This window comes from Mytilus edulis, chromosome 6 (assembly GCF_963676685.1).
Source record: "Mytilus edulis chromosome 6, xbMytEdul2.2, whole genome shotgun sequence".
NCBI classification, from domain to species: Eukaryota; Metazoa; Mollusca; class Bivalvia; order Mytilida; family Mytilidae; genus Mytilus; species Mytilus edulis.
The window spans coordinates 1011516-1083604 of NC_092349.1; the positions used below are offsets into that span (position 1 = coordinate 1011516).

Below are 72089 nucleotides of genomic sequence, written 5' to 3' on the forward strand. Positions count from 1 at the left end.
ACGTTTAATTTTGTGGTTCATCTGAAACAACGAACCTCACAAAAATTGGTATCCCACGAATAATAATGAATCCGCAGGAGATAATCAGTCGAAAGTACTGAATCTAAACCATTTAATTGTAAAAAACGACAACCACGATTTTTTAAGAAAATATATCGCAGAAAGGTTAAACAATTTTTTATTCACGCATCTCCATATCGTCGCTGTTATGCAAAAACCTCGTATCTAAGGTTTTGATAATTTTACACCAGACAGAAAAAACTGAAATCTTTTTATCGATTATTTAGAATTAAATATGTATTTTCCACTGTATGCGAAAATATCGGTTCTTCTAACCAATCAATTACCAAGACGAGCAAAAATTTCTGCACCTATTATGTATTTTCAAAGCTTTTCATCATGTAATAGCTTTGAGAATCTAAAATTGTTAAAACTGTACCTGTGATAATGTCAGCTGCTGTGCCATGTGTTTTTCTTAGAGATATGATATTTTCGCACAACAAAATGTCTCATCAATCCGACTACACTTTTTCGTCACATGTCAGAATTTGGGTTAATGATTGGTTAGAAGATCAGATATTTTCGCATACAGTGGAACATACATATTTAACCCTAAATAATTGATAAAAAGATTTCCGCAAAAAATTGAGATACGAGGTTTTTGCATAACACCGACGATATATACAACAGGAGACTTACGCTGTTTCTCAAGCATAATCATGTTAATTGTTCACCTGATTTGTTTCTATTATCTTTAATACATGTAATGCATTTGTTGTTTATGACATATTTTGATAAGCAAATTCGTATTTTCATTCATTTTACATATAATTAACATTGCTGTTTCAAAATGGTGTAGGATTGCAACTCATGTTTATATAACAACATTATATAGATTTAAATTGATAACGGTTAGATCTTTAAATCTTACTGGATTTTAATTATAAAATTGAGAAAGGAAATGGGGAACATGTCAAAGCGACAACAACCCGACCATAGAGCAGACAACAGCCGAAGGCCACCAATGGGTCTTCAATGTAATGAGAATTCCCGCACCCGTAGGTGCCCTTGAGCTGGCCCCTAAAAATATGTATACTAGTATAGTGATAATGGACGTCATACTAAACTCCGAATTATACACAAGAAACTAAAATTAAAAATCATACAAGACGAACAAAGGCCAGAGGCTCCTGACTTGGGACAGGCGCAAAATTGCGGAGGGGTTAAACATGTTTATGAGATCTTAACCCTCCCCCTATACCTCCAGCCAATGTAGAAAAGTATAACCCATTTGATGTTATATAAAATATATTTTGAAAATTGAAATGTGAATTCATTGTACTTTAACACTCGGATAAAAGCTTGTATTTGTACAGTACTGTTTTCTCAGAGAATGAACAGAGAACAAGGCCAAGATGGTGATGATACATATATGTCAAGTTCATTCATACATCATATTTGACATTATAACTTTAATTAATATTTCCAAGGAAAACTTTTGCACTTCAATTGTTTTTATTTATGTGTATTACATAAGTGTTATCGTTCCTTAGACCTTCATCAACATAAATTATTGGTCTGAACTAAGTTAAAACTTTATTATATCAACTGCAATTTAATAAAGATAAGTATTATATAAAATCTTATAAGCTGATTATAAGCAGACACTGGAAACAGCGGTAAGATATTATAATTTCGATTTTAGTTATATGGACAATTACATGAAAGGTATAATACATTGATTTATACTGTAACCAGCCACCTATTGTATAAATAAAATAAATGTTTGCTAAATTTATATCAAACAATTCTCCCTTAAGCTGGCTTCTATTTTAATGCAATATTTCTGTTTGCGTTACAGTTCGTTTGGGTGTCCTCAACGATGTCTTGGTCCACGTTTAAATTTTGCAGGGTTTTTCGATTTAAAAATTGAAGATAACTTTTTTAGATTTAAACAACTTGAACCGCAACTGCCGATTGAATTTCAGAATGCTTTTAATCTTTAAGGACGACAGCTGTGCTTGTATCTTGTCTCCAAAACTCGAACATTTTTTGTATATTATTCGACAATGTACATAAACAGTATAAGTATGTCCTTGCATGATTTATTCATTCATAAACCTGCTTAATAATTAGTACTAGATTCGAAGCACATTAGATCACTATGTCAATTTGTAGAGGTTCGTGATTTTTATTCTTTACTTTTTCTATGTTATGGTTTGCCATGAAGTTGTCAAGTGGTCATCGACTAACTGAATATCCCGTTGGTAGTCGTTTGGTTGTGTTCATTCTTAAATTCATTTCTGATACTTTATATAGTGGTAAGATAAATGGTTGAAATTACAACCTATATAAAAAAAAGAAGATGTGGTATGATTGTCAATGAGGCAACTCTTCACAAGAGACCAAATGACACAGACATTAACCATGTTGGGTCACCGTACGGCCTTCAACAATGAGAATCCCATATCGTATAGCCAGCTATAAAAGACACCGAAATAAAAAAAAAGTAGAACAATTCAAACGAAAAAACAAGTCTTTATTAAGGAAGATACATGTCGTATTTATTGACCACGTGATAAAGGAAACAAATCAACAGTTCGTATAATTAGTTTCTGTTTAAGAATGTCTGTTTCTCCTGGAACATGATTTCTTCCTTTGAGGCTTTTCGGTTGTTGTCATTGGCGTTTTGGTTGTTGTCAATGGCTCTGCACATTTATTTCCTGTACCAGACGTGCAAAAGTAAGGAACATCGCATTCATTCGGTATTATATCCGTGGGTTGTGCATCTGATAACAATTTTAAAATGTCTTAAAAAACATTTGTACATGTTATTTTATTATAAAAAAAAAATATCTGATACATTTATACTGACATTTTCAAAATTAAAAGCAAAATGCAGAATCCTAGGTCATTCAAATTAGAATTTGGAACATCATGTTCACAACAAACATGAAGTCCAACAGTCTCACTATACAATACATCCACCACAAAGTAGCATTTTGACCACTGCAACCAATGGAATCAAAAGTCTTTTTTTTGGCATTTTTTTATTTAAATTGACCAACTTGGGACACTATAATAGAACTAAACACAGCTGTCATACAAGTATGTGTGTGTGTGAGGGGAGAGTAGCTAGCAATAAAGCCGGTTATACCCTTAGTATATGTTTATTCTGTGTTTTTTTTTTTAAATCTGAACATCACTGTACATCTTACTTCATACTTTTGGATATTTCACAAAACATGTCCTGAATTGCTCCTGTTAATTTTTTATATGTCAAAGTCAGGTACCTGATGAGTTATAGACCTTTGTCTCAAATGTTATAATTTCAATTTAACATAACATAGGTTTGCTTAGTCTAATGTTAAGCTTCGTCTTTTACTATACAATAGCTGTGGTTTTTTTACCTTCTATTTTAATGAATCGTTCTAAAATCAATTTAACTTTTCATTGTGTAATTTAAATTATTATTTTCTTACCGACCGGTTGAGCTGCAACAAATAAAGTAACAATTAATGGTGCGTATAGTATTCCGGTGTACAAACGAATACAATTGTACCTCATCAATATGCACCAAGTAAATATGAATAAGAAGATGTAGTTACAATGTGTAAAAAGTAAACCTTTATAGACGACACCCTGGATCACACCGAACAGCAAGCTATAAAGGGCCACAGCATGACTACATGTAGTGTACAACACATCAAACAGGACAACTTTTAAATACAGGTGAGTGAATACAAATGCAGCGGGCTGAAACGGTTTACAAAAAACATTTAATTCAAAAAGTAAAATATGTTTTGTATACTGAAACTGCTTTATTATGCTAAAAGACACGTGTACATTGATTTCATTCAAAAGTAAATTCGTTAGGCAGTGATTGTTAACACGATACCTCTAGTTACTACTACAGAACAGCATAAAAGCATGGGAAAATCCTGATGAAAGAAAATGTGAGCTGTGTGGATGTGAGTGAACGGAAACAAGTATAACTAAAATATCAAACTTCAATTCAAATTCAAAAAGTGGAAAGTTTATCAAAATTGTCAAAATCAAACGGTATCAATTCACGGAACCAGTAAACAAAACCTTCCAAATTCCTTACTTGTTACAGGTAGGTTTCGAAGAAAATGGTGGGTTAAACCTGGTTTCGTAGCTAGCTACATTCCCACACAAGAAATTTGAATACCGTGAATGTAATTTTAAAGTTTAATAAACAAAAAGAATTGCATGGAAAATAGAAACATATAAATAAATGATCTATACAATGTGTATTTTACATGTGCGACATGATTCTGTGTTTTATATAAACACATTCTGTAAACTTCGGCAATAAAACACGAAAATTCATTACATGTGCAAGGAAAGGGATTATTGAATGAAATACATTTTGTCGATTATATGTAAAGGTTTTGTAAAAAATAATGTAAAAAAGAGGAAAGTTTGTTACGACTTAAATCCCCTGTAAAATACACTATTGGTAATACAAACAGTAGATAGAAATTAACATCAAAGTAACCAACATAATTTGCAACAAGTGTCAAAGGTTGGGTGTAAATTTCGGGATAAAATGTATTTGCGCTTGCTGTGAAACAGGCGAGCCTCGCTTTTCGTCCTATTTCAAAGACTTACACAAATACATTTGATATTTTCCGACAATGCATATATTATATAAACAGACGCAAAACGAGTTACTGGTGTGTACGTATAGCCATCGATATATATTTATCAAATGTTATTGTAATCCTTGTACCTGTGATAACTAATAACATCACTGCGTCAATACCACTGCTGGTGGACGTTTCGTCCATAAAGGTATCACCAGCACAGTAGTCAGCACTTCAGAGTTGACATAAATATCAAGTGTATAAAACACATGAGCCGTATTGTAACAACTTTTTTGAATTTTTGTGTCCTCAATGCTCTTTAACTCTGTACTTGTTTGGCTTCCTAACTTTATTGATCTGAGTGTCACTAATGAGTCGTATGTAGACGAAACGTGTGTCTGGTGTATCAAATTACAAGCCTGGTATCTTTGATAACTATTCTAACACAAGGACATATATGATGTACATACCAATGGCAATCAAATACTTTGTTGTGGCTTCAGAGCAAAGGTTGCACAAAACAGTTTCATTGAAAGCTCCTGAAGGCAGTGGAGTTATTACTTTTGCATCTGTAATCAGTCATGAAAAGTTATCAATAATTTCTACAGGCATATTATATCTTAAACAATATTGTATACATGGCATCGTTTTATATCAAATGTTTTCCAAATTGTTTAAACTTGTAAATCTTCACCCCTCAATTCGCATCATTGAAATTCTTAGTACATGTACTTCAATATTGTTCATGTTTTCGTAATAAATTTGCACACACAAAAATTCAAAGCCATATCTGTTTACTTATATTTGTCTAGTAGCTGTCAGCTTAAGGATAACAATAGAAGTACCACTGAATGTCACTGCTAACATAAAAATGATTATGTTTTATTATCTCCTATTAACTTTATTCAATGTACTAATTTCATTTTCTCCCTACTACTACGCATACGTTATATAAAAGAAAAAAAACGTTAGAACCATACAGAAAAAATGTTCCTATCCCATATAAAAGTAGCACATATTCATTTGGCCTTTTGAACATGTTGAACTCAAACTAATATAGTTTTGGTACGTTTATTTGAATTTGTTATCGTTGATAAGTTTATCCCATATTTCTTTGTCCTTTTGAAATTTTGATGTTAGATTAGAACAGTCATTACAGTGATACGTGAATTGTTTAAAGGTATCAAACATATTTAAATGTCGATGTACTCAAACCAATATGGATTTGGTACGTTTATTTGAATTTGTTATCAATACAGATCATGTATCAGCCATAAAAGTAAGTCCTTTTCTATCTTTTCTTTAACTGTTTTAAATTTTGATTTTGTTCAAAACACTCAGGATTTCCTAAGAGATCACCTAAGCTTTATTTAGAAAAAAACTTTTCTAAATTACGGGTCCTCAATGATCTTCAACTTTGTACTTTATTTGGCCTTTTTTGTTTTATTAATATAGAGTCACTGATGTGTCTTTTGAATACGAAAAGCGAATCTGGCGTACAAATGTCAATCCAGGTATATATGATGAGTTTTTGTATCATTAAAGCAGGTATCAATTCGTCTTCAATGAATCTAAAGGACTATGGGTAATCTCATTGTTCGTATACAAAAATGAAAATTAGGTTAAGTGTTTGTTAGAATTTCTATGGTTTATCACGAGTTAAACCAATCACAACGTTCTGACGACGTTTTTCGAAATATTGACTAGAATGCCTTAGATTCTGAAACGGTGAACTTGTATCTATACTTTAACTTACTTCCTTTGCCACCAACTGTAAAGTTGTTTTCCCCAGGAGTAAAGTCTATAGTAAAACATTCAAATTTTCCTGCATGATTCCTTCAAATACAAGGTACTCCGGTATTAATAAAGTATATATGGGAAGCAATGGAAGGAACAACATTGAAATATGTCTCCTTGCAAAATGAGGTTAAACAAGCTCATCTTATTGGTTTGGAAATAGTATTTTATGTGAACAAACTTGTTTGTATGTATGCGGGTCAAATGTCAATGACATATGGTGTAGCATTCTTGTTTTTTATATACCAATATGGAGTTATTTTCTTTCAGAACGACAGGTCTTTCTTTTTCAGAATCAACCCGGACGATACCATGTTTCATTGAAATATGCTCAAAGGCATAAAATAATGACCTGTGTGAGGTCATTATTTTCCTTGATAAACATGCAATCTATGATTTACTTCAAAACTTAATTCGTCTAACAGTTTTTTGTTGCAGATTTGGAAATTTATTTTTTAAAGTTCAATCGATGATAGGTGTAAAAGAAACCGTCATTGTAGTCCCGCATTTTAATTTTAGAAACAAATAACGTGAAGTGTTGTTAATTTATCGCTACAATAAAGAAATGTTATCATATCTGTCAGATAAATTTTAATGTAGACTTTCATAAAATAAATCCAGATTTAACATATTCGTGTGTAAGATTTTGAAAATCTTATTAAGTCAAACTGAATAGGTTGATTGATTTTTGGTTGCTTGCTTAACGTCCAGTGGCAAATATTTCATGCATGTTCAGAACGATACACACTGAATAGGAAATCATACTGTGACCTACATGTATTTATATTCGTCTTCGTGTCAGTTCTTAACTTTTTAACATTTATGTATACCTTTTACTCTATCAAATGATCAACTAATAAGATAATCTTATATTCTATTGAATAACATTAACACGAAAGGGTCGGGTGCGGACTAGATGGTATATAATTATATCCTGATGATCTTTTAATAAAATTGTATTGCTATTCAATCTTTCTGAATTTTTCATTCGATTCAAGTAAAATTGTTAAAAAAATAACCACTTTTCCGAGATAGAAAAAACATAACAAATAGAAAAAAAACCATACCCATCCCCCTTTTCTATAAGCTAAGTGGTACAATAAATTACCTACAATGTGTCTTGTATTTGTCATACACCGTTATCGGATGGTAACAATACAATTTTGTCTTACTTTATGCAGTTACAGTAATATTTTTATTGTGTATGGATAATAATTTTTAAAAGGTTTATATCTAAATTATTTAGTGAGTTTTATTTCACATTCTAAATTAGCCGCAGGGCGTATTAAAACCTGAACGCATTAGAAAGGAATATCCCACTTAAGTGTTGTCGGTAAAATATGATACTAAATTTTACAAATCTTAATAAAATTAATATTTTGTTGACGGTATATAAGTCAGATAATGCATATTTGAAGGTTTTTCTTGTCGTAGAACACACCTCGGGGTGTCAGGATTGTACAAAGAAAGACCTCACCCCGGTCGGTCTTTCATTTGATCAATCCTGACACCCCTCGGTGTGTTCTACGACAAGAAAAAACTTAAAATATGCATTATCTATAACAAATTGGCTTTACGACCACGTGATTGAAACATGTGAAAGGGTATTCCATGTTGAGTTTTTATGACGACCACGTGAATAAAAAGGTATTCCATGTTCAGTTTCTTTTTCAATTATATGGACAACATGTTTCTATTTATAAATTGAAAGTCAGCATTTGAAAAACGTATAAAATATAATGTAAAATACACAGACAGAGCATTGAGGTCAATTTCCATGATACACAAAATACATTATGTAATATACAAATAGTAAGTTATATGGACCTGTTAGATTGAACTGGTCCTCGACCTCAGTTCATGTTCTATCAAGTCCTGCTTAGAAGATGGGTATATATTCATTATTTACATCATTTAGAAAAGTGTTACTCCAGTTTCTTTTAACTTCTATTTTCCAACAAACCTGATAACATAAAACTGATCTGTAATTTGATAACAGGTAGTTGGAGTACCTTCTGTGGTAAGTGTCATTCCGTCAGATTCAAAGGTCCAAAATACAGACAGTGCAGGGGGTGACCCTCCGTATAATACAAACGTTTTATCGACCCACTCATCTGGAAACTTACATGGAAACTCAGTCTTGCCTGTAAAAATATCATTTACAATTTTACAATATCAAAAAATAAAACCAAAATAGATAGGATATTTTATTTTGTACGTTTGAATTGCTAACTGGTTATATCTTGTAGTCCAAATTCTCTTTCATTTCTATGTAAAATTACTACTATTAAATGTAGAAGAAATCTTAACGATGGACAGATACATAGCATTGCATAAGACCCTTTATTACAATTTTGAATACAAAAATACGGTAGTCCACGTTAACGTATGGTACAAATAATTTACATGATTAACGGTTAATGAAATATCTTGAAAAATTAAAAAAAAAACCATTACAACATTGTTTATACTATGGCGTAGTGTTTTTTTTCTCGTGTAATGAGCTCCTTTTGCTATTATAACATGAGTAATACAATGATGGTATCTTTACCAAGTAAATTACACTTTAAAACAACACATGTACTACCAGTAACAATAGAAGTAAATACATAGAAAGAATTAATAATATTTAATGAATGACTGTAATACATGTTCTGTCTATAAATAAATAACTTCAAAAATGTTGGTTATTTTAAAGTATGCACCACATTTTCTATGTTATTTCGAAAAGACAGAATAAAGGCAACAGCAGTATACCGCTGTTCGAACAAATATTAAAGTAATTTCTATTAATTTAATGCTAAATTCCATCTTAAACCGGAGGAAAACCATGAAAAGAACTTTCATAATGTCAAAAAAATGGTAAAAATGAAAAACAAGTATGTCCATCAGCTGATAAAAAAAAAACGATTGCAGCCAATCAGAAGACGCGTTACATCCAAAATTAAATTATTGCTTCATTTCACTGATACCAGTAATATACGAACACTTTGAGTAGGGCAAGAGCCGTTTTTTTTGTTAAAGATTCCGATTCTCATCATGTATGACAATTGTAGAATGAACACGAAAAGGAAGTTTTGACTGTAAGATCTCTTCCACACATTGTTTAGAAACAAACAATTAAAACTCAACGCATCATTGTAAATGGTCAAGACAGTTATCACTGTGAAATGAAATCAATACTAGTATTTTATTTATTATATATATATAAGGCATACACACTCTTACCTCAAACTACCAGTACAGCACCAACATATAACAATGTGGCAACGAATTTCATCACGCAGTAATGACAAATGATTGGAATTTGTTAAGATATGACAAGTTTAAAACTTTCTGTAAAACTGAAGCATTAACTATTGTATATGTATATATGGATATATTAACAATGTACAACGTCGGCAGTTTGTTATCACGTAGGCAGAAATGTTTGAAATAGGCCGTTTAGACTATTTATAGATTTTATCATGCAGATGTGTCCTTTTATTAGGACGATTTGTTATTTATATTGTAGAAAAGTACATGTCATATTGCGTCGGCAGTTTTTTATCACGTAGGCAGAAGTGCTGGAAACAGGCCGTTTAGACTATATATAGATTCCATCATGCATATATGTTCTTTAATTTGGTTATCTGGTTATTTATATTCTAGAAAAGTACATTTCATTATGTGTCGACAGATGATAATTAACATAAAGGGCTTCTCCAAGCGTCTCTTATACAGAAATTAAGAAATAAAATAAATTGTTTAATCGCAGGACAATTCCTCATTGCATTTAGTATTTTTTCCCTTTATATATGTTTTTTTTTTATCCAACGCACCCATAGGTTTGAAAGTTGTTTTCAATTGAGACTTGTTTTCATTTTTTCGTTTAGGCTTGTATCATATTTTCCCTCCGGTTTATATGATCCGTTCATCCTATATTGACTCTTAAAATTCAAGAGTCTATCTTACATTGAGGGTAAATTGTATGGCCTTCCAAATACCGGTTCGATCCCTTACATCACTGAAGAGACATTTATTGTCGACATCCGGATCTGGTGTACAAAACAAATATTGACACCTTATGTTTGTGGCATAACATCTTGGCTCCAAGTTTATTGTTTTCTATTTAGTATCTAAAATGTATATTAAGATCCATTTTGTTACATCTTATGATCAATTTTATTTGGCAACCGCCAATGGTAGTCAGCAGAGTTAAAGAACATCAGTTGTTCGATCTGTTAGTCAAATGCGTTTTGTTTAAATATACTTTTTCACTTTTTTTTGGTCTTTTGGAAAATGTTGTTTGTGCTGTATTTAAACCCTTCTACAACGAAATTAGTTTTACATGTACACGTATAAAAATTGCGGTTTTTATCCAACGCAAACATAGGTTTAAACATAGTTTTCAATTTAGACTTGCATGTATAAATAAACATGTATATTGCACAAATGCCATGCTTTTCAAAATACAACACAAAAATATGGATGAAATGCCAAACCTTCCTATACTATTAAAAGAACCATTGTATCAAATGATGAACCTCCTCAGGTTTTTGATTATGTGATTGCTTGGCCGCAAGTATTCAACTTTGTAAAATATATTTTTGTAATTTAGGTATTACATGGAAGGTAACGGACTAGTGGTCATTGTAGAACATAGTTTGACTGATAATTTTGAATAATACAATAATGTATGAGTGAATTTTAAATCCTATAAATCTGTAAGACGCAGTATAATAAACTGGATATAACCTTTTGATATTGCCAAAGTAACTTCATTTTTTTTTACATTTTGTTCTATATACTTTGTTTAACAATATGATAGGTGATCCAACAATACTTTACGTATGACAGGTATACGATATTTAAAGAAAGCTTTTTTGTAATGTAACGAGATATTTAAAATACTGTTGGTTGGTTTAATTTACTAGAAATTATGAAAACAAAAATCCGATATGATTGACATGTCGTTAAGAAAACACCTAGTATCAAAAGTTTATATCCATGCGTAGTCTTGAAACAACAATAAACAATTGAAAGCTCATCGCATAGTCGTCAACGGTTAAGACCAATATCATTGTAAGAAGAAATTCACTATTTGTATTTCCTTCAAGGTTAACACAGCTACTTTTGCATAGGTACTATTTCTGTACAAAAAATATGTAGTACTGTAAATTTACTTTTAATATTCAGTACTATTTTGTTACTTTAAAACTATTGTAATATTTAGGTACCTGTATTTTACAGTACGTGATTTGTACTTGAAAATTAGGTAGTACAGATTTTTTGTTACAACCGTTACATTTTCAGCATTTTGAAAGTTTTTCTATTTCAAATCTCTTAAAATTATGATTTTCAAACATGGAAAATTGTATTATTCATGTTATTTCTGTACCAACATATTTAGTACAAATCAAGTACTTCAAAATACAAGTACCTACATATTACAATAATTTTAAAGTAAAGAAATAGTACTAAATATTAAAAGTAAATTTCCAGTACTACATATTTTTAGTACAGAAATAGTACCTATGCAAAAGTAGCTGTGTATACACTCTTACCTTCAACCTGACAAATCACCACTGCAGCACCAATATATAACAACGTAGCAACGAATTTCATCGCAGGATGATAGAGAATGTATTGGTTATTATTCTAATGACCAGTTCAAGTAAGTTGTTCTGTTAAAATGAGACATTAACTACTCAATATATATGTATTAACAACGTGCACATATGCTTTTTAACTTTGTATTTGTTTGATTTACATCTATTTTGATATGAGCGTCACTGATGAGTCTAATGTAGAGGAAACGTGCGTCTGGCGTACTAAATTATAATTCTGGTACCTTTGATAACTATTTAGCAGTCTTTTGATCACGTATAACAGTGTGTGAAAAAGATTTTTATCGATATCATCATGTATATGTCTCATTTAACCTAAAAGACATGTTATTTACATTATAGACAACAATTATGATGATCAATCGTACACAGCTGGTGTTGGGGATGGTTTGATCTCTAAAATTTCAAAGAAGACAAAATACCTTTATATAGATTGTATTGCTATAAATAATCCGATTGTTACGGAATAACGTCCCCGCAGTATTGAATACATCCAATATCAAACAAATGTAATGGAAGGTCACAGAAACTGCTCAGATACGCAATAGCTTATGAGGTCTTAAAGCTAAACATGGAAAATAAACAAAAAACCTTTGCATTATGAAAATTTATGAGTTTGAATGTCCCTCTTTTAATTCACATAGTTTGGGGTTGGGGTAAGACTGGCTGCAAGTTTTGTTATCCTACATTGAGTTATGTCTGATTATAGAAACACATAAGAGGTTTACATCCTAAATATATTTTGAATTTTCATACAAATAAAAGGTTATAAATCATACAGTATAGTCATTCGTGGGAGCAAAAAACTCATCTTATACTTTGGTTCGGCAAATGCGCATTTCGTCTACATAAGATTCATGAGTTACACTCTAATGAAACAGTCTGAAGGCTAACTCAAATATGAAGTGGTAGAGCATTACAAACAGAAAATTTTAAAATGTAAACGGTTTCATGGTATCCATGTCATTGGAACCATAGTTAAATGGCAATTTGAATATCAGGGGAAAACAAGACAGATAAAATCAAGATTAGAACATCATATAGAATAACTGAGAAAGGATGACAAATGTTGTATAGTTTTGTTTTTTTTATTGAATTACATAATTTCATGTACACTACAGTCACTATGGATTTTGCCCGGGCCACTATCCCATTCGTCATCTGAATGTTAAGAAACTAACAATCAATCAATATTGCTGCAACAACACTCATGATATTGTCTGATAAAATGCAGTTAAAAACATTATGTTAAGGCATATGCCTTTATCTTACTTCCTATACATTTCTAGGAATATGATTGGTTAAAAGCAACCGCGTGGAGACCGTGTATATATTCCATATTAGGTTAGTTGGGAGGCGGGGCTTATTTCAACACGCGGTTAGTAGTGGGTGTTGAGGAAAAATCTGTAAAGGTAATTACAACAGACAATGATATCATGATGTTGAAAGATTGAAATAAATTAATAAAACACATTTCAAGCTAACAAATAGTTATTGTTGGCATTTGTTTTCGTATAGGCCAATGGAAGTAGGTTCTTAATACTAACGATATTGAAGAGTTGGTTACTTTTATAGGCCACTAGTCTATTCGATCTCGCCCCATATGTATCGTATTAGGTCACTAGCACACTATGTAACTAATAATACCTGTTTATCAATATTTTTCAAATTCAGTTACAAGGGGAAAAAAAGGGGGGGGGGGGGGGGGGGGGGGGGGGGGTCCTGGAAAATTCTATGAGAATTTGGTTTTCCATCCTACATTGACTTTTTGATGTGGACAGATATTTGATATGAATGGAATAAATCAAACATTAATTTCATTGTCATAATTTATCCTGACAATCAGGCTGAAGAGTGAAAAAGCAATGTATAAAGTATTTCGACATGTTCGCCATTCACGGGGCATACCAATATATATATAAGTGCCTAGGATATCAACGTAAGAGTAGATTGTATTCTTTACTTGCTCCACGGCCGGGGCTGGAATTTGTACTTTTTCACTCCATACTTCTACGACAACACCGCCTAGCATTGCGCAGACGCCTCATCCCCTCCTCTAATCATAGCTCATTAAAATTCAGCTTTCGTTTCAGGAGGTGTTACCTTCTCGTAGGAATTAAACAAGGACACCTAGACATAATACACAAAGTAGTTTTAAGTGTGCAGAAATGATCATCTACTTATCCCATCAGTATAATGAGTTTAAAAGTCTCATTGGCATTTTCTCTTCTTTTTTTATAAATGTACTGTTCATTAATCAATTTAGTTCAAACAGTTTATATTATTACATTGGTTGCAATAAATTACATTATTACATTGGTTGCAATGAATTACATTGATTTCCCAGTTAAATAAAAACCTATAATTTCACATGTGAAATAAACGTGGTTATTTCACTCTCTGACGTCATACAACAATAGGCGTTGTCAAGACGTCGGTAACGTCGGATCAAAACAAATTGTCAATGCGTAGGAAAAAGATATAGTTCCTTACATTTTCTACATTAATTTCATAAAAAAAAAGCCATTTGCCAATGTAATAAAAAGAATAACTAATCGCCGTATTTGAATATCAAAAATAAGACAACTTGTGACCGAACGCGTTTTCTTATTTTTGATATTCAAATACGGCGATTAGTTATACTATAATTGATATCCCAGTTAAAAAAAAACCGATAATTTCACATGTGAAATAAACGTGGTTATTTCACTCTCTGACGTCATACAACAATAGGCGTTGTCGAGACGTCGATAACGTCGGATCAAAACAAATTGTAAATGCGTAGCAAAAACATATAGTCCCTTACATTTTCTACATTAATTTCATAAAAAAAACCATTTGATAATGTAATAAAAAGTATAACTAATCGCCGTATTTGAATATCAAAAATAAGACAACTTGTGACCGAACGCCGCTTTGGATTAAACTCGTGATCCATGTGTCGTTCAGTCACGCGTTGTCTTATTTTTTGATATTCAAATACGGCGATTAGTTATACTATAATTATTGAATATTATAATAATGAAAGTACAATTTTACACATAGGATTCGGAAACAAGTTTTGAATAAAAATTTTAAAATCTGTCTTCTAAAAAATCCACATTGTAGCAATAATATTATGTACCAATTATTAAGTGAAATCATCTATTTGCAGTGTATTGCAAAAAACGAATATTGTGACCATACACACACTTTTCTATGCATAATCCTTACAAAATAGAATTGAGAAAGGTTAAGCTTGATTACAGGAGTGTTGACCTATGTTTTTATATTATTTTTTTTCAAATAGCAAAATATGAACTACATTTAAAACGAACACTAAATAAATATAATTTAAATTTGGATAAAATGGAAATATAAAAACATATTTGAATTTTTCTATACATTTTGCAAAAATGGATTTTAATTCGTCTTTTTAACTTCAAGTAAATCAATTTAAACGAACACACGTTGCACATATCCAGTTAATATTAAGTAAGACCACACATCTTCATAGAATAGTCCCATAATTGTTGACATGCTTTATCATCATGTGCTAGTTTATTTTCCCAGGCAAGACTACAATGACCGAAATGCTTCCCTGTCACAGAATTCAGAGATTCGTCAACAGCTGCAAAAATTGTTGTCTGAGCACCACCTGTACTATCTAAACTTATAAATCTGGAAAACAACATAGAATGATAAGTTTTACAAAAAATATAAATAAACAACAAAAATACCGAACTCCAAGAAATATATCAAACGGAACGTCTCATATTTATTAACGAAATTAAAAGCTCAAACACATCAAACAAATTCATTAAAAACAACTGTCATATTCCTGACTTGGTACAGGCATTTCCTTTTGTTCCTAGTTATTAGACAAAAGTTAATACATGTTTTATCCATATACTCAATGAATGGTATTCACCATTAATTTTAGTCAAATTCTGTCAACCTCTTATTGAAATTGATATAAGATATGCGTGTTTCTTTAACTTTCTAAACAATAAGATTTAACCCTGAATCTACTAGTTATATGTCAACCATTCACTTTTACACAACAAATTATGATTTTGCTATCATATTTTATCATGAGCTTATTAACAGTTAGCCTGCTGCATTTAAGAATTTTTTAATTAAAGTCCTTTGTTGTGTAACCGGCTTACGGCTGATTATTTACAGTATCTTATACATATACTCATACTACTAAGGGAAGCAATCTCGCTACAGTTGCATATATCATATATGTGACATCCATTGGTGGCCTTCGGCTGTTGTCTGCTCTATGGTCGGGTTGTTGTCGCTTTGACACATTCCCCATTTCCTTTCTCAATTTTATGGATAGGGCGGCAGGCAGTCATGTTTTAAAGATTAAAATAATGTCATTTTAATTAACAGTAACCATTGTTTACATAATGTATGACGACATACGGTGACTCAATCTGTTATGCAAAATTTTAAAATAAAACCTCCTAAATGATGACATTTTTCAATATGTAAATTTGTTAGTGTGTCAATATCATATACAGAAAAAATTACCTACCACAAAACTCTTCCTGTTTCTTTTGTATGTACAATTCAAATTTCACTAATATGATTACCTGAACAAGGGATCAACAATCGAATACAACTTCTCTGGTAAAATTGATTTTAAAGGTGCCATTAGAATATCTGTAGCAACCAAACCTGGATGAACGGAATTTGCTGTTACAAGAGTACCTGAAAAATATGACAAGTTTGTATGATATAGGAAAAGACAGAGCTGAAGTACAAAAGAAGTCTTAGAATAGAAAAGGCGATACTGCTAATTGATTATATATCGAAGCGCAGCTGTGACTTTGTACCCGTAGTCAATACCCTTATGATACAATTGACCGTTTCAGAAACTAAAGGACTATGGGTAATTCAATTCTTCGTACCCCAAAATGAAAATAACGTCACGTCATTGACCGAATTAAAATTGTTTATGACGTTTTTAACCAATCACAGCGCTTTGGTATATAATGAAAAATATTACCCAGAATTCATTAGATTCTGAAACGGTGAATTGATTGTTAATCTTGTTAGGACGGCACATTGGCGTCACCTTCGGCACACATATCCCCAAAAGGAGTAGGACTCAACCGCAAATGCTGATACGACCAGTTAGATTAGGACGTTGCACCCGATGCCTAGTGTTGGGACAGTGACACACTTTATGCACGCGACAAAAAACTTGAACCAACTTTTTAAGGGATCAATAGGTTAAGACAGTGTTTCAAGTAAAACTGCTACCATATCTTACAAATGCCATGGTTTTAAGTGGCAGTCTAAACTTAACGTGTTCTCGTCCTGAATATGCATGAAATACTTGCCACTGAATTTTTAACAAATAATAGTCTAATTTTAAACAAACTAACTCGTGACTACAACCACAAAATATTCAAACAACTTTACAAATAAGGAAATATTGCAGTTATTTTTTGATTCCATGGCAGAAGCAACAGTTTACATTTTTCAAAATCCACTAAAACAGGAATTGAACTCGGGTGTTCCAGAAGGGTCAGCAACGCCGTCTTAATTCTGTTTTAAAATACTCTCATGATCGAGTCATAGCCAGTGATGAAGATATCTTTCGAAAGTTGATAAGTTCTTTTCATTTAATACCTAAACTACCAAAATATAATCTACATATTTTGATATTTATATGTTCGTTTCGCTTAGTCTTTATTTTTCTATATTGTGTTTTGTGTACTATTGTTTGTCTGTTTGTCTTTTTCGTTTTTAGCCATGGCGTTGTCAGTTTATTTTCGATTTATGAGTTTGAATGTCCCTCTTGTATCTTTCGCGCCTCTTTTACACCTATGTATGGAACTATTTTGTTTTAGATATGTACTACTTTCCAGTATATAACGGTTCTTGTCTTTCCGAATTATTTTTGCAAAGAGTTCCACTCAAGCCGGTGCTAGGAGTCGCTTTAAACTTGAAGTGAGGGGAGAGTTGTTATTCTACGAGTGTATAAGGACACACTGTGACTTTCAGATGGAGAATAGCAATGAAAGCTGTTTGTCTTTGCTTTTTGTGTGTTTTTTTTTTTGCTGTGCATGTACAGAATTAGTGTCATGGATGGATACCCCAAATCTTTCGTTTCTCCATAAGTGAATGTTGTTTGATTGACATTTATCATGTTTATATTTTAACATGTTTAACGTTAATATATATACCTTGAAGGATTTTCGACAACCTCTTTGAATGCATAACATTAGCTAATTTGCTTGTGTCGTAACCAGCCAGGTCCGGATAAAGCATACCATCATTATTTGGACCTTTGTCATACGTAAGCGGTGATCTCCGCCATAAATGCCGAAGTGAGCTGACATTTATTACACGTGAATTTCTTGTCTTTTTTAAAAGGTCAAGTAAAAGATAAGTTAACAGGAAGTGTCCTAGATGATTAACCCCAAAAATTATATCATAATTCTGCTTTGTCTTCGGACCTATTGTTTTATAAGCCCATCCGGCAATACCTACAATGTTCAAATATACACGAATTATATAGGGTACAAACTACTAGTTGTTCCTGTTCTCTTGGCTAGTTATCATTCCTCAGTTCATACAATACAAATGAGTGTCATTATTTAGCTTCCGCTTTATAGGCGACCTGTTGTCTTTGAAAAATTGATTTCTTCATGCCCTTTTTATGTATGCCAGTAAGCTATGTATTTGAGAATACCATACTCACAGCAATGATGTTTAAATCTAGTTACATGTAACTACACCTGTCCTTGACAATGAACGCCTTACAACAATGAATCCGTTTTATAGTATACGCGCAGGCTATAAACGGCACCGGTATGGAGCATTACCAACATTTCATTGTAATGGAACGAAATCCTAACTTGATATGGTGTAAACTACATAAATATATTAAGTCAAAATTTTCAAGCATGACGTAAAAACTGTTGAAAACTGAATATTTTAGTGCATTTTCTATGTCCAAAGACCATTACTCTGCACAAAATCATCAGACAGGAACAAAATTCCAACTTGATCTGTAACTTGTCATGATAAAACTATATACTTATTATTAAAACAATATCTTCAATGACAAAAAAACCTACCACTTAATTCTTCAAACAATTTACCAAAGAAAAGGAAAAAAATCCAAAATATCATTTTGTCTTTTTAATATCTTAAAAAAATAACTTAATTCCCTTTGAACAGAAATCTTCTAATTAATAAGTATTTCATCAATTCAAATAGTCTGGAAAACTGATTTGCCGGACTGACAGAAAGACAGACAGACGGACTGACAGACAGGCAGATTGACGGAGTGCAAACCCAAAGTCCCCTTCGACGTCGTCGTCGGTAGGGGACTAAACATACCAACATTAATTTACACCAGACAGTGCTCAACCAGTGCTCAACCAACGACAACCACAGGATTATGTTTTTCTGGCTTGAAAACTTAAAATAATGTGTCAAGGTTGATATAAATATAAGAATGTGGTTTGACTGTCATGAAACAAATATCCATCACAGACCGAATAACGTCTTAAAATATTGAATATGTATGAAGGTTTCCGTTTTATGCTACTTATAATTGCTATGCTGAGCATGCAGCATTTACAAGTAGGAGTAAAGACCTGTTGGCTCTTAGTCAGATTTACATGTGTAAATGGCATAAATCTTAAATTCGGGTTTAAACAGGTAACATTTAGAGCAAAGCTACTACATTGAAACTGATTAGGCTATTACAAATAATTATTAAAGCCCAACAGTGTTTCTTAAACTCGGGTTATTTTTTAATTAGCATGTTGTCGTTTGGTATACATGTATGAGGAATATACACGTGATAGTATCTGTTGAACAATTGAATTACGTTACGTTAATTATATATGTATATCCAATCAATTAATACCTGAATTATTAATGAGGATGTAAAAAATTGTTCTGCAAATTGTCTGACAACCTCCAAATCCATAAGATCTAAGTACATGAAACGTACATTATCGTTTCCGGTTTTGTCTGTAAAAAGATAAATTAGTAAACAAGAATATAATGAAAATCAAGACTTATTCAATGCTCTTCAGCCTCGTACTTTATGTGACCTCTCTGATGAATGTCTTGTAGATAAAAAGCGTGTCTATCTGTTTTTTTTTTAAATTTAATAATGTTTATATGCCTCCCCAAATTTATTTAAATATATGTCCAATTTCGAATTATCTTAAAAATATATATATAAAATTTAATTATTCCTAGCCCATCACCATATATTATACCATTTGCTCAGGAACTTTTTTTAATTCCTATATATTGGATTTTTTTTTTTAGACAAGTGACTGTGGTCTTTTTGGTAATTTATACCGTTTTGTTGCTGTTTTGTTGACATGCATAGGACGCCTCCGGGTGCGGGAATTTCTCGCTACATTGAAGACCTGTTGGTGACCCTCTGCTGTTGTTTTTTATTTGGTCGGGTTGTTGTCTCTTTGACACATTCCCCATTTCTATTCTCAATTTTATTATGCATAGCATGCATCTCATTTACATGTTGTACTCTTATTGTAAAACAAAAGCGAACGTTATTTATTTCTACTCAGAACGTGGAAGATTTTGAAATCTACAATAAAAACGTTGGCATAAATAGAACCTGTCTTTCAATGATCGAGATAAAATAAACAAAACAATTCACAGTATTCTTAAAAAAATAAGATAGTTCTTTGTGCTTGGTTTCAAGGACACATTGGAAAATGTAGGTGCTCCAATATTATCATATAAACGATACCAGAAGCGATGAGAAATAAACAGACTCCTTACCGTAAATATTTTTAATGGTTTGTATTGCCTTTCTAACACACCCGGTCCCTTACCGTTAATCTCTTTAATAGTTTGTATTGCCTTTTCCTTGTTCCTGCTAGCTATTATCACTCTTGCTCCTCGGTTTGCCAAATCAAATGCGGTAGCTTTTCCTATACCAATATTACCACCTAATAAACAAAAAGTGAAATAAAAAGAAAGGCCTTAAGTTTGTTATTCGTGGATTATTGAATCACTTGATTTCGATAGTAGAATAATCGAGTTTAAAGTCCTCGCCTGAGCTCGAGTTTAAAAATTCGATAATTTAACTATATATATCGATTTGATAATTCCGATTATCTACTGGTAATAATGTATTAGTCCATATTTATAAACTAACATTTCAAATTCACCGTTTTTAGACACATATAACAGATTGAAGCAAGGATTTGTATAGTAAGACTTACTATACAAATCCTTGATTAAAGTATATAAATATGGTCAGGCGTAGCCTGGACATCTACCAACTGGCAGCAAATTTCTCGTGCTAATTATGGGGATGTCCGTTTGTCTGAGTGGGATGTAATCAGGACGTTTAGTACTGGTTCCTTGTCTTTCGCCACGATCGCCAACTTTGAAGAACCCATTTATTGAATTAATTGTTTGTTTTCGTCATGAAAATGCATGAAATATTTGCCATTGGCCTTAAAAAAAATATTTAAAAATCGATTAGCCGCTGTTTTGTTCATGGTATTATCTGTCTTTCCTCTTTTCGAAATACCATAAATCTTTAATATATCAAATAACAAATATTCATACCGTCGGACAACAAATATCTATTTTATAACAGTCTTATGGAGATAAAATTTATCATTACTTTTCTACCCTGTTTGCTATTTCTATTTGTATTACTGCAACATGCAATTACTATCATGATAATCTTTATTATTATTATTATTATTATTATTATTATTATTATTAGGTCTTTCTACTTTTCTGTGGAAAGGCCTATTGTATTTGTTCTGATTAGGTCTTTCCACTTTTCTGTGGAAAGACCTATTGTATTTGTTCTGATTATTATTTTTTTTCTTCCGCCAGATTTTGAAATTTTTGTTTCGCAATATTCCTTAGATATTTCTTATATTGTATCGTACAGTTTATGCGCTTTTAAATTTCACCCTGCTTATAAGCCGAACAAGTTTCTTTGAAAGAGTTATCTCCCTATTAACTGTTTATCATGTGATTGCATCTTCTTTGTAACAAAAAAAGATATTATCGACAAAATTCTTTTTACAAATTGTTCGTTACAAGTGCAAAATGTTTGCTAAATTGTAATGAAGATATGTTAAATTTGGTCTGAAACAATCTAATGGCATCGTATATGAGTTTTTGTGCTAATGCGGCGTAAAACAACCAACAATCAATCAATCTTATATGAGTTAGTGCCCCTGAAATGTCTAATTATAAGGTTAATTGATTATTACTTCAAATTGGTTCATTTTAAAGCCATATGACCATTTACAAAAGGTTGGTGACATAGGACCTTGAAAAATGACAACCGGAAGTGACCTTCAAAAACCGGAAGTAGCCATTTTTGCACTTAGTAGCATATGATCTCCTTTAATTATTTACCTCAAATGTATAAAGAAACCACTTGTTTATCGCATCAGTATGAAGAAACTTATGATTGGATGCCAGTTTTAACTTTGAGTAAACAGGACTAGCTTCTTTTCAATAACTTTGAACATTGATTTGGAAAGACCTTCCCAAACAAACAAAAATGAGGAACAAATCATGGTAACAAATGACAAACAAATCGTATAATTTCTTTGTGATTTGAAAGTGATAAAATTTTACATGCAAATGAGCTAACAAATCACGAATAAATTGCTTACAATTCATAAGCAAATCATAAACAAATTGTCAAGAAATTGTTTTGAAATCATTAACAAATCAGAACTAATTGCTTTCCTACTTTAAGCAAATCACAAACAAATTGTTTTCAAATCGTGAAGAAATTGTTATCAAATCTTTAACAAATCAGAAGTAAATCATATTCCTACCTCAAGAAAATCATAAACAAATTGTTTTCAAATTATGAAGAAATTATAAACAAATTGTTATCAAATCTTTAACAAATCAGAAGTAATTCATATATTCCTACCCAAAGCAAATCACAAGCAAATCGTAAATAAATTGGCATCAATCATCAATTCACAGATTATAAATTATTTACATCCAGATCCAAAATATGTTCTGCCCCTGAAACCCCCAAACTTTGAAGCGCAATTGTCTTCATTTTACCTTTTATTAATAGATACTCCTCTAATTATAAAAAGGAATACTATATTTGGTTGCGATTAGGGACGTATTGTTTCTCTCTGTGTAGGTTTCTCTTACTTTTCTCCCGAATATGACTATATAACGTAATTTGAAAAAAACCCATAGGCAACCACGTGTACTTAGTAGAATGATTTCAAATAGGTGATGGGTCTTAGTCTTGGGCCAAATCTGCTACATTGTAATATAGCTTTGTCCATTTAGCCCGGGATCTGGTCAGTAAACAACAATAAAAACATTAAACTTGCCAGTGAATTTTGTCTGCTGGATCGGGAAGCTAGTATTGAAATGAATGTTTATATCTGTTTACACATCTTTTACACTTCTTATTTTGAAAATTAATCATTACAGCACAAAATTATCATGATTATAACGCGATAATGCACAGTTTCTGAATTTTAAAGGTTATAACGTTTGAATAGTATTAGTTGAATATGTGAAATTATAAATACATAACTGAGATTCCTTACCACCGTCATCTTTCATAGACTGAATAAAACTCCTCATCTTGCAACCTTCTTTGTTCAGTTAATATAGAACAGTATTTGAAATTTGAATTTGACCTCAATCGGAAGTCAGAGCGATAGATAAACAAAGAAAATGTGAATGCATTAACATGAATTTTTATTCATTGTAGCAAATCATCAATGAATCACACCAAGATAGCTAACAAAGTTAACAAATCATTTTCAAATCATTTCATATGATATTCAAAGTTAACAAATCATAACGAAATCACACCATTCTAGTTAACAAAGTAAACAAATCTCTTTCAAATCATTCCATACGATATTCTAAGTAAACAAAATTAATCATAAAGAAATCACACAAAAAAAGAAACAAATTGCTTACAAATCAAACAATAGAAAGAAATCACAAAGAAATCAGTTTTAAGGAATTTGGAAAATTCTGATTTGTTTATGATTTGATTAATGAATCGCAAGCAAATGGTACTAACAAATCGCAAAAATCACGATTTGAATACGGTTTGAATGCAATTTGTTCATTTATTTTTCTGTTTGGGTTCTTTTGTTCTCTGAACAATTGGTTTTTATTTTTTATTTTTTTTTTTTCCAACAAATAAATATTCTTTATTCTTCAAATTGCTTGTTACATGTTTACTTCATTGTCCAAGCTTCAATAAAGTATCCCTGTGAAATACTTTCTGAGTATCCAGGAAAATACACAGAATATAATAAAATATAATAAAACATTATTTTTTATTCCCATCAATTATATCAATCTTTTTAACTTTATGAAAAATACATTTTGAGATACTGTTTTGTTCTCATTCATGAATCTTCGTAAATCCTTTATAAACATAGCATACACATCTAAAAATTTCAGTTTTTGCTCGGATACATAGTACGACTTGTAAATACAAAAACCTATAATTGTCAAGAAATAATTAAAACCGTTATACCCTTGATCTGATATTTTGTATGCAAATACTATATGTTTTGCTAATATCTTGTTTTGAAAATTCATTTTTGCTAGAAGATAATGTACTTTCTCCCAAAAATCTTTCAAAAATGAACATGTAATAAAGAAATGCAAATAATCTTCTTCTTTTGTTTTACAAAAATTGCATTTATCGTTCTCAGATATTTTCCACTTTAATAGTAGCTGCTTTGTAGGAATAATATATTGAAGCAGTTTCCATCTGAAAATTTTTAACTTATTTTCCTTTAAAATTTTAAATATAAAATCGTATACAAATGACATCTGTGGTATGTATTCTAATTTTAAATATCTTGTCCAAATGTTGATACCGATTGGCTTTATATATTTATTATCTACTAAAGTTTTATAGAGTATTTTATTGTTGATATCTTTTGTTTCAATTTGTTTATTTTGCCATCTTAATTTAACCTTACATATATTGATTATACTCTTAACGGAGTTTTCTTTTTATAAAACTTGCATCCATTCTTTTGGGATGCAGGATTTTAACATCTTAAACTCTGCAATCCAGTTTGTTTTATTAATTAACTTTTTTAAAATAAAACTTTCGGATAAATTTCCTTCACGATCGAATATGTCATTAATATAAACCAATCCACTTTTAACCCAGCTCGGGAAAAACAAGCATTTGTTGCGACATTTAATATATTTATTTCCCCAAATAATCTGTTTTCTAATATTAGAAAAGTGATTAGAAAATGTTGATAAACCTCCTCCTGTTTTAACCCAACTTGAAATTACTTGTAAATAAAAATCGGGTATTTTTGCAAGTCCATCTATTGATTTAATATTATCTAAATTCATGTTAAAAACAAGAAAGTTTTTACCAAGATTGTTAAAATATTTAGTAGGAATAATCTTCCAGTTCGGCATATTGGTTGTTGTTAATTTAGAGACCCATGAGGCTTTCAGTGCTGTAAAATAACTGTCAAAATCGATCATTCTTAACCCCCCTTTTTGGTATTCGCCAATAAGTGTGTTTCTTTTTACTTTGTCATTTTTTCCTTCCCAAATATATTTGAAACAGCAGCTTTCAATTTCTTTCAAGTAAATATCTGGAACTTTGCACGAAGTAGCCAAAAATGTAAATTTTGGTAATATTAAAGATTTTATGATCAATATTTTCCCAACCATTGTTAATTTTTTTTTTCCCATGTTTTAATTAATGATTTCATGTTATCTATTTTTGGTTCCCAATTTAACTTTTCACATTGAAGTTTATCGTGACCAAAATAAATGCCTAAAGCTTTGACAGGTTTGTCTGTCCGGCGTATGCCCTCAATCTTATCTACGCTGTTTTTAAGCGCCCCAATCCAAATTCCTTCTGTTTTATTACGGTTTAGCTTCAACCCTGAGAAAGAGCCAAATGTTTCAATTATATTCATAGCTTTAGATATATCTGATTTTGAACTACAAAACAGAGTTGTATCATCAGCTAATTGTGATATTTTGATGCTATGTGTTTTATTATCTATAGTAATACGAAAACCTTTAATGTCTGAGGTTTGCCTCAATCGCTCGGCCATAATTTCGACCGATAAAACAAAAAGTAAAGCCGATAAAGGACACCCTTGACGGATTCCTCTAGAGTTTTCAAAAATTTGGGATACCCATCCATTATTTATTACACACGTCTGTATTCCCTTATATAATGTTTCCACCCATGATATGAATGATTCATTAAAACCAAAATGTTTTAGAACACCTAACATAAATTCCCATTCCAAAAAATCAAAAGCTTTTGTAAAATCAACAAATATTATAGCCCCATCTATTCCGTTTGATTCTGCATAGTCCATTATATCTTAGATTTGCCGTAAATTAAATCCAATAAATCGATTTTTTACATATCCAGTTTGATCTCCATTAATTAATTTAGGAAGCAGTTTTTTTAGTCTCTGTGCTAAAACATAAGATAGTATTTTCAAATCTACATTTAATAATGATATTGGACGATAATTGTCTAAAGATAATGGATCATTTTTCTTGAAAAATAAAGTAAGAACACCCGTTCGTTGTTTATATGAAAGAAGTTTTTCCTCATGTCCCTTATTTAGAACTTTTACTAACACTGTTTTTAATTTTTCCCAGAACGTCTTATAAAATTCTAATGTTAAACCATTTAGACCCGGTGATTTATTTAACTTCATCGTGTTAATAGCTTTAGTACATTCATCTATAGTAACCTCCCCATCACAAATTTTAAAGTCATTTACATTTATCTCCCTTTCCATAACAGTATCACCTACATATTTATGCAGTAGATCTTTATCTGGGGCCGTGGTTGTATATAATATTTTATAATAGTTTTTAATCATTTTTAAAATTTGTTCTTGATTTGTTGTTACCTCGTTATTTTCATTTTTGAGTTTGTTAATAGATTTTTTTACCTGTCGCTGTTTTTCTAATCCCAGAAAATAAGGAATTATTCTTTTCCCCTAGCTCTATCCATTTCTCCCTTGATCTAATTTGAGCCCCCTTTGCTTTATATTCATAAATTGTGTCTAATTGTAATTCTAATTGTTTTATATTATTTGTAAGTGTTTCATCGTCGTTTAATTGTTCATCTCTGATTGTCGTTAAGTGTTCTAATTCGCTTTCTAATTTTCTTGTTGTCTCCCTTGATAATTTCGATTTTCTTTTACAGTATAAAATAGATTCGTCTCTAATTTCAACCTTTAGATTGTCCCATAATAGACGGATATCGCTACTGTCATTATTGATTAAACGATTTTCGAACTGATTTATTACTCTGTTGATTGTTTTTTTTATATTCAATATCCTTTAAAATAGAATTATTTAGTTTCCAGTATCCATTCCCTCTTTCTGAAGCCCCTGTCTTAAAGTTTAAAACTATCCCTTGATGGTCAGTCACTTTAATCAGTGCCGGTTTAATTTTACAATATTCAACGAGAGACTGAAATTCTTTTGCAATTAAAATTAAATCAATCCTACTAGCTTGTGTCTTATCCTTTCTTCTCCATGTAAACTGTTGTGTGCTTTTATGTAAAATACGCCAAATATCTATAAAATTATGATTTTTCATTAGAACTTTTAAACTATTAACAGGCTCAGAAAATTTCGTATTTTTATATTCCTATCTAAAGTCTTCAACATTTCATTGAAATCGCCGGCAACCAGAGTAATGCCTATAGAATTTTCTTTTATAAAATTGTTCACATTTTTAAAGAAAGAATTTCTATTTGTTCTATAATTTGGCGCGTAAAGACAAACTAAAGACAATATTACATTGGTTTTTAATTATTATTAATATCATTTTTATTATAACTAAATATTAGTGTTATCATTTTATTTTAATTTATCATTATCTTGTTTGTATATAAAGACACACACAAAAATACGTATCCTTCCAAGACGTCATTGAAAATATATATCATATTATGATCCTTAAGGAAAAAACAACATGTTCAATCGTTCAATTTTGAAGTATAAACCAGGCACGGTTGGTTTTCTGTTGGTATGGATTTGGTCCTCTATGGGCGTTTTTCAATACAAGCATATATTTCAGACCTAAAAAAAATGGAAAATCAACTTGTCTAAAATTTAATTTCAAGAGTTATTTTGAATACCTCTATTATAGACCTGTTTTTTTCATTTTTTGTAATACCACAAAAAATTAGGAGTTAAGATAACTCTGTTTTAAATATAAAAATAATAAAATTTGGAGATCTGTCAAATGAAGGTATATAAATATTTGGAAACTACATTACATCAAGAAGAAAACACCTAATATACATAAATTCATGAGTTCACTTATTGCCTAAATTTATGTTCTGCAAAAGGTTGAATAATCATCATCCGACTTCAGGAAATATCTGGCAATATCTTAATGTCTAGACATTCGCTTCTTGTCTAGAACTTAAGCTTAATGCCTAATTTCACTTATTGGTGCTAACATACACATATATTAGTATGTATTACAAAAAGATTCAAAATATATCTAGATAGACTGAAGATAAGTATTGTATTTCAAGATTTAGAATTAAAATAAACTCAATTTCAAAACAGAATGGTAGATTAAAAAACGCTATTTTTTTCGATTTTTTTCATCTTTGTTATTTTTCAACACGGGTATGTTTTTATTTAAGTATGTATTCTTCTGACGTTTCATTTTGTTGAAAACTCGTTCGGGATTTTTTTTTCCATAACATGTGATACAAGTGGAAAATATCAATGAATTTTTAAAATTTTATAATCAAACACAACCCTGTGAAAAAATTGTATATTTACGATGAATAGTTTTTAAGTAATCCGGTTTTCAAATTTTACGACCAATCGAGTCAGTCCTTTTATCCAAAATTAAAAAAAAAATGGGTACTAGAGGGTACTAGAAATGATTTTACAAGAAACATAGACATCCAATATCATTTTTGTCTATTCAAATTTCTTAAATATGTATTTTTTCAATCATTTATAACAAAAAAAAAATAGAATAGTATGTATTTTGTTTTTGGACTGCGAAAAATCAGAAAGGAGTAAATCCGGTAAGGACCGATTTTGGCCTCAAATTTCAGGTTCATCTTCCGAAGGATTTTGACCACGTTTTAAACACCCAAGTGTCTATTTCATTTAAATAAATTAGTTTATGTGAAAGATTTTAACTGATTAAGCTCAAATATGAAAAATCTACCAAATATGACAAAAAAATGTCACTTTTCAGATGTCACTTTTCAGTATCAAAAATGAAAGTGACCGCATTCGTAGTCACCCTCAACCTTGATATATGTTATGTATTATCATAAAATACAACTTACATTTCAATATTAAGAATGAACACAAATACAGCCACTTTCGTTTTACACGAAAACCGGCTAAAATTTAACCAAAATTGTGAAGATTTCAGTAATTTAGCATGACTTAATGGTGCTAGTACCCGATATATGTGCATTGTATTGCCAAAAACAACCCATATGTATGTAGCAGAAGCATTCTACTGTCCAATAAATAACTAAAAGTTAACATTTTATTAATTTTGAAAAACTGCTATATTTGTGCGCCAAAAAGGGTCTTACTGGACCTACTCCTTTACAAAATTAACAGAATGGTATATTTGACACAGACAAGCATCAAAATATGATAAAACTTAATTATATTAACACCTACCTATAGTATTTGAAAGGTAAATTTATTAAGATTGGTCCACTTCATTTTTATTGAAAGTATAAAAAAAAGTTTAATTGTCGAACAGTTATTTATTTCATGATAAAAGCCAAAAAATGGGAAAAAGTTGACTACAAATGGGAAAATCATCAAAATTTGGTATTTTCAAAGGATCGTAGCAAAAAACAGAAGTTCACCACCATATGATTTTTTCTTCGCCCATTTTGTTTTACAGACTTATTGACCCAAACATCAGGTTAAGAAAAAAAATAATTCTAGATATTTTGGCTCCTGAGAGGTGTACATCCTTAATGAAACATGTGTCTTATAATAATAAATATTTTTATCATAATAAACTATATTTATTTTGAAATACAAATGTGCATTAAGGTCAAGCTTAACTCTGCGATTAGAACCTCTAAATGACACGATTGTTCGCGTTTTATCTATTGAAAGTGAAAATGGGGGAAATTTTGCATACTTGTTGTTACCTTTTGTATTAAGCTGATTAAAGATGTTTTCTGTCTCGTTGCAATCACGTTCTGAAATTATTTGCAAAACATATGATACAAGTGAAAACTATCAATGAATTTAAAATTGTTATATTCAAACTTCACTCTGTGAAAACATTGTGTATCTACAATAAGTAGTTTTGGAGTTATCAATTTTTCAAATTGTACGACCAATCAAGTCAGTCCTTTTAGCCAAAATTTGAGAAAATGGGTGATAGGTACATGAATTGATTTAACCAGAATCTTGAACATCCAATATATTTTTTTTCTTTTCAAATTTCTTAGATATGTATTTTTTCAATCATTTATTAAAAGAAGTTGAAATAATATACATTTTGTCCTTAAAACTGAAAAAAATCACAAATTTACAAGATTGACAGCACCATAAATTTGGCACAAAAAAGCCTCAAGTACATTTAAGTTGCTTGGAATTACGTTTTTAGTCGACCTAGATAGAATGATTAATTTAAATTATAGGCCAGTTTTAGATAATATAGACAACACTTTGAAAAATGGTCAAAACAGTATCTCACCCCCTTTGGAAAGATTACCATTTTAAAAACTTTGGTCATAGCTAAATTAAATCATCTGTTTCTATCTATCCCTAGTCCAGATGAGAATATGTTACGTAATTTAACAAATAAAATGTATGCTTTTATCTGGGATAATAAACCAGATAAGGTCAAGCGAGATCTTTTATGTCAAGATTATTATAAGGGTGGTTTAAAAATGCTAAATTCAAAAGCATTTATACAGGGACTAAAACTTACATGGGTAAGACATCTGTATAATTCTAACTCAAAGTGGGTGAGATTAGTCTCTATTGTGGAGCAAATAAATTTTATCGAAATAAGTTATATTGGGCCTATTAAAAGGTCAACAAATAAATTTTGGCAAGAGGTTTTTGATGCTTGGAAAACCCTTAATCAAATTAGAAAACCAAGATGTATTGATGAAATTCTATCGTATTCTTTATGGGAGGTAGAAAACTTTTAAATTGGTGGTTCAAGAGTCTACTATAAAAACTGGGCAAATGCGGGAATTTGGACAGTACAAGATTTGTTAGATGACCAGGGCAAAGTTATGTCATTTCAAAATGTCCAACAATTATATCAATTTAGGCCAAATATTTTACATTATTATGGAATAGCACACTCGCATAATGAGTGGTTAAACACGATTAACATTGAAATAAAGGAGAAAAAAATTCATGCAATACTACCTTTTAACATAAGTATCTTTTTTGAATCAAAAAAAGGTTCAAGGGAAATGTACAAAGTATTGAATGAAAAATATGTTACATTTGCTGCAAAGGAAAAATGGGAGAAGCATCTTAATATGACTGGTATTAACTGGAAAAAAATACACACTTCGTGTACAAAATATAGTAAAAGCACTAAGCTTTGATGGTTCCAATATAGAACTATCCATAGAATTTTGGGAACTAATTCACTACTTTACAAGATGAAAATAAATAGCAGCAACATATGTACATTTTGTAAAGAAGGACCAGAGACCATAGAACATTTATTTTGGAGCTGTCCGATAGTTGCCAGTCTCTGGCATGCACTTAACATCTGGATTTTTGAAATGACAAATATTGAATTGCCTTTGAATATAATGATTATTTTATTTGGTATCTACGAAAATGTTAAATTGAATTTTGTTAAAAATATGATTATTCTACTTTCAAAATACTACATTTACAGAACAAATCTACAAGAAGTTTTGCCAAATCTAAAGGCTTTAAAAAACTATTTAAAGGAACACTTGAACTTAGAAAAATACATTTCATTTAAAAACCTGTCTGTAGAGGAATATAACAAATACTGGAGTCCCTGGGCCCCTATCATAGAATAAATAATAAATGTTAAAATTTGATTGAAACACCACTTATGTATATTGCAAGAACACATAAGATTTCAATGTTATAAGATATTTATTTATTTTCAACCTATTATTGCACCATCATGTATATTCAATTGTTGTTTTACTATTTAATACTTCCTTTGTGTGAAAATGTCATTCTGTATACTTTTGTTCATACATGTTGTGCTAATCTATTTGTTACAATAAAGAAAATTCATTATAAAAAAAAAAAAAGAAAAAAAAAGCCTCAAAATATGATAAAACTTTCTTATATTAACACCTACCTATAGTTTTTGTAGGTTAGAATTATTCAGATAGGTCCATTTCATCTTTATTGAAACTATGAAAAAAAGTTTAATTGTGGAACTGTGCTGCTTTTCACAATGATAGCCCAATAATAGGTACATGTTAAAAATCGATAAAAATGGAAAAATCATCAAAATAGGGTACTTTCAAAGGGCCGTAGCAAAAACAGAAGTGCAACACCATATGATTTTTTGTATGCCAATTATTATTTACAGTCATATAAACCACAAAATCAGCTTAAGAAAAGAAGTTTAATTCTATAAATGTGTTGGCTCCTCAGAGGTATACATCCTGAAGACCTGTGATACATTTTGTCAGAATCTTTTGACTTTTTCGTCATATTATATTTTAACATTTTTGTTTTAGATACGTAAATCTTAAAACTAGTTTACGCTGATATACCTGATCTTTGCTAAGCATTTCATATTAAATATTTGATATCCCCTTTATATGACAGCTTACGCTAATTGTGGATGTACTAAGCGAGGAGGAATATGTTCTAATTCCGCGGACTGTCCTACAACTGGAGGCGAACAAGTGAAACTAAAAGTAAACTGTCGTCAAACAAAGGCGTGTTGCAAGTGTACCGGTAAGTATCTTCACCAACTTAACTACGAAAAACAAGTGACTTTCATTGTGTATAAGAAAGGGGGTTTATCCGTATAGAGGGTTAAAAATCCTACACATATAAACCTGTACCTATAACTTAGCCCGAACCCTGTTTTCTAATGTTTCGTTGTTTACTGTCTTTACTTATTTTGTTATGTTATAACATGTTCTCACTCTCCACTTTTTTGTATGAATTCACACATTTTTCCAGTGCGCATATTTATTATGATTTTGCGCATTATAAAGGTCTTACATAGTTATTAATATTCTGTACCGATTAAAACATTGTTTTGAAAGAACTTTGTCACATATTCTTTTATCACGCATTTGGTTTTTGTCTTATTATAGAAAATTATTGACATCCATCTTCAAGCTATAAGCATACCAGCATTTTTGCTGGAATCTTTTGCGTTTAACTATATTGGCGTATTTTTTCTCTCGCAAGCATGATGACATAACTCAATTTATGTTTAGTGCTGTACAGACGTCGTAAAGAGTTATAATTAATGTTCACCAACTTAGTATCTTTACCAGTTTTATGTGTCAATCTTTGATTATATTTTCAAAAGATATGTGCCCAGAAGGTTCATCTTGTATTCCAAGCAACTCTACTTGTGATGATGGTAATGGAAAAGTGGACTCTTCATTGTGCTGTGGTGATCAAGTTTGCTGTACATCATGTAAGCTCGACTCATATGAAATAGAAAATTGTATTAACATGCATGGTCTCCTTACTTAACTGATAACAATATAAAATTTTAAAAAACTATAACAAATACACTTTTATTATTGTAACTGCAAATATTTTACAAAATCTTATATTCTAAATATTTGTAAATGAATACAACTAAAAAAGAAACATCGACACAACATGTTTATTTTATATATTTTGTCCAACCCCGTTCTAGTGTGGTAGTTTGTAAAATATTTGTTATAAATTCTTGCGAAATATTCTAACCGAAATGTATCAACAATTTCTTGACATGAGCCTTTATGTCTGCCTCAAATAAAATATGCATTCGATGTAGAGAGGAGAATTTCCAAGACTATGACAGAATTGTGAAAAACTCAACCTTCAAATAATAGTGTAGAAAATCTATTTTAATTAAAAAAATTAAATTGAGAAACTTCTTTTTTCATATTTCACCTTCCTTTCAAGTGAACAACATATAGCACTGAAACCCGAAAAATATTCCAGATAGCGAAAATACTTGACGAAATAATATTTAAATGTTGTACTTAAATAATGCATGCTTAAATGAAATTATCAAGGAACATTAATGTTATCGATATTGCTTTTATTTGACAGGTTTTGAGGCTTCTTGGTGCAAAAGGAATGGCGGTGAAAGCGCGTATTGTCAGGATTCATGCAATGATGGAGACGCTGTTCTAACCCTGCCTTGCTGTGGTCAAGCCTGTTGTCGTCCTAGATAAAAATAGATTGGTTATTATTTTGTTCCTTAAGCAAATCCTAAATAATCATAGTTACTGTCAATTCAGGGGTTGTGAAGTAGTTATCAAAGATATAAGGATTATAAGTTTGTACGCCAGACGCGCGTTTCGGCTACATAAGACTCATCAGTGACGCTCATATCAAAATAGTTATAAAACCAAACAAGTACTAAGTTGAAGATCATTGAGGATCCAAGATTCCAAAAGATTGTGCCAAATACGGCTAAGGTAATCTATTCCTGGGATAAGAATAGCCTTAGTTTTTTTTTCGAAAAATTCAAAGTTTTTTGTAAACAGGATATTTATAAAAATGTCCTGTTGTTAGAAAAATCGTTCGACAAATTCCTAAACTTAGTATTGTTTTATATCCTGTTTTGTTATGGACTTATGTGACTCTCTCAGTTTTTGGTATATACCTTGATTTGTCGTCTTAATCGTTTTGGAATTATTTGCGACTGTCATACAAGTGATAGTTTAAGCTAGCTATAAAACCAGGTCTACATCAGAAAATGTCTCATCCAAGTCAAGAATATGACATTTGTTAATCATTCTTTTGATGTGTTTGATGCTGTATTGATTCTTTTGATGTGTTTGATGCTGTATTGATTCTTTTGAGGTCGTTATTTTAGTTATTTTGCTTAATATTTGAACATCGATAAACTACTCTTGCTGTAACTTATCATTTCGCATTCAAATGTTCAAATCAGGTAAATTTTAAATATATTTAATTTCTTATAATATTATCTTTAACGACTCATTATATAATCAGTTAAGTATTCTTGAATTTCTTAAGCTTAAACATCATGTGTATATAACCCTGTGGTATGTACTTTACTCTCTAGACATAACTCAGGTATTTAATTCAGTTGCAAATATTCCTTCGAATAAATGAATCAAATATCAAAGAACAAAAATGAAAAATCAACTTATGTTATCTTAGTTACCAACAAACAATTAGGACCGATTGGATAACATTTACCGGAGTGGAGAACGTCTCAATTACATACAGTATAGACGTCTCAATTACATACAGTATAGACGTCTCAATTACATACAGTATAGACGTCTCAATTACATACAGTATATACATCTCAATTACATACAGTATAGACGTCTCAATTACATACAGTATAGACGTCTCAATTACATACAGTATATACATCTCAATTTCATAGCGTTAACAGCAGTGGTACATGTCTCAATTGCAAATCATTTACCGCAGCGGTGACGTCTAAATTACTTAGCGTTTACCGCAGTGGTATACGTCTAAATTGCAAAGCACTTACCGCAGTGGTTACGTCTAAATTACTAAGCGTTTACCGCAGTGGTATACGTCTCAATTGAATATAATTTACTACAGTGGTATACGTTTCAGAGATAATGTCAAATAACTAAAGTTTCTTTTAGGATCGTGTTTTTGTTTTTTAAATAGGCTTTTTAATTGACCGGAAAAGTACTTTTATTCGTGGCGTACAATTTTCGTGGTTTCCGTGGATGTTTTTATCCCCGAATTTAAGTGTCCAATGAAATAAAACAATCTTTGTTCAAATCAAGGCATGGAAAGATCCCCATGAAAGTTTGATCACTGATATGATCTAGAGAATATATTGAATAACCTCGAATCTGAGAATACTTTAATAGAAGTCACTGAACTACAACTACATGCAGGATTATACCCATTTCATCTTTAATAACCTAAACTGTACAACTTTTGATCTTTTAATTCTCATAGTAATATTCTTTTTCGATGAAAGTCAGATTTCCGGTATTTATATGCTAGTATGATAAAATGTTCATTTTATATCCTCAAAGTTCTCGTACATATGGACAATAATAATTTCATGCTGGGCTTGATTTTGATAAGATTTATTTGACAATTGAAGATACGTTTATAGCATTTATTTATGATACTGATTTCTTTAGGTTTTTTATGTTTATGGCCTAATTAACACCTTTGATGGTCCTTAATCTGATGATCACTTTATCTTAGGTTAATTAGTGTTGTCAGTACGATTTACACGGATCAATGTTAACTTTGCAATTTCCTTTAATCTATTTGTAACCTTCGTTTCTAAAGGTTTTAATTTTTCAATATTTGTTTTTTAGAAAACTAAAATCCACGAATTTAAAAACCTTATTCACTTTTAATGTCATTCTTAAAGGCGTATATTTTTTTTTATATTGTGTACTAGTCTATTATAAGCAAGTATATAATTACGCTATTAACATTTCTTCTGTTTTCAGGGGCTTTAGGAAAATAAAGATGTTAGAAGAAATGATGTTTATGAGAAGATACTATATGAACCTAAATGAAAAATAAAATAATAAAACATAGCATTACAATTGAGTTACTTTCAGTCTATCTTTTTGTTATGTGTTTCACATACCAAATGAAATTGAGAAAAGAAATGGGGAATGTGTCAAATGTGCGACAACAACCCGAAGCATGCTACATAAGAGGCAAAATATCTATCCCATAATCTAAGCGCACCAAGAAGATTTTGCATAAAACCAGGAATTCCAATCACCGATAATGAAGCCTAGCTGAAAACCCATCTTCTAATCCCCTTGTTATTAACATATTTGTATGATGTATCAGTAACGCTTTCTATTGATATGTATATACAAAACCTGTCAAAAGATCCCCTGAGGAGTAATTGCTCTTTAAAGACAATTTTTCACAATGTGTTCATCTAGTTTGATGACCTAATCTTCTCATTTGAAAATGCTCAATCAAATTCAGCAAACTGAATAATTAGTTACAATTTAGGGCATTTTCCAAACAATGGCGTCATCCAAAGAAATGAAAAAAACGTGCAATAACTTTTTTTGTCCTCTGGTATAGACTTATGATATTTGTTACATACATATATTATAATAAGAAGACGTCTTACATTCCACTGTTGTGTTAGTATGACCTTGATATTTGACCTGAAGGTTAAACAATTCAAATTAGAAAGCTTTTGTCATGACCTTAATTAAACAGGTTGGAGTAGGAATATAATTTTGCGATATCAATGGTGTAGAAGACTATTTTCTTTCATTTTAAGCTTGTCGCTATTAGTTTTGGGTCATTATTTGTTTTAAGTTGCTTTTAGAAAATATCTACTTCTGATAAGACTTCGGATTCGGCATCAATAGTAAAAAAAATCCAAAATAGGATAAAATGAAGCATGTATTATATTAGTTAGTTCCCACTGGTTACGTGTGGTGGAATACCTGTGTGTTTACAATTAAGGTAGTGGGTTTCAAGTCATTACTAAAATTTAGTAGTCTCATTGTATGAAAGTAAATATTTCGTTCATGCGGAAAGCACATGACACAGACATTAACAACTGTATGTCATCGTAGGGCCTTCAACAATGAGCAAAGCCCATACCGCATAGTCATTTATAAAAGGCCCGACATGAAAATGTAAAACAATTCAAACGAGAAAACTAACAGCCTTATTTATATAAAAAAAGAACGAAAAACAAATACGTAACACATAAACAAACGACAACCATTGAATTCCAGGCTCCTGACTTGGGACAGGCACATACATAAATAATGTCGCGGGGTTAAACATGTTTTTTTCTGGCCTTTTACGTTGGTTTATCGTGTTTTTTACCTCGTGACGTACCTACTTAATAAGGAAAAGGCGTTACATAATAAGCAAAGAATTTGCAATACAAATACCTATAATTGGCCCCACCAAGTCCAAAGGTCAAACAAATACGGGTTCGCATAGTCAATATTTGCGTCTGGTTATCAGACAGGCGGGTAGGGTCGATGAAAACTGTTTTTAGTTAATGTTAGCACAAGTAAGATAAGGATTCATGCAGGTAAAGGAACCCCAAGCGTTTGTTCGGACCAATATATATCCCTATTGCGGTGTTGAGGGAAGTCCCCACACCCGCGATGGGTTATTTTCATAGGTTGATTTTTTGGTCTTTGCGGTCAGTTTGTTGTTTTTCGTCCCCAAGACGGGCCTACTTTTTAAGGAAAAGTCATTTTATAGTTAGCTGAGTCTTTAAAGTTTCGAATGGCACCACGTATGGACATACAACAGGCCTGTTCGTTTCATAAGTCAAATAGATTCGGTGTTGGCATAGTCAATTTTGGTGTCTGACTATCCGCCAGACTGCTAGGGGTGGATTAAAATTGTTTTTGGCTCACGTTCGCATATCTATTAATAAATAAGGATTTAGGCAGGTATCAGGGACCCTATGCCAACGTTTGACTTATACTATACCCCTTCTGCGTTATGACGGGGTTATTAAAGAAGAAATGTCCTGAAATTGTTAGCCAAGATATTTGAGTTGCGAATGGCACCATGCATGAATCTATTAAAGGCCCCGCTAAGTCCATATGGTAAGTAGATCTGGTGTTGGTTTTGGACAATCTTGGTATGTGTATAACCGACAGGCGGGTAGGAGCTGATTAAAAATATTGTTTGCCTACGTTCGTATAGTTAATATCATGAAAAGATTCAAATAGGCAACAGGTCCAGTAAGAGTACTTACGAGCTAAAATATACCCATATGACAAGCCCAAACAGACCTGGGGGAATATATTCTATCTCATGGGTATTTTTCAAAATTTGCTATTTCTTCAACTTGCATGGTTTATTATAAAGCCATATGACCCTTTACCAATAATTGGGTGACATATGACCTTGAACAATGACAACCGGAAGTGACCTTGAAAAAACCGGAAGTAGCCATGTTTGCACTTTAATTATGGGAAAATATTCGGAATCTATATATTATGTAATTTGAATACATTAACCGTTCACTAAAGACAGGAAGTGACTTTCAATAAACCGGAAGTGGTCAACTATCTCGTGAATTACACTCAAAAGTATAGAAACTATATAGTTTTAAATCAGTGTGAAAGAAGCTATCATTTGAGACCGGAATAGTCATTTGCGGCACTGGAAAAAGCACATTATCTCTATTACTTTACTCAAAAGTATATAGAAACCACTTATGTATTGCATCAGTATGAAGAAACTGGTGCTTGGATGCCAGTTTTAACTTTAAGTAAACAGGAACTACCTTCTTTTCAATAACTTTGAAAATTAATGTTTTCAATTATTATTATTTTTTTTATTCTGCCAAATTTTGTTCTTGCGATAAATATATGTTTCACAATATGTCGCTTAGATATTTCTAATAATATCAGATTATTACATGGCATTTTTCATATCGCATGTATTATCAGCCCTAGGTTCAATATCAGCCCAAGAGCCGCATGGCTCGAGGGCTGATATTGACCGAGGGCTGATAATACATGCGATATGAAAAATGACATGTTATGATCTTTTTATCATATGCTTCAACAGTAGAAAAAAATAACAGATTCATATATTGATCCTTCTACGTGGTTCCCGAAAAGAAGTTGAAAGAGTAAAAAGTTCACCGACGTCGGACCCAAAATTTGATAGTCAATATGAAATCTTTCTATCATATGCCTCAACAGAGAAAAAAAAACACATTTTGATATGGACGAATCGACAAAAAAATAATTCAGCAATATACATAATGAACATTGTTTGGAAAAGTCAACTTTTTTAAAGTAACTTTCTAAATAAAGTTTCAGAAAAGCTTAAAAAATGCATTTATTTAATTTTTTTTTTAATTTTTTTTTTAATACAATTTAATTATTTTACACAATATACTTCCAGTATTCAAATAATTGTTTTGTACACTACTTTGTAATGTTTTTCACTGAAAACGTAGCATTGAGGTGTATTTTCCGGAATTTGCCGAGTATCACCGGAATGCCATGTGATAACGTTACGGAAAGGCATGTGATAACAATCGAAGCATGTGATAAACTTTTCATATCAGCCCGCTAAGCACCAATTCGAAAAATATGGAAAATACTTTAATTTAATGCTATTATCATACGGTAAAAATCATATGTTATTTAGTCTATATGATACTATATCATACAGTGCATAATCTTTCATATTTCAGCCTGCTAAGCTGCACAATTTTCTTTGTAAGAGTTAATTCCCTATACACTGTTTATCAAGTGTGCATCGCATGGCCTTCATAACAAACAAAATATATCGACAAAATTCTTTTTCTAAATTGTTCGTTACATCCACATATATTTTTGGATAATTTGGATCGAAATGATTCCATGAAAGTTTATAGAAGTTATCTGCCTTTACAAAATAAATTTCTCGGTATTTTTTTCCTCGTAGACCGTTAACCGTATAACCTTTATTAATTTATTTATTTGAGGCACTTACATTCTAACTGAAAAATGAGGTCAAGATCAAAGGTCAAGGTCCAATCCTCAATTTGGATATTTCCTTTTTTTGTATTTTCTCCGACACTTTTAAAGATGTATGTATAAGAACAAGAGGGAAAAATGTTTGCTTTATTGTAATTAAGATATGTTACATTGGGTTGAAACCCTCTAATGGCTTCTTACAAGAGTGCCCATGAAGTGTCTTAATATAAAGTTAGATGATTTTTTCTTCAACTTGGTGCATTATGAAGCCAGATGATCTTTAACAAAAGGTAAGCAGACATTTGACCCTGACAAATGACAATAGTAAGTGACCTTGAGAAAACCTGAAGTAGCCATGTTTGCACTTGTTTATGGAACAGTACTTAGAATCCATATATTTTGTAGTTTAAGACTAGGAGTGACTTTCGATAAACTGGAAGTAGCCAATAATCTCCAGGTTTACATGCAAATGTATACACAAACTTTATATTTTGGAATCAGTGTGACAGAAGTTATCATATCAGACCGTAAGTGACATGCACCAGAAGTACCACATTGTCTCCTTTACTTCGCTCAATAGTCTATAGAAACTATTTATTTATTGCATCAGTATAGAAAAATATTATGATAGAATACCAATTTTAAATGAGAGCAAACTAGAACTATTTTTTTTTTTTGTTAACTTTGAAAAGTTGATGTGGAAAGACCTTGAATTGTTCTCTGAACATTTAAAAAAGATATTTATATCGGGATAGTAGACAGGTTTATTTAAATGCACGGTTTATTGTGGCGTTGCATCCGTTTTATAATAAAACACGACATTGAGTAACAATCAGAAACGTTTTGTTCGGATAACAGATGAAGAAATCGATGATATGCCACAAGTGTAATTGCCACAAGTCAAAATAGTCGGTAAGATAAATTCTTTGGCACTGTTGACCTACTCCAATATATATATTCTAGAATTTTACTTCAAATATCCAACCTTGCCATGCTGTTTTATAACAACTTCATACTTCATCTATATAAATTAAACAATATAACATATTGAATGCAGTTCATGTTTCCTTGGTATCATTTTACTTGTCCGTGAAGGGTGCTATGTCTTCCCATAGACTACAACTTTGTGCCCGCGCGCCCTCTCATTGTGGCGGTATAGTACATAACAATCTGAGTAAATATGCATATTGCATAACATTTTTCTGAATAAGTAATCAATTTGCCACCAGATGTAAAACAAATGTCAATCAGTGTGTGTACTTTAATTTTCTATTTTTCTATATAAAAGTGTAAATTACACGTTTTCCTATTATAAATAGGCATGTGTTTGATGAAATCGATATAGTAAGTCTAAACTGCCGACGTTTTACGTGGTTAATGTACATATTAAGCAGTTGATATCTCATTTTTACAAGACGACTCATCACAACTAGTCATAAAATAGAAGAATAACAATTCTGTCTTTATCATTCTGCGATGAAATTCGTTGTTATATTGTTATGTGTTGGTACTGCATTGATAATTGGTCAGGCTGAAGGTGAGAAACTTAAATAAGATATCAGTAGTGAATTCACTTCTATGCTCTTCAACTTTGTATTTCATTTCAGGATGTACACAAAGAGCTTATGAAGAAATATTACGTAATAATTCTTTTATCATTTGCATATCTATAAATACTTTAGGAATACTGCTCTAATGCATTACTTTAGGAATATTTATCAAATTTCTTGTGTACAATTTGGAAATTAGTATGGCGTTCATTATCACTGGACTAGTATATATTTGTTTAGGGGCCAGCTGAAGGACGCCCCCGGGTGCGGGAATTTTTCGCTACATTGAAGACCTGTTGGTGACCCTCTGCTGTTGTTTTTTATTTGGTCGGGTTGTTGTCTCTTTGACACATTCCCCATTTCCCCATATATACCGTATTACGTCACTAGCACACTATGTAACGAATTTATCTTACCGACTATCTTAACGTGTGATTCTCAAAACGAGCAAGTCTCAATACTGTTAGCACTAAGAAAATACTTCCATTGATCCTACAAAAACAGATGCCAACAATAATGACTTGTAAGGTTTAAATGTGTTTTATGAATTTGTTTCAATCTTAATCATCAATTTCTTCGTCTGTTGGAATTTTTAAGATTTTTTCTCAGTACCGTTTTGTTTTTTATAAAGGGACATAACACCATTACTAACCGTGTATAAAAAAAGCCCCGCCCCCTTCTTACCTAATAAGGAATATAAAGGGACGTAACTCCACTACTAACCGTGTATGGGATAAGCCCCGCCTCCCTACTAACCTAATATCAAATATACACGGTTTGCACGCGGACGCTTTTAACCAATCACATTCCTGGAAATGTATAGGAGGTAAGATAAACATTCTTCCAAAGATACTGGGATTTCCAGCAAATTGAGATTATAAAACAATTGCATAACAGTTGTTTCTTTTACAATGCATATATAAAATTTCATGGAAGATTTGGCTGATTTACGTCATGGCAAAACACGTCATAAGAATGAAAATTTCCAAGGGAAAGATTATTTCGTTACGTGTACGCTTCAAATTCTGATAATATTTAATTAAAATGAAGTTTTTGAGGTAGGTGCTATTTGATTTTAGACTCTGTTGCATTTATTGGACATTTATTGCTTTTAAAAGGTCAAGATGTCGGCGTACTCCTTAGTTACGACTTGCCATTGTGCTTTTGGTGGTAAATATAGTAGCCGTCAAATAAATAATATACACTAATAATGGCGTATGTTTGACTGAAGAATTATAAGGAATAAACACATTTTTCGAGCGGTTATTGATGTGTAAACCGGGTCTCTTACTCACAAAATTAACATAAAAGTCCTTCGAATTTTTATTCAGTTTGTGAGTGAGTCGCCCCGGTTTACACATCAATAACCTCTCCAAAAAATGTGTTTAATCCTATGATAACTATTTTATACTAATCCTTCATGTGGCGTGACGCCTGAATCTTACAACTTCAAATGGGACCTGAAATTGCGAAAGTATATCAGTTGTATCGCACAGCGGTGATCAAAGATGAACACCAGGCGCGGATCCAGAGGGGGGGGGTGGGGTTCCGGGGGTTGGAACCCCCCCTTTTTTTTGACGATCAATGCATTTGAATGGGGGCATGTAGTTGGAACCCTCCCCCCCTTTGTCCTGGGTTAGGAACCCCCACCCCTCTTTTTAAAATGGCTTGATCCGCCCCTGTGAACACATTGCATGACACCTGAGACCCAACTCTGGATTGCGTATGAAAGTGGACGAAAAGAAGCGTAGTTTGGGGTTGTTGAAAATGCCCATCTTTACACGTTCTTTGCGTGTCATTCGAAAAATAGAAAATATCATGTCATTTTTCTTTTTGCTGATATTGTTGAATCGCTGTCGTGTGATTTCTTGGATAGAAATCGAAATTAAATTTGAGCTGTCCCCATATGTCAATGTTAATAAAATTAACCAAATACGTAGAAGCCTCGTTCTGAGAAATTTTCAGGATCGAAATATGCATATTTGAAAGGTCGATAAATCGTTGAATTAAAAAACACATTTTATCAAATACTTGACAATCATATTATACCTTAAAAAATCATGTTCATATTGTTAATGATATTATTACAGGCGTAACTGAGTTTCCGTGTACTTTTCCTGAAGAATGGCGCGGGAATGAGTTTTCTATATACCGTGGGTCACCCCCCATTTTCTCATCAATTTGGTACTTTGAAGATAACGGTGTTGAATTTGAAGCAGATGGTGATCCAGCTTATTGTTATCAAATTACAGATCAATTTTATATTATTAGGTATGTTCTAAAGTAGTCGTACATGGACAACTGTTCAATCAAGTTAAAGAACAATTTATTTTTTGCAACACTTTCAAAACAATATAATCAAAAGCAAAACAAGTATGCTATAAATGAATGTTTGATGTCCCTATACTAAACTTGACTCTTTTTAAACCGGAATAGGGCGTGGTTGGTTGTGCATTCAGGAAGATCTGTTGACTTACTTCATATTTTCCATCTCTTCAGTATACAGTCAAACCTGTTTTAAGAACCACTAAAGGGAGAGCAAAAATGTGGTCTCTTAAGACAAGTGGACTTTTAATGGCCAACGTAGATACAAGTATCTTGTCTTAGGGAGGGATAAATCATACTTTGTAAAGAATCACTCTGATTGAAACAAAAAATTCTCTGAAACCGATATTATCAAGATGCTTGATTTCTTGATTGACAACATATTTGTAACGTTCGGAGGACGTGTTTTTCAACAGACTGTCTGCAACCCAATGGGAACAAACTGTGCCCCTCTACTTGCCGACTTGTTTCTTTATTATTATGAGGCTGACTTTATGCAGGAACTTCTTAGGAAGAAAGATAAGAAGTTAGCAATATCCTTTAACTCTACTTTCCGCTATATAGATGACGTTCTTTCACTAAACAAATCAAAATTTGGTGACTATGTGGAATGCATCTATCCTATCGAATTGGAGATAAAGGATACTACAGATACAGTTAAGGTTAAGGCTTCATATCTTGATTTACATCTAGAAATTGACAATGAGGGTCGGTTGAAAAGAAAACTTTACGACAAAAGAGATGATTTCAGCTTTCCAATTGTGAACTTTCCATTTCTAAGTAGCAACATTCTGGCAGCACCTGCATTTCTTGATAGAGGGTTACTGCTCACAAGGAAGCTATTAAACCAAGAGTTCCAAATGGTGAAGTTGAAATCATCCCTTCGTCAATTTTACGGACGCCATCACGAGTTGGTTGACCGTTATGGAATAACCGTTTCACAAATGATATCGGATATGTTCCTTACGTCGTAACTACAATCCCCTTCCCTTTCACTAATGTGACCTACCGAATTAGACTATTTACCGGATTTGTAATCACATAAGCAACACGACGGGTGCCACATGTGGAGCAGGATCTGCTTACCCTTCCGGAGCACCTGAGATCACCCCTAGTTTTTGGTGGGGTTCGTGTTGTTTATTCTTAGGTTTTCTATGTTGTGTCATGTGTACTATTGTTTTTCTGTTTGTCTTTTTCATTTTTAGCCATGGCGTTGTCAGTTTGTTTTAGATTTATGAGTTTGACTGTCCCTTTGGTATCTTTCGTCCCTCTTTTAAGGTAGCACAATACTAAGATTTATTTACTTTCAATTTCCAACCTTTAAAATGCTGTTACTTTCTTAAGACTGCAAATAAATTGATAATAGAGGTATTTATAGATCGATTAATGATAAATCTTTTAAATGAATGAAATATTTTTGTTATGAATCATTACATGCAATCAATAATTATGTAATTAATGACAAAATTTTGGTAAGTTCACTGCATAAATTTAGTTCTATCATCTCTATAGCTATACAGGAAATTTCAACGAAATCTTAATCAACACAGCAGGAGATACAAAAGGGTGTCTCAAATTATCGCTATCAGATTCCATTCTCTTATAAATCTGTAATTAATGTAACCATCCTTACCATTAAAAGTAGATAATGGTTATTTAGGTGTTAAATTTTACCTATACATTATATTTGAAATATGAGACACTCTTATGTAGATAATGGCTCTGGGAACAACATATAATAAATCAAACCACTCGGGGTATCCATAAAGAAGCTGATTTCAATTGAAAGTGGAAACTTCTTGTAAGATATTTTAGCCACAGTTATCATTAAAATTGATTACATAACTGTTGAATAATACTGACTATGCATCAATTTGAAAGAGTAATCTATAAGCTATCGATAAATACTGCTTTTATAAATTTTCAAGGACTATGATTGACCAGCATTCTAATACTGTGGAATTGGAGGTATAAAATCTTTGTATTGTGCTACTTTAATACAGGTTCAGTCTATTTGAAATGTTCTCCAGAGGGATTTAAATTGGTTGTCTTTTATCACTGTTTTTGCATAATACAGGTCTTCTCTCAAGCAGGTGTGACTGTACTTTGTTTCTTTGAGTTTTGTATCATTTATTGGTAATCTGTTTTGCTACTCTATAAACAATGATAAAGAAAAACCAATTTACGCACTACCAACTTTTTGTAAACTTGTAAATCACTTTATGATACGACATATAGGAAAGAAAAACATATTTAGCTGGCAACAAAACTGTCGTGTTGTTTTCTGTAGATGAAAAATGTGACATGTTACACACCACTGCACAGAAAGCATAGAGAACCTATCGAAGATTTTTTATTTTTATATTTCATAACTTTATAAATTGTTTCCGTATGTTTTGGTGGTGCGATAACGACTTCTTGTAAAATGTATGTAAATGCTAAAATCATTAACATAAATACAAACAGGTCGTCGATAATGTAATCACATGCCTTTTACTGGTTAAGCACTATACCGCAATGAGCAATTCTTAACAGTTTTTGGTGGGATTCGTGTTACTTTTATTACTTTTCGATGTTGTGTTTTGTAAACTGTTGCTTTAATATATTTTACGTCATCTATTTTGACACATATCTCAATGTATCTATATAGTTTGTATCGGAAAATTTTGTTTTGTAGATATGGTCAAGACTTATTTAAATGTTTGACAATAGATTATACTCCAGGTGGAAAAACATTAACAATTGGAAACAAAGGCAGTAAGTAAGAGTAAATGTATAAATTTAATACAATTGAGAATGAAAATGTGGAATGTGTCAAAGAGACAACAACCCGACCATAGAGCAGACAACATCAGAAGGTCACCAACAGGTCTTCAGTGCAGGGAGAAATTTTCGCACCCGGAGGCGTCATTCAGCTGGCCCCTAAACAAATTTATATACTAGTTAAGTGATAATGAACGCCATATTAATTTCCAAAAGGTACACAAGAAACTAAAATTAAAATAATACCAGGCCAGATGCTCCGGACTTGGGACAGGCACAAAAATGCGGCGGGGTTAAACATGTATATGAGATATCAACCCTCCCCCTATACCTCTAGCCAATGTAGTAAAGCAATGTTTGTTTACAACTGAAACAGGATGTGAACGAGTCATAAAAGTTAGATGGACATATTAAAACCGTACTCTTGGAGTTTTCCTATATAGATATCATTATAGTGTCAAATATACCTCACCATATAGATATTGATTTGGATGAAAAATCGCTTATCATAATTAGACACTTGTACGTTAGGTGGCGAGGGAACTGTTAATCCGTCCCTCATAATATGCATAAGTTTACAGTTGATTTTTAAAGGATTCTTACGCAGTATCTTGCTTTTATTTAAAAAGGGAGAACGAATGAAACCAGGTACATGACATTCTACCCCTGATATGTGGCAGTCAATTGGTTTTAACAGTGAAACCAAAGAAATCTAAAGTCAATTGGTTTTAACAGTGAAACCAAAAAGTCAATTGGTTTTAACAGTGAAACCAAAGAAATCTAAAGTTAAACAAAATGACAACGTTATGGCAATAAAACAAAGAACAACCAGCATGCAAACAGCAGTACACAGACCACTACATAAAAAACCTCAAGTTAAGCAACACGGACCCCAACAAAAATCGGGGATTGGGATCTGAGGTGCTCAAACTTGGTAGACAGATCCTGCTCCACATATAACACCTGGTGTTAAGGGAGTTCGCATCTCTAGTTTATATAAAAAGGGGATTAATACAGGAATCCAAAGAGCAAAATTGTGTATAGGTCACCGTGCTTGATTTCTAGATAGAAGCCATTGAAACTTTGGCAGGAAATTCTCTCTTGACTTTATCATTGACAAGTTTAATTTCTAAAAAACTATACTTTAATACATGGCTTATCATTATACATTTAAAAGATTTACAAAAAGAAAAATGGGGGTCGCCGGGGAAAATTGTTCAAGGCATTCAAATCGATAAAACCAGATGATTCCGAAAATCTGACAAAAAACCCGAAACATGACAAGCCAGCTTCCTTAAGTACTAAAACGATGTCAAATATATGTACTGTGGATATTTTTTTTCGTAGATTGACATGATTGATGAAAAACTGTTTGTAGACATTTGATTTAGTGGATTTGTTCAAGTTTCGAAAGAACCGCGTTGAAAATTAAAAAGATAGAATAACTGAGTTGAATACACACAAATCTATATATACACAAGTAAAACTAACTAAGAGTCCCCTGTCCTCAGCTCTAAAGACTGTTTTATAAAGGAACCTGTTTTTTTTTTTCATTTGGTTTCTATTAGAAAGATTTAGTAGGACTACTAGTTTTTCAGTATCAGATAGATTTGGAAACATAGGATTATCTATGTTAATATTCTTTCTTTCATTTCTGATTACAGATCCACAGACCGTAAATCAAGTGCAACCTGGAGCTTTTGATGACACTGCTGTGTGCAGTCTTTGCGCCGAACGTACAAATGAGTTTCAACTTGCCATTGGTATGTCATTATATATATTTCTTTTGTGCTAGAAAATCGATACTTTTGATGTATCAATGTATAATCTCCGCTATTTTATACAAAAGGAAATATCTGTGACAAGTCAGGAATATGACATTTGTTTTAAATTCGATTGATGTGTTTCAAAGATTCTGATTTCGACAAATGATGAAGGACATTCCGTTTTGAATTTTTCTTTTATTTCGGTATTTTTGCTAGTTTATTTTTTGACTAGTTCTACTTCTGTTTATAAATAAGGATAACAACGCAAACAGAAACATAAAACAGGAACTTAAATGAAATACCAATAGGTTGATAGTAATATTCAAAAGCATATTTAAATTTAGAAAATCTTCGAAATATGTATTTAGTTTCATTTCCGCCTTGTCTATGTAATCAAAATGTTATTAACTTGCTGTATACTTTTGTGTATACATGTACTTTTATATTCACATCTATTATAATTAATAGTTGTATCTGTAGTTTACTTTTGTTACAGGTAAAAACATGTCAAAAACTTTTAACCGATGTTATTAAATTCGGGTATAGACTTACACCTATTGTATTTTGATGAGGTATTTGGTGTTCGCTACATAAACTCTGGAACATTATATACATAGATTATTTGTTCTCACTATATTTCTTCCAGAAAATCCAGTCCGTAAGTAAATAAACTCATTTCGTATTTACGCCAGACGCGCGTTTCGTCTACAAAAGACTCATCAGTGACCCTCGAATCCAACAAATTTTTAAAAGGTAATAAAAAGTACCAAGTTGATGAGCATTGAGGAACAAAATACAGCTAATGTAATATATTCATGAGGTAGAAAACCTTAGTATTTCAAGGAAGACATATTAACAAGTGACAGGGGGCAACCAGCAACTAATGCAAGACAGATATTACATCTAGAAAGAGCTATAGATAAAGCTAGAATGTGAGAAAAGTTTGCAGTTCTTGTGAAGTATACCTATCAGTTTTTTTTTACCGAACACAATTTTCAGATATATCCCATTATTTCAAAAGTCTGTTTTGTATTAGAATGTGGTCACTACAGATCAAATTGACTTGTTTGGAAAATTGAATAGCAAATACCCTAATTATGTCTTTTTATTTAAGATATGTTTATCCAAAACCTATACTGATGTGATTTCACACCTATAAATGTATATGTTCATACTATTGCATTAAAATATACCAGAAGATATTTTAACTCCATTGGCTGCGGTGGTAAAAATGTTATGATATGACATGTTAAAACTATGATGTAACACAAAACCCTTTTGGAATAAATTTTTTTTTCAGTTGACGAACCCACGGAAATAGTATCGCCCAAATGTGATGTTCCTTCCTTTTGCACGTCTGAAACAGGAACTATATGCGAAACGCTGATCACAACGACCAAAGCGCCGATCACTACAAAAACGAGGAAATCATGTGCCAGAAGGAGAAAACATGCATAAAGCGGAACAAGTGATTAAGACTGATCATTACATTTTTGAGAATTATTAGCTGTGCCGCTAGATCCTCATTAATAAAGACTTAAATTACAATTTAAAGCATTTTAGTAATTTATAACGCATTTATAACATAACAAAAAACTATAGTTTAAACATAGTAAAAGAAGTTCCTTTTAACCCCCCCCCCCCCCCCCCCCCCCTACGATATAGATAACATCCATGAGATGCGCAGACTCAAAAGTCGATCAAAAAGTTACAACTCCATAGCATAAGAAAAAAAAAAGAAAAAAAACAATCAACATGATGCACACTACAACAAAGAAAACGAAATTCGGATCAACACGAGCCCAATTACATCTTGGATCATCTTAGGCGTATCGTGCGTCCTCCGGTACTGTAAACAGACCCTGATCCTCATGATAAAAAAAAACTAAACAAAATGACAATGATACATAGTTTTCATCAACAAAGGACTTCAAGCAGATACTGACATGCCAGCTCCAGACCTCAATTAAACTGATTGAAAGATTATGTCTTCATTATATGAATATCAAGCACAATCCCTCCCGTTAGGGGTTTAGTACTAGGCCTTCATGAGTATTGAGGTTATACACCTTTGACTTGTAAATATTAGCAGTGGTCATTCTCAATTGTGTTCTATTGATAACACAATGAATGTCACCCATCCATGTGGAACAGGAACTATTTGACACTTCAGCAGCATGGTGGTTCAATCACGGTGTTTTGCTTGGTTATTAAATGTTTTACTTATCTGTGTAGTGTTTTGTTTATGTTGTTTATGTTGTTCTTCTTTTCGTCTTTCTTTAATGCCTCCGCGACAAGATGCATGTCAGTTGATAAACATTGTATTGTCCGGCTATCGTCTTCTACTATTTTGGAAGAACATTCATTTTTCATATTTTGTAGGATGTTCATGCACATGATAAATATGTGAGTTTGACTGTCCCTTTGATATCTTTCGTCCCTTTCATAAAGCTGTGCTGCTTTTTTCAAATATTCTGAAAATGACATGTAGTGGGACTTAGTATTGTGTTTGTTACTAGCTGTTTAAAAAACATGGTTTGTTCGCTGTTTCATCCTATAGTTTTAGAAGTATAGAAGTACCGATTCAATATTTTTTAGGATGGTCATATACATAATGCAAGCGTACATGGACAAAGGACTTTTATTTCGTTAAAATATTAAAAAGAACAAAATTTCAGGTTGTATGCCAACATCATTGTTTCACAGACACTAGTCAGAAATTTTTTTCCTATATAACTTAATATCACACAAGGTAATTAACTTGCATTTTAGAAAAATGTAAGACGGTGACGAAATTCCATTATATATCGCTTTATAGGCTGTCAAACTCACTAAAACTTGTTATATCGTAAATCTAAATTGATTTATCTTTACAATGGTGTATAACATGCCTACATTTGTTGTCGGAATAATCCGTAGCAATCCTACCAAGTATGTCAATCGTTATAATTTTCCCAACCGCTGAATTTTTTTCTAAAATACAAGTTATTAAAGTACCATGTGTTTTATTAAGGTATATAGGTTTTTTTTCTGAGACAAGTGCCTGTGCATTGTTTGTCAAATATAAAATACTCTCCTCGTGCGTATGGTTGAGCAGACAGGGGGGACGGCATTGTCCATATCTTATGGTGGCCGGTTAAGTCCATTATGCGTTTTCATATTCTATAGGGCGAAAACACGAAAGCGCGAAATCGCGAAGTCGGAAACGCGAAAACGCGAAAACGAAAACGCGAAATCGAAAAGAAAAAATATTTCGCCTTTTCGCGTTTTCGACTTCGCGTTTTCACGTTTTCGACTTCGCCTGTTTTCGCGTTTTCGACTTCGCAATTTCGCGTTTTCGCTCTATAGAATATGAAGGGCGAAAACGCAAAATAGCCTTAACCGGCCACCATGACTAGTTTCTTATTTTTGTTCTGCCAAAGTGTTGTCATTAATTTTTAGACTTATCATTGACGATCACCTCATAAATATCTCAGGTAAGATTGTGCTGAAGAAAGAAGGACACGAGGGAATATATATGCCCCACTGTAACGTTGAGAAAAAGAATATAATCGCTGTTCTTTTGCTTTTTGTGTTTTTACTGTTTTTAAGCACATATTTTACGAGTTTTTATACTGAATGGTTATTTTCAGTTGTTTTTTTTTCACTGACGCAGATATTGATTTCCTTGCATCCCAACAGCTATTGAAATCAAACTTGTATTTATTGCTACTTAGTGCATATGTATTCCCTCGTTTCCTTCTTCAGCACAATCTTACCTGAGATATTAATGAGATGAACAATTATCAAAGGTACCAGGATTATAATTTAGTACGCCAGACACGCGTTTCGTCTACATAAGACTCATCAGTGAAGCTCATGTCAAACTCATACGTCGATGGCAAACTGACAAATTCATGGCAAACAAAAAAGGCCAAAGAAACAACAGTATACCAATCCCAAATCTCATGATTTATCTCATGTAATCCGGAACGGTACGAAGATACTGCTCACCATGTGGAACCAGTCATGTTGCTTATACAAGTACAATATAGTAAGTTTGAACATTGCGCGTAAACTTTTGTATTACCAAAACTTTTAATGAATGTAGAAATTATTTCAGTAGATTCCTTTGTTGTATTTAACATCCTTTTCATCTATACACATAATTTATGGTTTTTGGTGGGGTTCGTGTTGTTTATTCTTTAGTTTTCTATGTTGTGTCGTGTGTACTATTGTTTTTCTGTTTGTCTTTTTCATTTTTAGCCATGGAGTTGTCAGTTTGTTTTAGATTTATGAGTTTGACTGTCCCTTTGGTATCTTTCGTCCCTCTTTTATGGGAAATTACCTTAGACGTATTTGGCACAACTTTTTGGAATTTTGGACACTCAATGCTCTTCAACTTCGTACTTATTTGGCTTTATAAATATTTTGATATGAGCGTCACTGATGAGTCTTATGTAGACGAAACGCGCGTCTGGCGTACTAAATTATAATCCTGGTACCTTTGATAACTATTTGAATATGTCGTGGTATTTTTTTTTTTATCAGAAGGGGTGAAAGAAATTTGTTTGTTTATGTTTAACCTATAATTCACATCTTATACATTATATAATATTAAGAAGAAATGTTACAATCTACTCTTTATTAAAGATGATAAATGTCGTAGATGCTTAGCGGAAGATTTCCAAACAAAATCATTAGTAGTCATTAATAAAACCATTTTATGCATGTTTTCTTCTACTGGCACACGATTTTTTTCTGGTTGTCATCGGCGTTTTAGTTGTTATCATCGGCGCTTCGCATATAGTTCCGGTACCAGACGTGCAAAAGTAAGGAACATCGCATTTGATCGGTTTTATTTCCTTGGGTTCTTCAACTAAAAAAAATGGAAAATGTTTTTAGTAATCGTCATAATTTTAAATATTGTTATATCGTCACAAATTATTATCTGATACATTCATATATAATGCTTTCAAAGAGAAGAAGAAAAAACATTTAAAGAAAAGTGCAGATACCTAGGTCATACAAAATAGAAATTGGATCACCATGACCACAACATACAATAACTCTAACAATACAATGCATCAACCAACATTGAGCATTTTGAACACCGCAACCAATTGAATAAGAACTCTTTTTCTGTATATTTTTATTCCAATTGACCCAATGTTGTCAATATAACAAAATTATGAACTGTTGTCGTTCACGCGGAAGATTTAGCTAGGTACAAACACAAGTTTAACCCACAAGTTCCTTCGGAAAATGCCTGTGCTAAATCAGGTATATGGCAGTTGTTTTTTATTTCTTCCGTTGATTGATGGCGTTCGAGTTTGTCAGTTTTTATGGACTTCCCCTACTAGTATTTGAATTTGCCGAGGAGTTCGGTATTTTTGTTATACCTTTTTTATATAAATTGTATGTATATTTACATGTAAAGGCCTATAATCAAATCAGTATATGTTTTGGTTAAACATTTTTGAACACGAATCAAAATAAACATAATGAGTTAAAAGTCACGTTGTTCCCCAATATAAACAGTCAGGGACATTACTTAAACAAATAACAATTAAAATTACCTATACAAGTCATGTTGAAAACCAGGCTATTTTAAATATTACTTATATACGCAACTTTTCTGAATATTATTTGTATGGGTGTCCAATAATACAGATTTTACTAGCTTTAACAAATTTCCACAGTCACCTGGTTATTTTCCCCATGAAATATAAAATCTAATCCTTCTGAAATACTAATTAACTTTCTGACGCACTTATCTTTCATACCGACGCTTCTGGGTCAAAGATTTGTCTCTTGGGACTATTAAATTATCATTTTCCTCCAAAATATTGAAGGAGGACTCATATAAATAGAATGATACTTGTGAATTAATTAAAATTTGAAGTTATTTATAACTGGTAACCGAAATCAACTACATATGTTCCTTAAATAAGTGTTATTTCTATTTTTTTTCAAAAATGTATAAAATAACTGATTCAAGTAATATTTTTGTAATAATTTTTAATGGAACCCTTTATCTCTATACACCTCTCAAATCTAATAAATTCTTTATTTTATGGTATAAAATGATGTAAAAACTCATTCAAACTACATTTAGTCTATGCTTCTGCTAGAATTTAAAATAACTTTATAAGTTATTTTGTTATTTTTAAAAACAAAAAATACTTATATAAGTAGCTTTAAAAAAATACTTGTTTAAGTAACGCCCCTGACTGATAAATGCGAGAATGTTCCCTAAAATTTTACCCTTATGTTAGTTCAATTAATTTAATGCAACGGATCCAGAATGAATACAAAGTAAATTCTAATGTAAGAAAGACTTTTGCAGTTCAATATTAATATAAGAAAATCTCGTTCGTCAATATAACTGATGTGTATAATACACAAGAACTGCAGTTTTTGCTCACATTCTTTATTTATTCTATACAAGTGTAATCTGCCTTGCATAAGTTTTACTTCAACAACAAAAAATCTTTGAAAGGAAAAGTGTCGTTATATAAAAGTTGAATTACATAACTTACATTATATCCAAAAAAAATCAAACTACATCATCCGATATTACAGTACACGAAAGAAGGATATGTACAGCTCAAATTGAAGCAAACAATGATTTTCTTCAGTAACTGCCTAAATTCTGTAATAAGGTATTAATTTACATTTTTTTCTGTTAATGATTAAGTCTGTTATACCTTTAGCATATTTTTATGTCATTGTGCACTTAAAATCATACCATTGCATATTTTACTGCTCGGGATTAAGACAGGTTACTGGTTAATATGTCTTTCCAACGTCAGTAACATAAGGCTTTTTAGTGTTTTGTCTTATCTTACCTTATTTTATTTTATCTGAGAACAGTCTTATTTCAATGATTATGCACTTACATGTTGTAGGGATCGGTCTTTCTGGAACAAAAAAAGTGAACACAAATTAATTGTGCGTATATATATTGAATACCATTTAATCCTCATCAAGTAAAACTCTACGTTTTTGTATGTTATACCAATTTGAAATGTTAATGAATAGAGGCTGAACAAGTTAAATCTATGTATCGCATTGATACGTTAAGGTTATTCAAACGATTTTTAGCACAAAAAAAAAGATAAATATTATGTACATACCAACGGCAAGGTCAAACCTAGATGTAGCTTCGGAGCAAAGACTGCACAACACAGTTTCATTGAAAGCCCCTGGTGGCAGTGGATCTACTACTTTTGGAACTGTAATCAATGATGAAATAAAAGATCTTTTATTTCAACTGGAAGCTTATACATAATATAATATGTTGAGCATCGTTTTTGTCGCAACCATAATCCTGTCCTCTTTTCCTCGAATGTGACATACGGAACTTGACTTATCGCCGGATTTGTACTTACATGAGCAACACGACAGACGATACATGTGGAACAGGATATAATTACCCGTACGAGCACCTGAGATCTCCCCCGGTTTGTGGTGGGGTTCGTGTTGTTCAGTCGTTAGTTTTCTATGTTGATTTATGTGTACTGCTGTTTATCTTTTGTCCGTTTTTTTTTTTTTTTTGCTAAGGCGTTGTCGGTTGGTTTTTTTTTTTTTTGCTTATGAGTTTGGCTTTCCTTTTGATATATTTCTCCTCTTTGCTATAATCAAGATTTGTTGACAGATTGTTTAAATTTGTAAATCTTCACCCTTTATATTGTATCATCGACATTTCAAACAATAATGTGCACAGCAAAAATCAAAGCCCTGTGCATTTATAAGAATCTAACGCAAGAGCAGTTAACCAAAAGATAAAATATGTGCCGCTGATTTTTCTGCAAACACTAAAATGAAAGATAAGGATGGTATTTTATGTACTCGGTTTCATTCGTTCTTCCTCTTACCTTGTAAGAAATAGACAGAGCAAGAACCAAATAAAAAATCAAGTGTGCACTCATGTGGGACGGACCAACACTACCTTCTCCTCTAGTAATACGTGTTGGTTTAACTCTTGTTAAAGATATGTTAATTAAACCTAGAATATTAGTTGAAAATAACTTTTGTTTATACCTAAAAAAAAAATAACCAAAGTCGTACTCGAGATATACATGATATAGCAGTGGAATCGGTTTCTCTCATGACTTTAGGACGATATCTAAACAAGTTTATCCTTCCTCCTTAAAGATTTGCAAACAGTTGTGATCTTTATATGTGACGTCATCAGGTATGGTCGCCTTTTTCATGACGTCACAATAGGAAATTTAGAAGAAGTAAAGAAGATTTGACGTCATAATTGAAATTTCGACCAATCGTTTGCAGAGAACAAAGTTTTCTCTAAGGATGAGAAATAATTTTTTTCACACCGATCGAGACTTGTGAAAAAAGCATGAATTAGAGAAATTTCTATAAATACTTTTACTTACTACCTCTATCACCAATTGTAAAATTGTTTTCACCAGGAGTAAAATCTATAGTGATACATTCAAATTTGTTTTCACCAGCTGTTCTACAAAGAAAAAATACTCCGATTTAAGTTAAGGATATTTCGAAATAAAAAACGGACGGAACACAACTTTTAAAGTATTGCTCCTTGTAGAATATGGTAAAGCAAGCCAAATAATTCTATTAATGTTGAAATAGCGATTAATGTAAACGGGCTTGTTTGTAAGTATATGAGTTACTGTATCAGTTATATATATACATTTTACAATCCGTCTTATACAAGTCATCATAAACAATCTTAATGTTTTAATCTCTAATGGTTTGTTAGTGCTTTATCGGAGGTCCTTTGTTACATATCACGCGTTCTCATCTACACAAAAATACACAATAGTTTTGTTCCAATAAAAATGTTTTCCTATCCGGCCCTCCTTATTATGAACAGAAATACTGGTTTTAAATGTTTTGTCATGAGTATGCTTGTTTTTTCTTTGTAGAGTACCAAGACAGATTCGTTTTCATTTAACCATTGGTTAGACATTTAAATTCGATTATCTTATCCCGGGCAAGATCGAGGGGTCAAATAAGAATATAAATGCCCCACCCATGGTTAAATGAAAAAAGTCTGTCAATCGTGAAAGCGTTATACGCACGATTAGTAAGTAAGTAAGTAAGTAAGTAATGACTTTATTTAAAGAGGGTGACTCAATTAGCTTTCGCTAATCTACCTTGACGCCCTCATAAATAACAAACAGGACATATATTACAAAGCTTACAGTTTCTTGACTTACATAAATGCACTATTCATACTAACTATAAACTGTCTGTAGAACAAGAGAAAAATAAATTCATATATATATAAACATAACATACAAATCATTAGAATATTTGAGTAAGTTGTTATAAATCATTTATAGTCAAGAAATCAACACATTTTGTTTAAAAGTGTCCAGGTTTTCACAACATTTTATTTTATTTGGTAGTTTGTTCCAAAGTATAGATGAGCTATATGCAAAAGATTTCTTCATTGAATTTGTGTTCCGTCGTACAACAGCTAAATTATTATTTGCAGATGACCTTAGATTTCTACTATGTAGGTTAACAATTGAACAACAGAGTTCCTTTAAGTAATCAGGTGCTTTATCGTTTAGAATTTTATGAACAAGAATAAGTTTATGATATGAAATTCTAGATTTGAAATTCAACCCCTTTAGCTCTTTAAATAAATTTATACTAGGTGTTAGTATTGGTGCATCAAGTATATTCCTTGCAGCTCTTTTCTGCATCTTCATCTTATATTCATCCTCATAGCAATTTCCCCATATTGAGGAACAAAAATCAAATATGGGCAGAATATAAGCATTATAAAACAGCTTTCTACTACTTATATCCAAAATTTTTTTTAATTCTAGATAGCAGTGCGATACGAGAAATTAAGTTTTTACATACATAGTCAATTTGAAATTTCCAGTCCAAATTTTTGTCAATATATACACCCAAAAGTTTCTGTATTTCAACGGGTGTCATTGGGCTATCTTGTATACATATATTCATATCATTTCCTAGCAAAGTCCGTTTCTTATTTGTTCCAATCAACATAGAAGTAGTTTTTAAGGTATTTATAACCATCCTATTGTTTAGACACCAATTATTTATGGCGTTGGCATCGTCATTGAGTTTCCTTTCTATCTCTTCCTTATTTGTTCCATATGTATGAAGTGTTGTATCATCAGCATACATATCAATGGCTGTATGAGTGGCTTCTAAAGTCATGTCATTTATGAATGTGACAAACAAAAGGGGACCTAAAATGGACCCTTGGGGAACCCCATATTTGATACATTAGGTAGCACTCCACAGTTAGAAAATAAAATCAAAAATGAGCCACAAAATGTTTTATCATCTCATATTCCTGGATTTCTAATACATTAACCTAACTGTTTGTGTTGTACATGTACATATGTATGTAATCAGCATATTCCATAGATTTGATTTTCAAAAGTTAAAAGAGTGAAAATTAATTCCTTTTATGTGTATCCATGGCAACATTCTGCATTTATTTACAATAAAATATTGCAAAAAGGGGGGTGGACATGTCACATATCCCCCCAAAATTTGGATCAAACTAGAATTTCAATGCCTTTGAGTGATACCTTTTTAGAAACTGTTTTCATAAATCTTCCTAATGATCAAATAAAAAATGGGTGTCTTTCGCCTCATTTTTTTCGTAAAATCCAATCACAAAGTTCGTGCGATAAAAAGTTGGAAAAAAACATTACAATAATTGCCGGACCAATGTATGGTAGGGACATGCAAATACGGACTGTCATACAGAAAACAGCCTATATTACATACATTACATAATCTTGATGTTCATATAAACCCAATACAAAGGCTATTTTAATACTCAGCTATCCAAAAATGAATTTTATTGCACACTAGCTCTCATATTTGAAAAATCCACAGGGGCCAAAATGCGAAACTACACACCTAACTGTGGAGTGCTACCTTAAGGTGAAATTTTTCCCCTCCTGCCTCAATTTTTATTATGTTTTCTGTATTCTACTAGCTGTTACGATGAAAATGGTACCTTAGTTTTTAAAATTGGTTCAGTAATAAAGATTTTATGAAGGTTAGCAGTTGATGTTGAAACGCGACAAAAAGTGATTTAAAAATAAATGCTGGATCATAGTGAAAAACTTCAAGTCTGTCTCATTTTTGGGGTAAATTTCTAAAACTTTTCCCATTATCTTATTTAAAATCATAAAATTATCTTAAAAGAGGACAAATTGTACAATTGTTAGGTATTTGAAAGCACTTATAGGTCAATTTTGCTGTTAATAGCATACCTAACCTTGGTTTAGAAGCTCTCAAGCAGGGTATAAATTTCTAGCAGTACTGGCATCATTAAATCTAATTAATGCCAAATTATAATATAAAATCCTACTAAAAATGTTTATTTGACTTATTCGCATTCAAAAATATGAAGCGATACATTCTGAGGATATCATTTAAAGCGCAATCTTTGGTTACAATGGCGAAGCTAATGGAGTACAAATTTAAGACCGCAACATGTCTAAGTGCCAAAATGTGTATATTTGGTTGCTAAGGACAGTAAACAATAAAATAAACATAAATTGCATTCCTAGCAGATTTTTTACCTTCAGAACTAAAACAAGAACATTAAAGACTAAATATTTGGGGTAAATTTTATCTTAAAAAGTGCATTTCTGTGCTTTCTGATGTGCCATAAGGTAGCACTCCACAGTTAGAAAATAAAATCAAAAATGAGCCACAAAATGTTTTATCATCTCATATTCCTGGATTTCTAATACATTAACCTAACTGTTTGTGTTGTACATGTACATATGTATGTAATCAGCATATTCCATAGATTTGATTTTCAAAAGTTAAAAGAGTGAAAATTAATTCCTTTTATGTGTATCCATGGCAACATTCTGCATTTATTTACAATAAAATATTGCAAAAAGGGGGGTGGACATGTCACATATCCCCCCAAAATTTGGATCAAACTAGAATTTCAATGCCTTTGAGTGATACCTTTTTAGAAACTGTTTTCATAAATCTTCCTAATGATCAAATAAAAAATGGGTGTCTTTCGCCTCATTTTTTCGTAAAATCCAATCACAAAGTTCGTGCGATAAAAAGTTGGAAAAAAACATTACAATAATTGCCGGACCAATGTATGGTAGGGACATGCAAATACGGACTGTCATACAGAAAACAGCCTATATTACATACATTACATAATCTTGATGTTCATATAAACCCAATACAAAGGCTATTTTAATACTCAGCTATCCAAAAATGAATTTTATTGCACACTAGCTCTCATATTTGAAAAATCCACAGGGGCCAAAATGCGAAACTACACACCTAACTGTGGAGTGCTACCTTAAGATTCTGAGGCTGTATTACTAGAGCACACTTTTTGTTTTCTATTAGACAGGTACGACTCAAACCATTTTATTGAATGATTAGAGACTTTGTATAAATGTAATTTATGGCAGAGAGTGGTGAGATTAACGAGATCAAATGCCTTTTTTAAATCTAGAAAGACTGTTCCTACAACATTACCATTATCAATACATTTTCTATTTAGGCTGTTTCGTTTTTGTCGAACGTATTAATATTAATAATGCTATCTTATTCAATGATAAGTAATAAGTAAAAATAAAGGCATTATGGGGCGTAAAAAAAGACTGAAAACACCCGATGTTTACATTTGACGCCAGAAGCATACATATGACTTCACCATTATAAGTTGCCAAAGACGATAACATCATTTGGTGGAATTTCGGTTTTATGAAACGTTACACCTATATAATTACTGAAATGGACGAATTTGTTTTTTGCATTACAATAGGATAACCTATTGTATTTGAGGCTTGGTCTATCTTAAAAAGGGATTTTCACTGTCGCAAATTGAGTTTACCTGGTTATAGAAATAAAGTGAGTACAACACTGAACAGCGATTTTTTTTGTATTACTGCGTTTGCGCTTAAAGTAGATATACAGTGATTAAACTGGTTGTCGATATACAGGTCGTCATATTAGAATTAATATGAATCCCTGAGGAACAGCAGTACTTAACAGGCGGGAAAAGTGTATTTATACTACTATTGTAAAACATACCCAATAACATAAAACTGATCTGTAATTTGATGACAATAATATGGATCACCATCATTAAAAAGTGTACGTCCGTCAGCTTCGATGGACCAATATGATGAGGGACCAGGGGGTGACCCTCGGTATATAGTAAACACTTTGTCGATCCAGTCATTAGGAAACATACATGGAAACTCAGTCACGCCTGTAATGATGTATTAACAAATTAAAAATGTAATTTCAAAGAGTAATATAAGTTCAGTGTCAAAACAATTTTGAATGTCCTATAATGTTTTTGGATCGTGTGAATCGCTTACTAATTTCATGTTCAGTTCCCTTTTCTGTCCCACTTTCAGGTACATTGCTACGGCTAACTGGCGAATACTTCATTTTGGGTTTGACAGATACTAAACAGTGAAAATTGACCCTTTACAATATACACGATAGCACCATCAACGTATTATAACAATGATGTAAACGAATAACTATTTAGGTATATGAAATAGGTACCTTCCTGACTAAGATATCGAGAGGCATAAAACATGTCCATCCCCTGATAAAACAACAAAATTAAATAAAAGGAAAGCATAAAAAACCCAAGAAGCAGACACTTGTAAGCAATAAAACAAAAATTTCTGAACATAAAGGGCTTCTCCAAGCGTCTCTTATACAGAAATTAATAAATAAAATAAATTGTTTAATCGCAGGACAATTCCTCATTGCATTTAGTATTTTTTCCCTTTATATATGTTTTTTTTATCCAACGCACCCATCATGCCCATAGGTTTGAAAGTTGTTTTCAATTTAGACTTGTTTTCATTTTTTCGTTTAGGCTTGTATCATATTTTCCCTCCGGTTTATATGATCCGTTCATCCTATATTGACTCTTAAAATTCAGGAGTCTCTCTTACATTGAGGGTAAATTGTATGGCCTTCCAAATACCGTTTCGATCCCTTACATCACTGAAGAGACATTTATTGTCGACATCCGGATCTGGTGTACAAAACAAATATTGACACCTTATGTTTGTGGCATAACATCTTGGCTCCAAGTTTATTGTTTTCTATTTAGTATCTTAAATTTATATTAAGATCCATTTTGTTACATCTTATGATCAATTTTATTTGGCAACCGCCAATGGTAGTCAGCAGGGTTAAAGAACATCATTTGTTCGATCTGTTAGTCAAATGCGTTTTGTTTAAATATACTTTTTCACTTTTTTTGATCTTTTGGAAAATGTTGTTTGTGCTGTATTTAAACCCTTCTACAACGAAATTAGTTTTACATGTACACGTATAAAAATTGCGGTTTTTACCCAACACAATCGTAGGCTTAAACATAGTTTTCAATTTAGACTTGTATGTATAAAAAAACATGTATATTGCACAAATGCCATGCTTTTCAAAATACAACACAAAAATATGGATGAAATGCCAAACCTTTCTATACTATTAAATGAACCATTGTATCAAATGATGAACCTCCTCAGGTTTTTGATTATGTGATTGCTTGGCCGCTAATATTCAACTTTGCAAAATATATTTTTTGTAATTTAGGTATCAAATGGAAGGTAAAGGACTAGTGGTCATTGTAGAACATAGACTGATAATTTTGAATAATACAATAATGTATGAGTGAATTCTAAATCCTATAAATCTGTAAGACGCAGTATAATAAACTGGATATAACCTTTTGATATTGTCAAAGTAACTTCATTTTTTTTATATTTTGTTCTATATACTTTGTTTAACAATAGTGATGCAACAATACTTTACGTATGACAGGTATATGATGTTTGTAGAAAGCTTTTTTTTAAATGTAACGAGATATTTAAAATACTGTTGGTTGGTTTAATTTACTAGAAATTAGAAACAAAAAATCCGATATGATTGACATGTCGTAAAGAAAACACCAAATATCAATAGTTTATATCCATGCGTAGTCTTGAAACAAAAATAAACAATTGAAAGCTCATCGCATAGTCGTCAACAGATATCATCGTAAGAAGAAATTCACTATTTGTATTTGTATTTCCTACCAGGTCTATACATTCTTACCTTCAACCTGACAAATCACCAATGCAGTACCAACATATAACAACGGAGAAACGAATTTCATCGCAGGATGATAGAGAATGTATTGGTTATTATTCTTATGACCAGTTAAAGTAAGTTGTTCTGTTAAAATGAGACATTAGCTACCCAATATATATGTATTAACAACGTGCACATATGCTCTTTAACTTTGTATTTGTTTGATTTATATCTATTTTGATATGAGCGTCACTGATGAGTCTAATGTAGAGGAAACGCGCGTCTGGCGTACTAAATTATAATCCTGGTACCTTTGATAACTATTTAGCAGTCTTTTGATCACGTATAACAGTGTGTGAAAAAGATTTTTATCGATATCATCATGTATATGTCTCATTTAACCTGAAAGACATGTTATTTACTTTATAGACAACAATTATGATGAGCAATCGTACACAGCTTGTGTTGGGGATTGTTTGATCTCTAAAATTTCAAAGAAGACAAAATACTTTTATATAGATTGTATTGCTATAAATAATCCGATTGTTACGGAATAACGTCCCCGCAGTATTGAATACATCCAATATCAAACAAATGTAATGGAAAACCACAAAAACTGTTCAGATACGCAATAGCTTATGAGGTCTTAAAGCTAAACATGGAAAATAAACAAAGTACCCTTTTGCATTATGAGGATTTATGAGTTTGAATGTCCCTCTTTTAATTCACATAGTTTGGGGTTGGGGTCAGACTGGCTGCAAGTTTTGTTATCCTACATTGAGTTATGTCTGATTATAGAAACACATAAGAAGTTTAGATCCTAAATATATTTTGAATTTTCATACAAATAAAAGGTTATACATCATACAGTATAGTCATTCGTTGGAGCAAAAACCTCATCTTATACTTTGGTACGGCAAATGCACATTTCGTCTACATAAGATTCATGAGTAACACTATAATGAAACAGTCTGAAGGCTAACTCAAATATGAAGTGGTAGAGCATTAAAAACAGAAAATTTTAAAATGTAAACGGTATCCATGTCATTTGAATCATAATTAAATAGCAATTTGAATATCAGTGAAAAACAAGACAGATAAAATCAAGATTAGAACATCATATAGAATAACTGAGAAAGGATGACAAATGTTGTATAGTATTTTTTTTTTTATTGAATTACATAATTTCATGTACACTACAGTCACTATGGATTTTGCAATGACCACTATTCAACTCGTCCTCTTAATGTTAAGAAACTAACAGTCAATCAATGTTCAATGGTGCTGCAACAACACTCATGATATTGTCTGATAAAATTCAGTTAAAAAAAATATGTCACGGCATATGCCTTCATCTTACTTCCTATACATTTCTAGGAATATGATTGGTTAAAAGCAACTGCGTGGAGACCGTGTATATTCCATATTAGGTTAGTTGGGAGGCGGGACTTATTTCAACACGCGGTTAGTAGTGGGTGTTGAGGAAAAATCTTTAAAGGTTACAACAGTACTGCAATCATGATGATGAACGCTTGAAATGAATTAATAAAACACATTTAAAGCTAACAAGTAGTTGTTGTTGGCATTTGTTTTTGTATAGACCAATGGAAGTAGGTTCTTAATACTAACGGTATTGAAGAGTTGGTTACTTTATAGGCCATTAGTCTTAATACCAATGTTAAAATAGTCGGTAAGATAAATTCGTTACATAGTGTGCTAGTGACCTAATACGATAAATATGGGGTCAGAAAATTCCATATGGGGATTCGAGCATCGCTCTCACCCCATATGGAATTTACTGACCCCATATATATCGTGTTAGGTCACTAGCACACTATGTAACTAATAATACCTGTTAATCAATATTTTCCAATTTGAGTTACAAGGGAAGGGGGGTCCTGGAAAAATCTAATAGAATTTGGTTTTCCATCCTACATTGAATTTTTGATGTGGACAGATATTTGATATGAATGAAATAAATCAAACATTAATTGCATTGTCATAATTTATCCCGACAATCAGGCTGAAGAGTGAAAAAACAATTGTTATAAAGTATACTGACCGACCTTAGAAATGCAATACTAGATTATTCTTTTTTAATTCCCATTTTCAAATATGGAATATTTTGTAAACAAACTTATGAACAGAAAATTCTTTCATTACATCAATGTTGAAAACAAAATCCCAGTTCGAAAGATGAATTGATTACGTCATTTTCAATGTTCAAATGTTGTGGTATACACTGAAACCCTGGTTTTCCTCTTACCAATGAACTTGTTACCGTCAAAAGCAATGACTGCCTGTAACAAACGCAAACATTTTTGTCAGAAAGGTCAACTAATTCTGTTCAATCCACCATTTTCTACATTTGAAAATGCCTGTACCAAGTCAGGAATATGACAGTTCTTGTCCATTCGTTTTTGATACGTTTTGTTATTTGATTTTGCCATGTGATTATGGACTTTCCGAATTAATTTTCCTCTGAGTTCAGTATTTTTGTGATTTTACTTTTTTCGGCACGTTTTGGGTTCTGTTTTGCACCTTCTGATTTTGTCGTTTTTCCACCCATTACAATGGGTTTTGGCAATTATGCGGTTGAAACTTTAAGGCTTTAAATGTTTATCTGCTGTCGTTTTTGGCAGTTCAGTTATTGGGAAACATTTATGGCATAAATCTGTGCAAAATGGCATTCAGCAATTTGATTAGCATTTGACGTTGCGGCTGTCGACCTGTTTCGCAAATGACGTTGCGTAATCAAATTCTATTAACGTTGCATTATCATTAAAAGAGGGACGAAAGATACCAAAGGGACAGTCAATAACTATGCATAATCCTTACAAAATAGAATTGAGAAAGGTTAAGCTTGATAATAGGAGTGTTGGCCTATGTTTTTATATTTTTTTTTCAAATAGCAAAATATGAACTACATTTAAAACGAACACTAAATAAATATAATTCTAATTAGGATAAAATGGAAATATACAAAAATACAAAAATATTTGAATTTTTCCATACATTTTGCAAAAACAGATTTTAATTCGTATTTTTAACTTTCAAGTTGCACATATCCAGTTAATATTAAGTAAGACCACACATCTTCATAGAATAGTCCCATAATTGTTGACATGCTTTATTATCCTGTGCTAGTTTATTTTCCCAGGCAAGTCTACAATGACCGAAATGCTTTCCTGTCACAGAGTTTAAAGATTCGTCAACAGCTGCAAAAATTGTTGTCTGTGCACCACCTGCACTATCTAAACTAATAAATCTGGAAAACAAAATAGAATGATAAAATTTACCAAAAATTAAACAACAAAAATACCGAACTCCAACGAAATTTCAAAACGGAACGAGCTTATCAAAAGGCATAATCAAAATTTATAACACAATAATTACATTAGATGTATGTTTCATTATAATACGTTATTCTGATTGGCTAACTAGCAATCTCGTGATATTCCTTAATCAATTGCATTACACAATGCAAGTTTTTATTCATGATGACACGAGGTCCCACAATAAAGTGCACAGGTAAATGAAATAAAAACTTTCTAAAAGGCGTGTTTTCATGATCCTATATGTAAAAATGTAATTATAAGTATTGAATGCTTTTTTTTGTAACTTTATAGGGTTGTATAAGCGTTGACCGTGCGCACATTTTTAGTATAAAGCGCTCCCGCGCTTCATACAAAATGTACTTCGGTCAACGCGTTTACACCCCAATAAAGGAGTAGGTCCGGTAAGGACCGATTTGGGCCTCAAATTTCAGGTTCATCTGACGAAAGATTTTGACCACTTTTTAAACACTTAAGAGTCTATTTTATTTGATTCAATTAGTTGATGTGAAATATTTTAACTGATTGTGCCATTTAAAACGATCCGATTCAAGCTCAAATATGAAAAATCTACCAAATATGCAAAAAAATGTCACTTTTCAGATGGTTTTTGTCAAAAATGAAAGTGGCCGCATCCGTGTTCATCCTCAACCTTTATATATGTTATGTATTTTGTGGAGATGTTATAAAATCAAAAACATGTATACGGTACTTAGGAGCTTTTCTGGATGAGACTCTAAACTTCAAAGACCATATTACTAAAAAATGTAAAAAAGCAATGATGAACTACTACAAAATAAAGTGCATAAGATCCTATCTATCGAAAGAAGCAACTGAAACTTTGGTCTTATCTTTGGTTATATCACATTTAGATTATTGCAATGTTATACTTTTTGGAATTTCACAAACTGATTTATATAAATTGCAACGTGTACAGAATATGTGTGCCAAACTTGTGTTAAACCGTTCTAAGTATGATAGTGCTAAGCAGGCATTGTTTGACTTACACTGGCTTCCGATCAAAGCCAGAATTACATTCAAAATCTTAACATATATGTACAACTGTCATGTAGGTAATGCACCGTCATATTTGATCAATTTGTTAAATCCTCAAGAGTCGAAACGTTCATTAAGGTCGTCAGAGTCATCTATTGGTTGTTATGCAGTTCCATATAACAAAAAGAAAACTTTTTCAGATAGAAGCTTTAGTACTATTGGGCCAAAATTGTGGAATGAACTAGGTACAAATGTAAAAAATTCTGAATCTTTGGATACTTTTAAATGTCGGTTGAAAACATTGTATTTCGAAAATTATTTTGAACTTTTCTGACTTTTTTCTTGTGTATAACAGTGTATATTTTCAATTTTTGGTATAGTACATACATATTGTATTTTTGTATAGTATTTTTGTATTTTATATGTCATTTATGTACAACGCCATTGAATACATATTGTATATGTAGAAATAGGCGTTTAATTAAGTTTTCATGTTTCATTCATGTTTCATATTGTGCATTGTATTGTCAAAAACAGCCCATATATATTTATGTAAAAGAAGCATTCTGCTGTTCAATTAATAAATAAAAGTTTACATTTTAACAATTTTGTAAAACTGCTATATTTGGGGGCCAAAAGGGGTCTTACCGGACCTACTCCTTTACAAAAAAGAGCATTCAATTCTTAAATTGAACGAATGAAAATCAAATGTCATATTCATGACTTGGTACGGGCATTTTCTTATGTAGAAAACACACGAGTTTCGTTTTTATTTATTGGCAAAACGTGAGTATTATCAATATCTCTAATAAACTTTCTTAAACTTTCTAAACAATAATTGTTAACTATGAGTTTACAAGTGATATGTCCAGCATTCCCTTGTACACCTACGCATCAAATTATGATTTTGTTATCATATATTAACAAAAGCTTATCCATAGTTAGCCTACTGCATTTCCTAATTTGTAAATAGTTTGTTTGTGTGTAACTGACTCACGGATGATTATTTAAAGTATACAATCAGTGGCGGAGCCACAGGGGGGGGGTTCCGGGGGTTGGAACCCCCTTTTTTGGCCGATCAATGCATTTGAATGGAGACATATAGTTGGAACCCCCCTTTATCCTGGGTTGGGAACCCCCCTTTTTAAAATGGCTGGATCCGCCCCTGAAAATACATTTACAAAGGGGAGCAATATCGTTATAATATAGTTGAATAAAATATGTGACAGACATGGAGACGATTGATTGATTGTTGGTATTTTAACGCCACCTTTAAACACCACTTTTGGGCTATTTTGTGGCGGTCAGTTTTTATGGTGTAGGCAGCTGACGTGCCCGGAAAAAAATCCACCGACCTTCGATAGGAAAACTGACAATCCTGGTTAGATTAAGATTGAAGTCGGGTGAACCCCACGAGCAGGGCTCGAACACTCAGCGTCGGTGTAGACTGGCTAGTGATTACAGAAGTAGATTACTTAGATTACTTGGCCACCAAGGCCCCCCTGCATGGAGATGGTAGACAGTCAGGGCCGTAACTAGGGTTCGAATTCAGGAGAGGCAGGGAATTTGCGGCCGCCGAATGAGGCCCCAAGAGTGGGGGTTGGGGGAGGGGGCGCAGCCCTCCGCCGATTTTTTTTCTCGGTAAAATGGCTAAAAATAATCCGTATTCCTTCGATTTCCTTACTTTTAGAAACATCAGTATTGCTTGAACCTGGAAGCAATTTTTATGCAAAAACAAGCTGTCTGAGCCTGAGATTGCTGTTCGGGATAAGCCAAGGCGCTGTCTTGATGGCCGTACTTTGACCTATAATTATTAACATTTAATACATTGAGACCGCCGAGTTTTTTCTCTCAGTAAAATGTCTAAAAATAACCCGTTTCCTTCGATTTCCTTACTTTAAGAAACACATCAGTATTGCTGGATCCTGGAAACAATTTTTATGCAAACAATTATTATCTGTATTTAAAGATAATTTTGCTAAAAATCAAACTGGTAAGTTTAAAAAAAAACATATAAAAACACTGGACACTTTTAATTTGCAAAACACTCATTTGCAAATCCGCCGCCGCCTCAAACAAGAGCTACAATATCATGTATATAACCAAAATGTGCAGAATTACATGGGATTCAATAATTTCATTGGTTTTCTACAGTTACTTTCATACTTATTTTGCAATTTGAATTATAAAAACATGGGATTTTCAATATCCCATGGGACAGGGCAAAATCCCATGGGATTTACCATTATCCCATGGGATTTTGGTTAAATCCCATGGGATTTTTTTTGGTCCCATGGGATTATTGTAGTCCCATGGGATATTTGTTGTCCCATGGGACAAAAAAAATCCCATGGGATTTTTATTATCCCATGGGATTTTAAATATCCCATGGGACAAATTAAAATCCTATGGGATTCTAATTGTAAATATATAGATATAAATAAACAGTAATGTGTATGTTACAATGTATTCTATTTGGTAGTAAATTATTATAAGATGAATCTTTTTAATTGAATATCTTTTTTTCTTGGGAAATGTTAATTTAGCATATTGTTCTTTAACTGTTCAAAACTAAACTTTTAAACAACAAAGCAGATAATGTAAGTATCAATATATGTTTATTCATGAATTATAGAATACTTTCTTGAACACAATTATTTGCCATTTGAAATCAATAAAAACTCTATTGTTAGGCTTAACATACTAGTAGCTATTTAAGTAAATCTATTTTTTTCACAATATCCCTCAACACAAAACATTAATAGTTTCTTATCATCCAGCATTGTTTGATGGTATAGTCCACTTTTTGGACATTCAGCACATAACTTTGACATTATTGTGGCTTCAATATTTTTTGGAATTTAAAAGAACTTCAAATCATTGACTGAGTGATGAAAATAATAACTGATCCAACTTTTGTCTTTGAATTTATTCTGGTCTTGTTTCTATGTTTTCTCCATTTATTCTAGGTGGTGAATTTCAATCCTTCTGAAAAAGAACCAATAAAATCTAAAGTAATGGATTATACAAAATTGTTTTCATACATGTAGCAATAATATGATTTTCAATAAAAATAGCTATGCGGTATGGATTTTACTGATTGTTAAAGGTTGTCCAGTGTCATCAGTTGCTAACGGCCTATATCCTTTGGTCTCTGATGGAGGGTTGTCAAATTAGCAATATACCACATCTTCCTATTCTAATACCATATAACAATCAATTAATTTATTCTTCTTTATAACATTTGGGTATTTTCCCAAGTTATATACATAATATATATATATACTGTAAATTTGGAATTAATGCGAGTTTTTTTTTATTGCGAAAAATGCAACGGAGTTGTAAACGCAATAATTTAAACTCGCATTATGAAATATTTTATATGGATTAAACAGGATTTTTCTCAAAATCGTAAAATTTAAAATCGCATTTATTAAAGTCTAAAATGACAGAATCGCAATAATAAATGCACGCAATAATTTATGAATTTACAGTATAAAGATCAATGTTAAAACTTTAGACAACTATAATAACATTCCATTATTCACAAGAATTTGCAATATATTATACAAAATGCAGACAACAGAAACAATATTTCTTTAAGCTTTTGAAGTTCAGAC

General features: G+C 31.9%; 4 protein-coding genes and 2 long non-coding RNA genes across 10 annotated transcripts in view; 2 read left to right on the top strand and 4 right to left on the bottom strand.

Moving 5' to 3' along the window:
• Positions 1 to 2521: 2521 nt before the first annotated feature.
• Positions 2522 to 12068, bottom strand: LOC139526891 (uncharacterized). 2 transcript variants are annotated; one of them, XM_071322037.1, is made up of 6 exons: positions 11954 to 12068; positions 8371 to 8551; positions 6367 to 6446; positions 5081 to 5179; positions 3483 to 3494; positions 2522 to 2789 (listed from the first exon to the last, which is right to left on the bottom strand). In XM_071322037.1, exons 1-6 carry the CDS (start codon positions 12012 to 12014, stop codon positions 2620 to 2622), a joined length of 603 nt encoding a protein of 200 aa, XP_071178138.1. In that variant the 5' UTR covers positions 12015 to 12068; the 3' UTR covers positions 2522 to 2619. The 2 variants fall into 2 exon arrangements, with proteins under 2 accessions (XP_071178138.1, XP_071178139.1); XM_071322038.1 differs by lacking the exon at positions 3483 to 3494.
• Positions 12069 to 15172: 3104 nt separating this feature from the next.
• LOC139528981 (retinol dehydrogenase 12-like) lies at positions 15173 to 23620 on the bottom strand. Its single transcript, XM_071325223.1, has 7 exons — positions 23584 to 23620; positions 20848 to 20964; positions 19899 to 20005; positions 19608 to 19728; positions 18202 to 18504; positions 16600 to 16717; positions 15173 to 15676 (listed from the first exon to the last, which is right to left on the bottom strand). The coding sequence occupies exons 1-7, from the start codon at positions 23618 to 23620 to the stop codon at positions 15487 to 15489; spliced, it is 993 nt and encodes a 330-aa protein (XP_071181324.1). The 3' UTR covers positions 15173 to 15486.
• Positions 23621 to 32845: 9225 nt separating this feature from the next.
• LOC139525927 (uncharacterized) lies at positions 32846 to 36783 on the top strand. The gene is made up of 4 exons (XR_011665049.1): positions 32846 to 32974; positions 33564 to 33674; positions 34304 to 34438; positions 36691 to 36783. It is a non-coding gene; the product is annotated as an uncharacterized lncRNA (long non-coding RNA).
• Positions 36784 to 41948: 5165 nt separating this feature from the next.
• On the top strand, positions 41949 to 50632 carry LOC139525928 (uncharacterized). Its single transcript, XM_071321131.1, has 6 exons — positions 41949 to 42211; positions 44315 to 44495; positions 47227 to 47306; positions 48977 to 49075; positions 49725 to 49736; positions 50379 to 50632. The coding sequence occupies exons 1-6, from the start codon at positions 42151 to 42153 to the stop codon at positions 50534 to 50536; spliced, it is 591 nt and encodes a 196-aa protein (XP_071177232.1). The 5' UTR covers positions 41949 to 42150; the 3' UTR covers positions 50537 to 50632.
• A 3053-nt stretch (positions 50633 to 53685) lies between these two features.
• The window catches only part of LOC139526892 (retinol dehydrogenase 12-like), a 47782-nt gene continuing 29378 nt past the window's right edge, over positions 53686 to 72089 (bottom strand). For 2 of the 3 annotated variants that reach the window (XM_071322039.1, XM_071322041.1), the window contains one exon: positions 66632 to 67406. In XM_071322039.1, the coding sequence (XP_071178140.1) occupies positions 67217 to 67406 (190 nt within the window). In that variant the 3' untranslated portion in view covers positions 66632 to 67216. Of the gene's footprint in view, positions 53937 to 55959; positions 55981 to 56196; positions 56296 to 57456; positions 57540 to 62128; positions 62310 to 66631; positions 67407 to 72089 lie in introns of those variants that run through there. The other variant, XM_071322042.1, reaches the window with a different exon arrangement.
• LOC139525929 (uncharacterized) overlaps positions 71121 to 72089 on the bottom strand; it is a 4032-nt gene continuing 3063 nt past the window's right edge. The window contains exon 3 of one of the 2 annotated variants that reach the window (XR_011665051.1): positions 71121 to 71454. This is a non-coding gene — a long non-coding RNA (uncharacterized lncRNA). Of the gene's footprint in view, positions 71458 to 72089 lie in introns of both variants that reach the window. The other variant, XR_011665050.1, reaches the window with a different exon arrangement.

What these genes read in the sequence shown, in the direction of transcription:
- LOC139528981 (XM_071325223.1), bottom strand. Translation starts at nt 23,620, where the DNA reads ATGAGGAGTTTTATTCAGTCTATGAAAGATGACGGTG. An exon ending in AACTATTAAAGAGATTAACG is followed by an intron (nt 20,006 to 20,847) that starts GTAAGGGACCGG and finishes ATCTTTTTACAG; the next exon opens with ACAAAACCGGAAACGATAAT. An exon ending in ATTGTTGATCCCTTGTTCAG is followed by an intron (nt 15,677 to 16,599) that starts GTAATCATATTA and finishes GTTGTTTTCCAG; the next exon opens with ATTTATAAGTTTAGATAGTA.
- LOC139525928 (XM_071321131.1), top strand. Translation starts at nt 42,151, where the DNA reads ATGAAATTCGTTGTTATATTGTTATGTGTTGGTACTGCATTGATAATT. An exon ending in GATAATTGGTCAGGCTGAAG is followed by an intron (nt 42,212 to 44,314) that starts GTGAGAAACTTA and finishes ATATTATTACAG; the next exon opens with GCGTAACTGAGTTTCCGTGT. An exon ending in AACAATTGGAAACAAAGGCA is followed by an intron (nt 47,307 to 48,976) that starts GTAAGTAAGAGT and finishes TTCTGATTACAG; the next exon opens with ATCCACAGACCGTAAATCAA.
- LOC139526891 (XM_071322037.1), bottom strand. Translation starts at nt 12,014, where the DNA reads ATGAAATTCGTTGCTACGTTGTTATATATTGGTGCTGCAGTGGTGATT. An exon ending in GATCAGTTTTATGTTATCAG is followed by an intron (nt 6,447 to 8,370) that starts GTTTGTTGGAAA and finishes TTGTATTTGAAG; the next exon opens with GAATCATGCAGGAAAATTTG. An exon ending in TACAGTTGGTGGCAAAGGAA is followed by an intron (nt 5,180 to 6,366) that starts GTAAGTTAAAGT and finishes GACTGATTACAG; the next exon opens with ATGCAAAAGTAATAACTCCA.